We start from the raw sequence: 52,062 nt of genomic DNA, 5'->3' as shown, positions 1-52,062 counted from the left end.
GTTTTCATCGGTTGCGTAACACTATGTGGAAGCTACCTGGTCTGTCGCTCCGCACAAAGCTTCAGGTCTTCTTGACCACGGTCATTCCCTCCCTTCTCTACGCTTGTGAAACGTGGACCCCCCTAATGGAGCATCTTCGCCGGTTTGAAACATTTAGGCTGGCCTGCCTGCGATCCATCCTGGGTTTAACCAGGCTGGATTGTGTGAGGAGCTCACAAATCCTCGAAAGATCTGGACAAAGTCCCATCGGTGAGCACCTCCGGCAGACAAGACTGCGTTGGCTGGGCCATGTAGCCCGCATGCCCAGCCACCGCATGCCGAAACAGCTTTTGTTCGGCCGGATCGAGGGGGCTAAATGGGCGCGGCACGGGCTGGAGAAGAGATGGAGTGATGTGGTACAGGAGGACGTGGAGCTGAGTGGACTTGCCGATGACTGGTACCAGCGGTGTCAAGATCGGCCTCTGTGGAGGGGGCTCGTGAAGGACGCTACTGGGCAGTTGGAGGCAGTCGTCCTCCAGCAACAACGGAGGGTGGAGGAGCGACGCTCATAACAATGAGCGGAGCGCCAGGTGGCTAAAGCACAGCAAGTTGGCACAGTAGGGGGCACAGGTCGTGCATCAGCCAGTCATCTCAGTCAGTCGACCCGTGGCACCTGGGTCTGCCCCGTGACCTCCTCTCAACGGGCTTTCGACACTTCACGTGGCCTCAACGTGCACATAGTTGTAATCTGTGTGTGTCTGTGTGTCTCTGTGTGTGTGTGTGGGGAGCGGTAGTGTAGCGGTTAGCACGCTGCGTTATAAACCGTAACGACCCGGGTTCGATTCCCGTTCACGGCCAATACCAGTGACGATTATCTGAACTGGTTCTGGGCCTCCCCTAGGTCGACTCAGCCTTAAATGAGTACCTGGTATAGTGTGTAAACATCGCCACTGGGGAGACAAAGGCGGTCGGGCGTGGTGCTGGCCACCCAACCCCCTCGTGTACCGTTACGGCCTTAATAGGTACTCGCTAATAGCACTTGCCCTAGCAGTCTGTTGAAGGCTCTATGGGGGATCTTTGTCTTTGTTAATGGCAATGGTGTTGGGCGTGCTGATATTAATGTTGGTTGTCGTGGTGTAAATGTTGGAACAGGGAGCGGTGGCGCAGTGGTTAGTGCACGAATATCTGAACAGGTCCTGGGCCTCCCCTATGTCAACTCAGCATTAAATTAATACCTGGTATGGTGTATACACATCAGCATAATAATGACCTGACGATGACATCACTACCACCAACACAAACCTACAAGCAACTGCATTGGCAATACCACCAATACCACCCCTACCATCAACAACATTACAAAGATCCCCCCATAGGAATTCTGCACGACCGCTCACTCACTGACTCACATACCGACTGACTGACACGCTCACACTGATTCACTCCACGAGGAGGAGGGACGTTAAATCATCGATGACGTTACCCCACACCCATCACATCCTCCACCTATCCCCCCCCCTCAATCGCCCTCCCTCCCCCCTCTCCTCCCCCCACGCCATCACCCCGCCTCCTCGCTCGGCTTTACCGTCCGGCGCGCCGAAGGGGGAGAGCAGAGAGACGCTGCGCGCGCTCACAGAAGCAGCAATTCAAGTGGCAGCGCGGATAATAGGAAGGCAGCACGGGTAAGAGGAAAGTAGCAGCACGGGTAAGAGGAAGGTGGCACGGGTTAGAGGAAGGGGGCACGGCTAAGAGGAAGGGGGCACGGGTTAGAGAAAAGGGGGCACGGGTAAGAGGAAAGTAGCGGCACGGGTAAGAGGAAGGGGGCTCCTGGTCGCAGGTTGCGCATCGAATCAACGCCACCCGCGATGTCCCCGAGCGGAACCGCGGCCGCGTTCCTCGTGCTACTCGTGCTCGGAGCACACGTGACCCAGGCGGTGTATGGTGAGTACACTCTCACACGCGTGTACACACTCACACGCGTGTACACACTCACACGCGTGTACACACTCACACGCGTGTACACACTCACACGCGTGTACACACTCACACGCGTGTACACACACGCGTGTACACACTCACACGCGTGTACACACTCACACGCGTGTACACACACACATACGCGTGTACAAAGACAAAGACCCCGTATAGCATTAACAGACTGTTGGGGCAAGTGCTGTTAGCGAGTAGCACCTATGAAGGGCGCAACCACGTGGCGATGTTTACTACACACCAACCTCAGATACTAATTCGAGGCTGAGTCGATCTAGGGGAGGCCCAGATCATTGGCACTGGTGTTGGCCGTGAACGGGAATCGAACCCGGGTTGCCGGGTTCGTAGCGCAGCGCTAGACTTCCGCTCTCCCACATGTCACACACGCGTGTCTACTCACGTGTACTCACACACGAGTATCATTCATGAAACCACACGTGAAATGCATTCATTCATAAAACACTCGCACGTGAAATTCATTTATGAAACGCTCTCGCACGCAGCCACCGCCAGGTTGACTTCTGCTGCTGCGCGCGATCGTCCTGCTGAAGGTGGCAGTCGTCGGTGAACTTAACATGGCAGCTCTCAGTAATGTTGATAGACGTCGGTGAACTTAACATGGCAGCTGTCAAGTTGACATACGTCGGTGAACTTAACATGGCAGCTCCCAGTCAAGTTGAAAGACGTCGGTGAACTTAACATGGCAGCTCCCAGTCAAGTTGACAGACGTCGGTGAACTTAACATGACAGCTCTCAGTTTTGATGATTTGGAGTACTGTAATTAGCTTCTGTGAATTTCCACTTAATGATAAGCCACTTCGTTGAGCTATCATTTGTGGCGAGATCGTTTCTGGAAAAGAGGCTAATAGCTGGTAAAAAAAAAATATCGTCCACTTTTATTTGTATTTCATTAGAGCTTTGTTTACCAATCTTATAATTTGCACTCCTAACGTGTTTTGGTATCGTTGGTTGTTGTAATGTTCTAACCCACCACCACTGGACATCTTTTAAAAAGAGCTTTATAGCTCATCTGATTCCTCCGATATGAATCAATATTCTGATTCTGAACATGTCAACTATTTGTGAACCTCACAACTCTCTGTGAACCTCACAACTCTCTGTGACTCTCACAACTCTCTGTGACTCTCACAACTCTCTGTGAACCTCACAACTCTCTGTGACTCTCACAACTCTCTGTGACTTTCACCACTCTCTGTGAACCTCACAACTCTCTGTGACTCTCACAACTCTCTGTGACTCACAACTCTCTGTGAACCTCACAACTCTCTGTGAACCTCACAACTCTCTGTGACCCTCACAACTCTCTGTGACTCTCACAACTCTCTGTGACTCACAACTCTCTGTGACTCTCACAACTCTCTGGGACTCACAACTCTCTGTGACTCTCACAACTCTCTGTGACTCACAACTCTCTGTGACTCTCACAACTCTCTGTGACTCACAACTCTCTGTGACTCTCACAACTCTCTGTGACTCACAACTCTCTGTGACTCACACAACTCTCTGTGACTCACAACTCTCTGTGACTCTCACAACTCTCTGTGACTCACAACTCTCTGTGAACCTCACAACTCTCTGTGACTCTCACAACTCTCTGTGACTCTCACAACTCTCTGTGACTCTCACAACTCTCTGTGACTCTCACAACTCTCTGTGACTCTACAACTCTCTGTGAACCTCACAACTCTCTGTGACTCTCACAACTATCTGTGACTCTCACAACTCTCTGTGAACCTCACAACTCTCTGTGAACCTCACAACTCTCTGTGACTCTCACAACTCTCTGTGACTCACAACTCTCTGTGACTCTCACAACTATATGTGACTCACAACTCTCTGTGACTCTCACAACTCTCTGTGACTCACAACTCTCTGTGACTCTCACAACTCTCTGTGAACCTCACAACTTTCTGTGACTCTCACAACTCTCTGTGACTCTCACAACTCTCTGTGAACCTCACAACTTTCTGTGACTCTCACAACTATCTGTGACTCTCACAACTCTCTGTGAACCTCACAACTCTTTGTGACTCTCACAACTCTCTGACTCTCACAACTCTCTGTGAACCTCACAACTTTCTGTGACTCTCACAACTCTCTGTGAACCTCACAACTCTCTGTGAACCTCACAACTCTCTGTGAACCTCACAACTCTCTGTGACTCTCACAACTCTCTGTGACTCTCACAACTCTCTGTGAACCTCACGACTCGCTGTGACTCTCACAACTCTCTGTGACTCTCACAACTCTCTGTGACTCTCACAACTCTCTGTGACTCTCACAACTCTCTGTGACTCACAACTCTCTGTGACTCTCACAACTCTCTGTGACTCACAACTCTCTGTGACTCTCACAACTCTCTGTGACTCACAACTCTCTGTGACTCACACAACTCTCTGTGACTCACAACTCTCTGTGACTCTCACAACTCTCTGTGACTCACAACTCTCTGTGAACCTCACAACTCTCTGTGACTCTCACAACTCTCTGTGACTCTCACAACTCTCTGTGACTCTCACAACTCTCTGTGACTCTCACAACTCTCTGTGAACCTCACAACTCTTTGTGACTCTCACAACTCTCTGACTCTCACAACTCTCTGTGAACCTCACAACTTTCTGTGACTCTCACAACTCTCTGTGAACCTCACAACTCTCTGTGAACCTCACAACTCTCTGTGACTCTCACAACTCTCTGTGACTCTCACAACTCTCTGTGAACCTCACAACTCTCTGTGACTCTCACAACTCTTTGTGACTCTCACAACTCTCTGTGACTCTCACAACTCTCTGTGAACCTCACAACTCTCTGTGACTCTCACAACTCTCTGTGACTCTCACAACTCTCTGTGACTCTCACAACTCTCTGTGAACCTCACAACTCTCTGTGACTCTCACAATTCTCTGTGACTCTCACAACTCTGTGACTCTCACAACTCTCTGTGAACCTCACGACTCTCTGTGACTCTCACAACTCTCTGTGACTCTCACAACTCTCTGTGACTCTCACAACTCTCTGTGACTCTCACAACTCTCTGTGACTCACAACTCTCTGTGACTCTCACAACTCTCTGTGACTCACAACTCTCTGTGACTCTCACAACTCTCTGTGACTCACAACTCTCTGTGACTCACACAACTCTCTGTGACTCACAACTCTCTGTGACTCTCACAACTCTCTGTGACTCACAACTCTCTGTGAACCTCACAACTCTCTGTGACTCTCACAACTCTCTGTGACTCTCACAACTCTCTGTGACTCTCACAACTCTCTGTGACTCTCACAACTCTCTGTGACTCTACAACTCTCTGTGAACCTCACAACTCTCTGTGACTCTCACAACTATCTGTGACTCTCACAACTCTCTGTGAACCTCACAACTCTCTGTGAACCTCACAACTCTCTGTGACTCTCACAACTCTCTGTGACTCACAACTCTCTGTGACTCTCACAACTATATGTGACTCACAACTCTCTGTGACTCTCACAACTCTCTGTGACTCACAACTCTCTGTGACTCTCACAACTCTCTGTGAACCTCACAACTTTCTGTGACTCTCACAACTCTCTGTGACTCTCACAACTCTCTGTGAACCTCACAACTTTCTGTGACTCTCACAACTATCTGTGACTCTCACAACTCTCTGTGAACCTCACAACTCTTTGTGACTCTCACAACTCTCTGACTCTCACAACTCTCTGTGAACCTCACAACTTTCTGTGACTCTCACAACTCTCTGTGAACCTCACAACTCTCTGTGAACCTCACAACTCTCTGTGAACCTCACAACTCTCTGTGACTCTCACAACTCTCTGTGACTCTCACAACTCTCTGTGAACCTCACGACTCGCTGTGACTCTCACAACTCTCTGTGACTCTCACAACTCTCTGTGACTCTCACAACTCTCTGTGACTCTCACAACTCTCTGTGACTCACAACTCTCTGTGACTCTCACAACTCTCTGTGACTCACAACTCTCTGTGACTCTCACAACTCTCTGTGACTCACAACTCTCTGTGACTCACACAACTCTCTGTGACTCACAACTCTCTGTGACTCTCACAACTCTCTGTGACTCACAACTCTCTGTGAACCTCACAACTCTCTGTGACTCTCACAACTCTCTGTGACTCTCACAACTCTCTGTGACTCTCACAACTCTCTGTGACTCTCACAACTCTCTGTGAACCTCACAACTCTTTGTGACTCTCACAACTCTCTGACTCTCACAACTCTCTGTGAACCTCACAACTTTCTGTGACTCTCACAACTCTCTGTGAACCTCACAACTCTCTGTGAACCTCACAACTCTCTGTGACTCTCACAACTCTCTGTGACTCTCACAACTCTCTGTGAACCTCACAACTCTCTGTGACTCTCACAACTCTTTGTGACTCTCACAACTCTCTGTGACTCTCACAACTCTCTGTGAACCTCACAACTCTCTGTGACTCTCACAACTCTCTGTGACTCTCACAACTCTCTGTGACTCTCACAACTCTCTGTGAACCTCACAACTCTCTGTGACTCTCACAATTCTCTGTGACTCTCACAACTCTGTGACTCTCACAACTCTCTGTGAACCTCACGACTCTCTGTGACTCTCACAACTCTCTGTGACTCTCACAACTCTCTGTGACTCTCACAACTCTCTGTGACTCTCACAACTCTCTGTGACTCACAACTCTCTGTGACTCTCACAACTCTCTGTGACTCACAACTCTCTGTGACTCTCACAACTCTCTGTGACTCACAACTCTCTGTGACTCACACAACTCTCTGTGACTCACAACTCTCTGTGACTCTCACAACTCTCTGTGACTCACAACTCTCTGTGAACCTCACAACTCTCTGTGACTCTCACAACTCTCTGTGACTCTCACAACTCTCTGTGACTCTCACAACTCTCTGTGACTCTCACAACTCTCTGTGACTCTACAACTCTCTGTGAACCTCACAACTCTCTGTGACTCTCACAACTATCTGTGACTCTCACAACTCTCTGTGAACCTCACAACTCTCTGTGAACCTCACAACTCTCTGTGACTCTCACAACTCTCTGTGACTCACAACTCTCTGTGACTCTCACAACTATATGTGACTCACAACTCTCTGTGACTCTCACAACTCTCTGTGACTCACAACTCTCTGTGACTCTCACAACTCTCTGTGAACCTCACAACTTTCTGTGACTCTCACAACTCTCTGTGACTCTCACAACTCTCTGTGAACCTCACAACTTTCTGTGACTCTCACAACTATCTGTGACTCTCACAACTCTCTGTGAACCTCACAACTCTTTGTGACTCTCACAACTCTCTGACTCTCACAACTCTCTGTGAACCTCACAACTTTCTGTGACTCTCACAACTCTCTGTGAACCTCACAACTCTCTGTGAACCTCACAACTCTCTGTGACTCTCACAACTCTCTGTGACTCTCACAACTATATGTGACTCTCACAACTCTCTGTGAACCTCACAACTCTCTGTGACTCTCACAACTCTTTGTGACTCTCACAACTCTCTGTGACTCTCACAACTCTCTGTGACTCTCACAACTCTCTGTGAACCTCACAACTCTCTGTGACTCTCACAATTCTCTGTGACTCTCACAACTCTCTGTGACTCTCACAACTCTCTGTGAACCTCACGACTCTCTGTGACTCTCACAACTCTCTGTGACTCTCACAACTCTCTGTGACTCTCACAACTCTCTGTGACTCTCACAACTCTCTGTGACTCACAACTCTCTGTGACTCTCACAACTCTCTGTGACTCTCACAACTCTCTGTGACTCTCACAACTCTCTGTGAACCTCACAACTCTCTGTGACTCTCACAACTCTCTGTGAACCTCACAACTCTCTGTGAACCTCACAACTCTCTGTGACTCTCACAACTCTCTGTGAACCTCACAACTATCTGTGAACCTCACAACTCTCTGTGACTCTCACAATTCTCTGTGACTCTCACAACTATCTGTGAACCTCACAACTCTCTGTGAACCTCACAACTCTCTGTGACTCTCACAACTCTCTGTGACTCTCACAACTCTCTGTGACTCTCACCACTCTCTGTGACTCTCACAACTCTCTGTGACTCTCACAACTCTCTGTGAATCACAACTCTCTGTGACTCTCACAACTCTTTGTGAACCTCACAACTCTCTGTGACTCTCACAACTCTCTGTGAACCTCACAACTCTCTGTGACTCTCACAACTCTCTGTGACTCACAACTCTCTGTGACTCTCACAACTCTCTGTGACTCTCACAACTCTCTGTGAACCTCACAACTCTCTGTGACTCTCACAACTCTCTGTGAACCTCACAACTATCTGTGAACCTCACAACTCTCTGTGACTCTCACAATTCTCTGTGACTCTCACAACTCTCTGTGAACCTCACAACTCTCTGTGAACCTCACAACTCTCTGTGACTCTCACAACTCTCTGTGACTCTCACAACTCTCTGTGACTCTCACCACTCTATGTGACTCTCACAACTCTCTGTGACTCTCACAACTCTCTGTGAATCACAACTCTCTGTGACTCTCACAACTCTCTGTGAACCTCACAACTCTCTGTGACTCTCACAACTCTCTGTGAACCTCACAACTCTCTGTGACTCTCACAACTCTCTGTGAACCTCACAACTCTCTGTGACTCTCACAACTCTCTGTGACTCACAACTCTCTGTGACTCTCACAACTCTCTGGGACTCACAACTCTCTGTGACTCTCACAACTCTCTGTGACTCACAACTCTCTGTGACTCTCACAACTCTCTGTGACTCACAACTCTCTGTGACTCTCACAACTCTCTGTGACTCACAACTCTCTGTGACTCACACAACTCTCTGTGACTCACAACTCTCTGTGACTCTCACAACTCTCTGTTACTCACAACTCTCTGTGAACCTCACAACTCTCTGTGACTCTCACAACTCTCTGTGACTCTCACAACTCTCTGTGACTCTCACAACTCTCTGTGACTCTCACAACTCTCTGTGACTCTCACAACTCTCTGTGACTCTACAACTCTCTGTGAACCTCACAACTCTCTGTGACTCTCACAACTATCTGTGACTCTCACAACTCTCTGTGAACCTCACAACTCTCTGTGAACCTCACAACTCTCTGTGACTCTCACAACTCTCTGTGACTCACAACTCTCTGTGACTCTCACAACTCTATGTGACTCACAACTCTCTGTGACTCTCACAACTCTCTGTGACTCACAACTCTCTGTGACTCTCACAACTCTCTGTGACTCACAACTCTCTGTGACTCTCACAACTCTCTGTGAACCTCACAACTTTCTGTGACTCTCACAACTCTCTGTGACTCTCACAACTCTCTGTGAACCTCACAACTTTCTGTGACTCTCACAACTCTCTGACTCTCACAACTCTCTGTGACTCACAACTCTCTGTGACTCTCACAACTCTCTGTGAACCTCACAACTCTTTGTGACTCTCACAACTCTCTGACTCTCACAACTCTCTGTGAACCTCACAACTCTCTGTGAACCTCACAACTTTCTGTGACTCTCACAACTCTCTGTGAACCTCACAACTCTCTGTGACTCTCACAACTCTTTGTGACTCTCACAACTCTCTGTGACTCTCACAACTCTCTGTGAACCTCACAACTCTCTGTGACTCTCACAACTCTCTGTGACTCTCACAACTCTCTGTGACTCTCACAACTCTCTGTGAACCTCACAACTCTCTGTGACTCTCACAATTCTCTGTGACTCTCACAACTCTCTGTGACTCTCACAACTCTCTGTGAACCTCACAACTCTATGTGACTCTCACAACTCTCTGTGACTCTCACAACTCTCTGTGACTCTCACAACTCTCTGTGACTCTCACAACTCTCTGTGACTCTCACAACTCTCTGTGACTCACAACTCTCTGTGACTCTCACAACTATCTGTGACTCTCACAACTCTCTGTGACTCTCACAACTCTCTGTGACTCTCACAACTCTCTGTGAACCTCACAACTCTCTGTGACTCTCACAACTCTCTGTGAACCTCACAACTCTCTGTGAACCTCACAACTCTCTGTGACTCTCACAATTCTCTGTGACTCTCACAACTCTCTGTGAACCTCACAACTCTCTGTGAACCTCACAACTCTCTGTGACTCTCACAACTCTCTGTGACTCTCACAACTCTCTGTGACTCTCACCACTCTATGTGACTCTCACAACTCTCTGTGACTCTCACAACTCTCTGTGAATCACAACTCTCTGTGACTCTCACAACTCTTTGTGAACCTCCCAACTCTCTGTGACTCTCACAACTCTCTGTGAACCTCACAACTCTCTGTGACTCTCACAACTCTCTGTGACTCACAACTCTCTGTGAACCTCACAATTCTCTGTGACTCTCACAACTCTCTGTGACTCTCACAACTCTCTGTGACTCTCACAACTCTCTGTGACTCTCACAACTCTCTGTGACTCTCACAACTCTCTGTGACTCTCACAACTCTCTGTGAACCTCACAACTCTCTGTGAACCTCACAACTCTCTGTGACTCTCACAACTCTCTGTGACTCTCACAACTCTCTGTGAATCTCACAACTCTCTGTGACTCTCACAACTCTCTGTGACTCTCACAACTCTCTGTGACTCTCACAACTCTCTGTGAATCTCACAACTCTGTGAATCTCACAACTCTCTGTGAATCTCACAACTCTCTGTGACTCTCACAACTCTCTGTGACTCACAATTCTCTGTGACTCTCACAACTCTCTGTGACTCTCACCACTCTCTGTGACTCTCACAACTCTCTGTGACTCACAATTCTCTGTGACTCGCACAACTCTTTGTGACTCTCACCACTCTCTGTGACTCTCACCACTCTCTGTGACTCTCACAACTCTCTGTGACTCACAATTCTCTGTGACTCTCACAACTCTTTGTGACTCTCACCACTCTCTGTGACTCTCACAACTCTTTGTGACTCTCACAACTCTCTGTGACTCTCACAACTCTCTGTGACTCACAACTCTCTGTGACTCACAACTCTCTGTGACTCTCACAACTCTTTGTGACTCTCACCACTCTCTGTGAACCTCACAACTCTTTGTGACTCTCACAACTCTCTGTGAATCTCACAACTCTCTGTGACTCTCACAACTCTCTGTGACTCTCACAACTCTCTGTGACTCTCACAACTCTCTGTGAATCTCACAACTCTGTGAATCTCACAACTCTCTGTGAATCTCACAACTCTCTGTGAACCTCACAACTCTCTGTGAACCTCACAACTCTCTGTGACTCTCACAACTCTCTGTGACTCTCACAACTCTCTGTGACTCTCACCACTCTATGTGACTCTCACAACTCTCTGTGACTCTCACAACTCTCTGTGAATCACAACTCTCTGTGACTCTCACAACTCTTTGTGAACCTCCCAACTCTCTGTGACTCTCACAACTCTCTGTGAACCTCACAACTCTCTGTGACTCTCACAACTCTCTGTGACTCACAACTCTCTGTGACTCTCACAACTCTCTGTGACTCTCACAACTCTCTGTGACTCACAACTCTCTGTGAACCTCACAACTCTCTGTGAACCTCACAACTCTCTGTGACTCTCACAACTCTCTGTGACTCACAACTCTCTGTGACTCTCACAACTCTCTGGGACTCACAACTCTCTGTGACTCTCACAACTCTCTGTGACTCACAACTCTCTGTGACTCTCACAACTCTCTGTGACTCACAACTCTCTGTGACTCTCACAACTCTCTGTGACTCACAACTCTCTGTGACTCACACAACTCTCTGTGACTCACAACTCTCTGTGACTCTCACAACTCTCTGTGACTCACAACTCTCTGTGACTCTCACAACTCTCTGTGACTCACAACTCTCTGTGACTCACACAACTCTCTGTGACTCACAACTCTCTGTGACTCTCACAACTCTCTGTGACTCACAACTCTCTGTGAACCTCACAACTCTCTGTGACTCTCACAACTCTCTGTGACTCTCACAACTCTCTGTGACTCTCACAACTCTCTGTGACTCTCACAACTCTCTGTGACTCTACAACTCTCTGTGAACCTCACAACTCTCTGTGACTCTCACAACTCTCTGTGAACCTCACAACTCTCTGTGAACCTCACAACTCTCTGTGACTCTCACAACTCTCTGTGACTCACAACTCTCTGTGACTCTCACAACTATATGTGACTCACAATTCTCTGTGACTCTCACAACTCTCTGTGACTCACAACTCTCTGTGACTCTCACAACTCTCTGTGAACCTCACAACTTTCTGTGACTCTCACAACTCTCTGTGACTCTCACAACTCTCTGTGAACCTCACAACTTTCTGTGACTCTCACAACTCTCTGTGACTCACAACTCTCTGTGACTCTCACAACTCTCTGGGACTCACAACTCTCTGTGACTCTCACAACTCTCTGTGACTCACAACTCTCTGTGACTCTCACAACTCTCTGTGACTCACAACTCTCTGTGACTCTCACAACTCTCTGTGACTCACAACTCTCTGTGACTCACACAACTCTCTGTGACTCACAACTCTCTGTGACTCTCACAACTCTCTGTGACTCACAACTCTCTGTGACTCTCACAACTCTCTGTGACTCACAACTCTCTGTGACTCACACAACTCTCTGTGACTCACAACTCTCTGTGACTCTCACAACTCTCTGTGACTCACAACTCTCTGTGAACCTCACAACTCTCTGTGACTCTCACAACTCTCTGTGACTCTCACAACTCTCTGTGACTCTCACAACTCTCTGTGACTCTCACAACTCTCTGTGACTCTACAACTCTCTGTGAACCTCACAACTCTCTGTGACTCTCACAACTCTCTGTGAACCTCACAACTCTCTGTGAACCTCACAACTCTCTGTGACTCTCACAACTCTCTGTGACTCACAACTCTCTGTGACTCTCACAACTATATGTGACTCACAATTCTCTGTGACTCTCACAACTCTCTGTGACTCACAACTCTCTGTGACTCTCACAACTCTCTGTGAACCTCACAACTTTCTGTGACTCTCACAACTCTCTGTGACTCTCACAACTCTCTGTGAACCTCACAACTTTCTGTGACTCTCACAACTATCTGTGACTCTCACAACTCTCTGTGAACCTCACAACTCTTTGTGACTCTCACAACTCTCTGACTCTCACAACTCTCTGTGAACCTCACAACTTTCTGTGACTCTCACAACTCTCTGTGAACCTCACAACTCTCTGTGAACCTCACAACTCTCTGTGACTCTCACAACTCTCTGTGACTCTCACAACTATCTGTGACTCTCACAACTCTCTGTGAACCTCACAACTCTCTGTGACTCTCACAACTCTCTGTGACTCTCACAACTCTCTGTGAACCTCACAACTCTCTGTGACTCTCACAACTCTCTGTGACTCTCACAACTCTCTGTGACTCTCACAACTCTCTGTGAACCTCACAACTCTCTGTGACTCTCACAATTCTCTGTGACTCTCACAACTCTCTGTGACTCTCACAACTCTCTGTGAACCTCACGACTCTCTGTGACTCTCACAACTCTCTGTGACTCTCACAACTCTCTGTGACTCTCACAACTCTCTGTGACTCTCACAACTCTCTGTGACTCACAACTCTCTGTGACTCTCACAACTAAATGTGACTCTCACAACTCTCTGTGACTCTCACAACTCTCTGTGAACCTCACAACTCTCTGTGAACCTCACAACTCTCTGTGACTCTCACAACTCTCTGTGACTCTCACAACTCTCTGACTCTCACCACTCTATGTGACTCTCACAACTCTCTGTGACTCTCACAACTCTCTGTGAATCACAACTCTCTGTGACTCTCACAACTCTTTGTGAACCTCCCAACTCTCTGTGACTCTCACAACTCTCTGTGAACCTCACAACTCTCTGTGACTCTCACAACTCTCTGTGAACCTCACAACTCTCTGTGAACCTCACAACTCTCTGTGACTCTCACAATTCTCTGTGACTCTCACAACTCTCTGTGAACCTCACAACTCTCTGTGAACCTCACAACTCTCTGTGACTCTCACAACTCTCTGTGACTCTCACAACTCTCTGTGACTCTCACCACTCTATGTGACTCTCACAACTCTCTGTGACTCTCACAACTCTCTGTGAATCACAACTCTCTGTGACTCTCACAACTCTTTGTGAACCTCCCAACTCTCTGTGACTCTCACAACTCTCTGTGAACCTCACAACTCTCTGTGACTCTCACAACTCTCTGTGACTCACAACTCTCTGTGAACCTCACAATTCTCTGTGACTCTCACAACTCTCTGTGACTCTCACAACTCTCTGTGACTCTCACAACTCTCTGTGACTCTCACAACTCTCTGTGACTCTCACAACTCTCTGTGACTCTCACAACTCTCTGTGAACCTCACAACTCTCTGTGAACCTCACAACTCTCTGTGACTCTCACAACTCTCTGTGAATCTCACAACTCTCTGTGACTCTCACAACTCTCTGTGACTCTCACAACTCTCTGTGACTCTCACAACTCTCTGTGAATCTCACAACTCTGTGAATCTCACAACTCTCTGTGAATCTCACAACTCTCTGTGACTCTCACAACTCTCTGTGACTCACAATTCTCTGTGACTCTCACAACTCTCTGTGACTCTCACCACTCTCTGTGACTCTCACAACTCTCTGTGACTCACAATTATCTGTGACTCGCACAACTCTTTGTGACTCTCACCACTCTCTGTGACTCTCACAAACGCTCTGTGACTCTCACAACTCTCTGTGAATCTCACAACTCTCTGTGACTCTCACAACTCTCTGTGACTCACAATTCTCTGTGACTCTCACAACTCTCTGTGACTCTCACCACTCTCTGTGACTCTCACAACTCTCTGTGACTCACAATTCTCTGTGACTCTCACAACTCTTTGTGACTCTCACCACTCTCTGTGACTCTCACAACGCTCTGTGACTCTCACCACTCTCTGTGAACCTCACAACTCTTTGTGACTCTCACAACTCTCTGTGAATCTCACAACTCTCTGTGACTCTCACAACTCTCTGTGACTCTCACAACTCTCTGTGACTCTCACAACTCTCTGTGAATCTCACAACTCTGTGAATCTCACAACTCTCTGTGAATCTCACAACTCTCTGTGAACCTCACAACTCTCTGTGAACCTCACAACTCTCTGTGACTCTCACAACTCTCTGTGACTCTCACAACTCTCTGTGACTCTCACCACTCTATGTGACTCTCACAACTCTCTGTGACTCTCACAACTCTCTGTGAATCACAACTCTCTGTGACTCTCACAACTCTTTGTGAACCTCCCAACTCTCTGTGACTCTCACAACTCTCTGTGAACCTCACAACTCTCTGTGACTCTCACAACTCTCTGTGACTCACAACTCTCTGTGACTCTCACAACTCTCTGTGACTCTCACAACTCTCTGTGACTCACAACTCTCTGTGAACCTCACAACTCTCTGTGAACCTCACAACTCTCTGTGACTCTCACAACTCTCTGTGACTCACAACTCTCTGTGACTCTCACAACTCTCTGGGACTCACAACTCTCTGTGACTCTCACAACTCTCTGTGACTCACAACTCTCTGTGACTCTCACAACTCTCTGTGACTCACAACTCTCTGTGACTCTCACAACTCTCTGTGACTCACAACTCTCTGTGACTCACACAACTCTCTGTGACTCACAACTCTCTGTGACTCTCACAACTCTCTGTGACTCACAACTCTCTGTGAACCTCACAACTCTCTGTGACTCTCACAACTCTCTGTGACTCTCACAACTCTCTGTGACTCTCACAACTCTCTGTGACTCTCACAACTCTCTGTGACTCTACAACTCTCTGTGAGCCTCACAACTCTCTGTGACTCTCACAACTCTCTGTGAACCTCACAACTCTCTGTGAACCTCACAACTCTCTGTGACTCTCACAACTCTCTGTGACTCACAACTCTCTGTGACTCTCACAACTATATGTGACTCACAATTCTCTGTGACTCTCACAACTCTCTGTGACTCACAACTCTCTGTGACTCTCACAACTCTCTGTGAACCTCACAACTTTCTGTGACTCTCACAACTCTCTGTGACTCTCACAACTCTCTGTGAACCTCACAACTTTCTGTGACTCTCACAACTATCTGTGACTCTCACAACTCTCTGTGAACCTCACAACTCTTTGTGACTCTCACAACTCTCTGACTCTCAAAACTCTCTGTGAACCTCACAACTTTCTGTGACTCTCACAACTCTCTGTGAACCTCACAACTCTCTGTGAACCTCACAACTCTCTGTGACTCTCACAACTCTCTGTGACTCTCACAACTATCTGTGACTCTCACAACTCTCTGTGAACCTCACAACTCTCTGTGACTCTCACAACTCTTTGTGACTCTCACAACTCTCTGTGACTCTCACAACTCTCTGTGAACCTCACAACTCTCTGTGACTCTCACAACTCTCTGTGACTCTCACAACTCTCTGTGACTCTCACAACTCTCTGTGAACCTCACAACTCTCTGTGACTCTCACAATTCTCTGTGACTCTCACAACTCTCTGTGACTCTCACAACTCTCTGTGAACCTCACGACTCTCTGTGACTCTCACAACTCTCTGTGACTCTCACAACTCTCTGTGACTCTCACAACTCTCTGTGACTCTCACAACTCTCTGTGACTCACAACTCTCTGTGACTCTCACAACTAAATGTGACTCTCACAACTCTCTGTGACTCTCACAACTCTCTGTGACTCTCACAACTCTCTGTGAACCTCACAACTCTCTGTGACTCTCACAACTCTCTGTGAACCTCACAACTCTCTGTGAACCTCACAACTCTCTGTGACTCTCACAACTCTCTGTGAACCTCACAACTATCTGTGAACCTCACAACTCTCTGTGACTCTCACAATTCTCTGTGACTCTCACAACTCTCTGTGAACCTCACAACTCTCTGTGAACCTCACAACTCTCTGTGACTCTCACAACTCTCTGTGACTCTCACAACTCTCTGTGACTCTCACCACTCTCTGTGACTCTCACAACTCTCTGTGACTCTCACAACTCTCTGTGAATCACAACTCTCTGTGACTCTCACCACTCTCTGTGACTCTCACAACTCTCTGTGACTCTCACAACTCTCTGTGACTCTCACAACTCTCTGTGACTCTCACCACTCTCTGTGACTCTCACAACTCTCTGTGACTCTCACAACTCTTTGTGAACCTCACAACTCTCTGTGACTCTCACAACTCTCTGTGAACCTCACAACTCTCTGTGACTCTCACAACTCTCTGTGACTCACAACTCTCTGTGACTCTCACAACTCTCTGTGACTCTCACAACTCTCTGTGAACCTCACAACTCTCTGTGACTCTCACAACTCTCTGTGAACCTCACAACTATCTGTGAACCTCACAACTCTCTGTGACTCTCACAATTCTCTGTGACTCTCACAACTCTCTGTGAACCTCACAACTCGCTGTGAACCTCACAACTCTCTGTGACTCTCACAACTCTCTGTGACTCTCACAACTCTCTGTGACTCTCACCACTCTATGTGACTCTCACAACTCTCTGTGACTCTCACAACTCTCTGTGAATCACAACTCTCTGTGACTCTCACAACTCTCTGTGAACCTCACAACTCTCTGTGACTCTCACAACTCTCTGTGAACCTCACAACTCTCTGTGACTCTCACAACTCTCTGTGAACCTCACAACTCTCTGTGACTCTCACAACTCTCTGTGACTCACAACTCTCTGTGACTCTCACAACTCTCTGGGACTCACAACTCTCTGTGACTCTCACAACTCTCTGTGACTCACAACTCTCTGTGACTCTCACAACTCTCTGTGACTCACAACTCTCTGTGACTCTCACAACTCTCTGTGACTCACAACTCTCTGTGACTCACACAACTCTCTGTGACTCACAACTCTCTGTGACTCTCACAACTCTCTGTGACTCACAACTCTCTGTGAACCTCACAACTCTCTGTGACTCTCACAACTCTCTGTGACTCTCACAACTCTCTGTGACTCTCACAACTCTCTGTGACTCTCACAACTCTCTGTGACTCTACAACTCTCTGTGAACCTCACAACTCTCTGTGACTCTCACAACTATCTGTGACTCTCACAACTCTCTGTGAACCTCACAACTCTCTGTGAACCTCACAACTCTCTGTGACTCTCACAACTCTCTGTGACTCACAACTCTCTGTGACTCTCACAACTCTATGTGACTCACAACTCTCTGTGACTCTCACAACTCTCTGTGACTCACAACTCTCTGTGACTCTCACAACTCTCTGTGACTCACAACTCTCTGTGACTCTCACAACTCTCTGTGAACCTCACAACTTTCTGTGACTCTCACAACTCTCTGTGACTCTCACAACTCTCTGTGAACCTCACAACTTTCTGTGACTCTCACAACTCTCTGTGAACCTCACAACTCTTTGTGACTCTCACAACTCTCTGACTCTCACAACTCTCTGTGAACCTCACAATTTTCTGTGACTCTCACAACTCTCTGTGAACCTCACAACTCTCTGTGAACCTCACAACTCTCTGTGACTCTCACAACTCTCTGTGACTCTCACAACTATCTGTGAACCTCACAACTCTCTGTGACTCTCACAACTCTCTGTGACTCTCACAACTCTCTGTGACTCTCACAACTCTCTGTGAACCTCACAACTCTCTGTGACTCCCACAACTCTCTGTGACTCTCACAACTCTCTGACTCCCACAACTCTCTGTGACTCTCACAACTCTCTGTGACTCTCACAACTCTCTGTGACTCTCACAACTCTCTGTGAACCTCACAACTCTCTGTGACTCTCACAATTCTCTGTGACTCTCACAACTCTCTGTGACTCTCACAACTCTCTGTGAACCTCACGACTCTCTGTGACTCTCACAACTCTCTGTGACTCTCACAACTCTCTGTGACTCTCACAACTCTCTGTGACTCTCACAACTCTCTGTGACTCACAACTCTCTGTGACTCTCACAACTAAATGTGACTCTCACAACTCTCTGTGACTCTCACAACTCTCTGTGACTCTCACAACTCTCTGTGAACCTCACAACTCTCTGTGACTCTCACAACTCTCTGTGAACCTCACAACTCTCTGTGAACCTGACAACTCTCTGTGACTCTCACAACTCTCTGTGAACCTCACAACTATCTGTGAACCTCACAACTCTCTGTGACTCTCACAATTCTCTGTGACTCTCACAACTCTCTGTGAACCTCACAACTCTCTGTGAACCTCACAACTCTCTGTGACTCTCACAACTCTCTGTGACTCTCACAACTCTCTGTGACTCTCACCACTCTCTGCGACTCTCACAACTCTCTGTGACTCTCACAACTCTCTGTGAATCACAACTCTCTGTGACTCTCACCACTCTCTGTGACTCTCACAACTCTCTGTGACTCTCACAACTCTCTGTGACTCTCACAACTCTCTGTGACTCTCACCACTCTCTGTGACTCTCACAACTCTCTGTGACTCTCACAACTCTTTGTGAACCTCACAACTCTCTGTGACTCTCACAACTCTCTGTGAACCTCACAACTCTCTGTGACTCTCACAACTCTCTGTGACTCACAACTCTCTGTGACTCTCACAACTCTCTGTGAACCTCACAACTATCTGTGAACCTCACAACTCTCTGTGACTCTCACAATTCTCTGTGACTCTCACAACTCTCTGTGAACCTCACAACTCTCTGTGAACCTCACAACTCTCTGTGACTCTCACAACTCTCTGTGACTCTCACAACTCTCTGTGACTCACAGCTCTCTGTGACTCTCACAACTCTCTGTGACTCACAACTCTCTGTGACTCTCACAACTCTCTGTGAACCTCACAACTCTCTGTGACTCTCACAACTCTCTGTGACTCTCACAACTCTCTGTGACTCTCACAACTCTCTGTGACTCTCACAACTCTCTGTGAACCTCACAACTCTCTGTGACTCTCACAACTCTCTGTGAACCTCACAACTATCTGTGAACCTCACAACTCTCTGTGACTCTCACAATTCTCTGTGACTCTCACAACTCTCTGTGAACCTCACAACTCTCTGTGAACCTCACAACTCTCTGTGACTCTCACAACTCTCTGTGACTCTCACAACTCTCTGTGACTCTCACCACTCTATGTGACTCTCACAACTCTCTGTGACTCTCACAACTCTCTGTGAATCACAACTCTCTGTGACTCTCACAACTCTCTGTGAACCTCACAACTCTCTGTGACTCTCACAACTCTCTGTGAACCTCACAACTCTCTGTGACTCTCACAACTCTCTGTGAACCTCACAACTCTCTGTGACTCTCACAACTCTCTGTGACTCACAACTCTCTGTGACTCTCACACCTCTCTGGGACTCACAACTCTCTGTGACTCTCACAACTCTCTGTGACTCACAACTCTCTGTGACTCTCACAACTCTCTGTGACTCACAACTCTCTGTGACTCTCACAACTCTCTGTGACTCACAACTCTCTGTGACTCACACAACTCTCTGTGACTCACAACTCTCTGTGACTCTCACAACTCTCTGTGACTCACAACTCTCTGTGAACCTCACAACTCTCTGTGACTCTCACAACTCTCTGTGACTCTCACAACTCTCTGTGACTCTCACAACTCTCTGTGACTCTCACAACTCTCTGTGACTCTACAACTCTCTGTGAACCTCACAACTCTCTGTGACTCTCACAACTATCTGTGACTCTCACAACTCTCTGTGAACCTCACAACTCTCTGTGAACCTCACAACTCTCTGTGACTCTCACAACTCTCTGTGACTCACAACTCTCTGTGACTCTCACAACTCTGTGACTCACAACTCTCTGTGACTCTCACAACTCTCTGTGACTCACAACTCTCTGTGACTCTCACAACTCTCTGTGACTCACAACTCTCTGTGACTCTCACAACTCTCTGTGAACCTCACAACTCTTTGTGACTCTCACAACTCTCTGACTCTCACAACTCTCTGTGAACCTCACAATTTTCTGTGACTCTCACAACTCTCTGTGAACCTCACAACTCTCTGTGAACCTCACAACTCTCTGTGACTCTCACAACTCTCTGTGACTCTCACAACTATCTGTGAACCTCACAACTCTCTGTGACTCTCACAACTCTCTGTGACTCTCACAACTCTCTGTGACTCTCACAACTCTCTGTGAACCTCACAACTCTCTGTGACTCTCACAACTCTCTGTGAATCACAACTCTCTGTGACTCTCACAACTCTCTGTGAACCTCACAACTCTCTGTGACTCTCACAACTCTCTGTGAACCTCACAACTCTCTGTGACTCTCACAACTCTCTGTGACTCACAACTCTCTGTGACTCTCACAACTCTCTGGGACTCACAACTCTCTGTGACTCTCACAACTCTCTGTGACTCACAACTCTCTGTGACTCTCACAACTCTCTGTGACTCACAACTCTCTGTGACTCTCACAACTCTCTGTGACTCACAACTCTCTGTGACTCACACAACTCTCTGTGACTCACAACTCTCTGTGACTCTCACAACTCTCTGTGACTCACAACTCTCTGTGAACCTCACAACTCTCTGTGACTCTCACAACTCTCTGTGACTCTCACAACTCTCTGTGACTCTACAACTCTCTGTGAACCTCACAACTCTCTGTGACTCTCACAACTATCTGTGACTCTCACAACTCTCTGTGAACCTCACAACTCTCTGTGAACCTCACAACTCTCTGTGACTCTCACAACTCTCTGTGACTCACAACTCTCTGTGACTCTCACAACTCTATGTGACTCACAACTCTCTGTGACTCTCACAACTCTCTGTGACTCTCACAACTCTCTGTGACTCTCACAACTCTCTGTGACTCTCACAACTCTCTGTGAACCTCACAACTCTTTGTGACTCTCACAACTCTCTGACTCTCACAACTCTCTGTGAACCTCACAATTTTCTGTGACTCTCACAACTCTCTGTGAACCTCACAACTCTCTGTGAACCTCACAACTCTCTGTGACTCTCACAACTCTCTGTGACTCTCACAACTATCTGTGAACCTCACAACTCTCTGTGACTCTCACAACTCTCTGTGACTCTCACAACTCTCTGTGACTCTCACAACTCTCTGTGAACCTCACAACTCTCTGTGACTCCCACAACTCTCTGTGACTCTCACAACTCTCTGTGAACCTCACAACTCTCTGTGACTCTCACAACTCTCTGTGACTCTCACAACTCTCTGTGAACCTCACAACTCTCTGTGACTCTCACAACTATCTGTGACTCTCACAACTCTCTGTGACTCTCACAATTCTCTGTGACTCTCACAACTCTCTGTGAACCTCACAACTCTCTGTGAACCTCACAACTCTCTGTGACTCTCACAACTCTCTGTGACTCTCACAACTCTCTGTGACTCTCACCACTCTATGTGACTCTCACAACTCTCTGTGACTCTCACAACTCTCTGTGACTCACAACTCTCTGTGACTCTCACAACTCTCTGTGAACCTCACAACTTTCTGTGACTCTCACAACTCTCTGTGACTCTCACAACTCTCTGTGAACCTCACAACTTTCTGTGACTCTCACAACTCTCTGTGAACCTCACAACTCTTTGTGACTCTCACAACTCTCTGACTCTCACAACTCTGTGTGAACCTCACAATTTTCTGTGACTCTCACAACTCTCTGTGAACCTCACAACTCTCTGTGAACCTCACAACTCTCTGTGACTCTCACAACTCTCTGTGACTCTCACAACTATCTGTGAACCTCACAACTCTCTGTGACTCTCACAACTCTCTGTGACTCTCACAACTCTCTGTGAACCTCACAACTCTCTGTGACTCCCACAACTCTCTGTGACTCTCACAACTCTCTGTGACTCTCACAACTCTCTGTGAACCTCACAACTCTCTGTGACTCTCACAATTCTCTGTGACTCTCACAACTCTCTGTGACTCTCACAACTCTCTGTGAACCTCACAACTCTCTGTGACTCTCACAACTCTCTGTGACTCTCACAACTCTCTGTGACTCTCACAACTCTCTGACTCTCACAACTCTCTGTGACTCACAACTCTCTGTGACTCTCACAACTATCTGTGACTCTCACAACTCTCTGTGACTCTCACAACTCTCTGTGACTCTCACAACTCTCTGTGAACCTCACAACTCTCTGTGACTCTCACAACTCTCTGTGAACCTCACAACTCTCTGTGAACCTCACAACTCCCTGTGACTCTCACAATTCTCTGTGACTCTCACAACTCTCTGTGACTCTCACAACTCTCTGTGAACCTCACAACTCCCTGTGACTCTCACAATTCTCTGTGACTCTCACAACTCTCTGTGACTCTCACCACTCTATGTGACTCTCACAACTCTCTGTGAATCACAACTCTCTGTGACTCTCACAACTCTCTGTGACTCTCACAACTCTCTGTGAATCACAACTCTCTGTGACTCTCACAACTCTTTGTGAACCTCACAACTCTCTGTGACTCTCACAACTCTCTGTGAACCTCACAACTCTCTGTGACTCTCACAACTCTCTGTGACTCACAACTCTCTGTGACTCTCACAACTCTCTGTGACTCTCACAACTCTCTGTGAACCTCACAACTCTCTGACTCTCACAACTCTCTGTGAACCTCACAACTATCTGTGAACCTCACAACTCTCTGTGACTCTCACAATTCTCTGTGACTCTCACAACTCTCTGTGAACCTCACAACTCTCTGTGAACCTCACAACTCTCTGTGACTCTCACAACTCTCTGTGACTCTCACAACTCTCTGTGACTCTCACAACTCTCTGTGAACCTCACAACTCTCTGTGACTCTCACAACTCTCTGTGACTCTCACAACTCTCTGTGACTCTCACCACTCTCTGTGACTCTCACAACTCTCTGACTCTCAACTCTCTGTGAATCACAACTCTCTGTGACTCTCACAACTCTCTGTGAACCTCACAACTCTCTGTGACTCTCACAACTCTCTGTGAACCTCACAACTCTCTGTGACTCTCACAACTCTCTGTGAACCTCACAATCTCTGTGACTCTCACAACTCTCTGTGACTCTCACCACTCTCTGTGACTCTCACAACTCTCTGACTCTCACAACTCTTTGTGAATCACAACTCTCTGTGACTCTCACAACTCTCTGTGACTCTCACAACTCTCTGACTCTCACAACTCTCTGTGACTCTCACCACTCTCTGTGACTCTCACAACTCTCTGTGACTCACAATTCTCTGTGACTCTCACAACTCTCTGTGACTCTCACAACTCTCTGTGACTCTCACAAATCTCTGTTACTCACAATTCTCTGTGACTCTCACAACTCTCTGTGACTCTCACCACTCTCTGTGACTCTCACAACGCTCTGTGACTCTCACAACTCTCTGTGACTCTCACAACTCTCTGTGACTCTCACAACTCTCTGTGAACCTCACAACTCTCTGTGACTCTCACAACTCTCTGAATCTCACAACTCTCTGTGACTCTCACAACTCTCTGTGACTCTCACAACTCTCTGTGACTCTCACAACTCTCTGTAAATCTCACAACTCTGTGAATCTCACAACTCTCTGTGAATCTCACAACTCTCTGTGACTCTCACAACTCTCTGTGACTCACAACTCTCTGTGACTCACAATTCTCTGTGACTCTCACAACTCTCTGTGACTCTCACCACTCTCTGTGACTCTCACAACTCTCTGTGACTCACAATTCTCTGTGACTCTCACAACTCTTTGTGACTCTCACCACTCTCTGTGACTCTCACAACGCTCTGTGACTCTCACCACTCTCTGTGAACCTCACAACTCTTTGTGACTCTCACAACTCTCTGTGAATCTCACAACTCTCTGTGACTCTCACAACTCTCTGTGACTCTCACAACTCTCTGTGACTCTCACAACTCTCTGTGAATCTCACAACTCTGTGAATCTCACAACTCTCTGTGAATCTCACAACTCTCTGTGACTCTCACAACTCTATGTGAATCTCACAACTCTCTGTGAATCTCACAGCTCTCTGTGACTCTCACAACTCTATGTGACTCTCACCACTCTCTGTGAACCTCACAACTCTCTGTGACTCTCACAACTATCTGTGAACCTCACAACTCTCTGTGACTCTCACCACTCTCTGTGAACCTCACAACTCTCTGTGACTCTCACAACTCTCTGTGACTCTCACCACTCTCTGTGAACCTCACAACTCTCTGTGACTCTCACAACTTTCTGTGACTCTCACAACTCTCTGTGAATCTCACAACTCTCTGTGAATCTCACAATTCTCTGTGACTCTCACAACTCTCTGTGAACCTCACAATCTCTGTGACTCTCACAACTCTCTGTGACTCTCACCACTCTCTGTGACTCTCACAACTCTCTGTGACTCTCACAACTCTCTGTGAATCACAACTCTCTGTGACTCTCACAACTCTCTGTGACTCTCACAACTCTCTGTGACTCTCACAACTCTCTGTGACTCTCACAACTCTCTGTGAACCTCACAACTCTCTGTGACTCTCACAACTCTCTGTGACTCTCACAACTCTCTGTGACTCTCACCACTCTCTGTGACTCTCACAACTCTGTGACTCTCACAACTCTCTGTGACTCTCACAACTCTCTGTGACTCTCACCACTCTCTGTGACTCTCACAACTCTCTGTTACTCACAATTCTCTGTGACTCTCACCACTCTCTGTGACTCTCACAACTCTCTGTGAACCTCACAATCTCTGTGACTCTCACAACTCTCTGTGACTCTCACCACTCTCTGTGACTCTCACAACTCTCTGACTCTCACAACTCTCTGTGAATCACAACTCTCTGTGACTCTCACAACTCTCTGTGAATCTCACAACTCTCTGTGAATCTCACAACTCTCTGTGAATCTCGCAACTCTCTGTGACTCTCACCACTCTCTGTGACTCTCACAACTCTCTGTGACTCACAACTCTCTGTGACTCTCACCACTCTCTGTGACTCTCACAACTCTCTGTTACTCACAATTCTCTGTGACTCTCACCACTCTCTGTGACTCTCACAACTCTCTGTGAACCTCACAATCTCTGTGACTCTCACAACTCTCTGTGACTCTCACCACTCTCTGTGACTCTCACAACTCTCTGACTCTCACAACTCTCTGTGAATCACAACTCTCTGTGACTCTCACAACTCTCTGTGAATCTCACAACTCTCTGTGAATCTCACAACTCTCTGTGAATCTCGCAACTCTCTGTGACTCTCACCACTCTCTGTGACTCTCACAACTCTCTGTGACTCACAATTCTCTGTGACTCTCACAACTCTCTGTGACTCTCACAACTCTCTGTGACTCTCACCACTCTCTGTGACTCTCACAAATCTCTGTGACTCACAATTCTCTGTGACTCTCACAACTCTCTGTGACTCTCACCACTCTCTGTGACTCTCACCACTCTCTGTGACTCTCACAACTCTCTGTGACTCACAATTCTCTGTGACTCTCACAACTCTTTGTGACTCTCACCACTCTCTGTGACTCTCACAACGCTCTGTGACTCTCACAACTCTCTGTGACTCTCACAACTCTCTGTGACTCTCACAACTCTCTGTGAACCTCACAACTCTCTGTGACTCTCACAACTCTCTGTGAATCTCACAACTCTCTGTGACTCTCACAACTCTCTGTGACTCTCACAACTCTCTGTGACTCTCACAACTCTCTGTGAATCTCACAACTCTGTGAATCTCACAACTCTCTGTGAATCTCACAACTCTCTGTGACTCTCACAACTCTCTGTGACTCACAATTCTCTGTGACTCTCACAACTCTCTGTGACTCTCACCACTCTCTGTGACTCTCACAACTCTCTGTGACTCACAATTCTCTGTGACTCTCACAACTCTTTGTGACTCTCACCACTCTCTGTGACTCTCACAACGCTCTGTGACTCTCACAACTCTCTGTGACTCTCACAACTCTCTGTGACTCTCACCACTCTCTGTGAACCTCACAACTCTTTGTGACTCTCACAACTCTCTGTGAATCTCACAACTCTCTGTGACTCTCACAACTCTCTGTGACTCTCACAACTCTCTGTGACTCTCACAACTCTCTGTGAATCTCACAACTCTGTGAATCTCACAACTCTCTGTGAATCTCACAACTCTCTGTGACTCTCACAACTCTCTGTGAATCTCACAACTCTCTGTGACTCTCACAACTTTCTGTGACTCTCACAACTCTCTGTGAATCTCACAACTCTCTGTGAATCTCACAATTCTCTGTGACTCTCACAACTCTCTGTGAACCTCACAATCTCTGTGACTCTCACAACTCTCTGTGACTCTCACCACTCTCTGTGACTCTCACAACTCTCTGTGACTCTCACAACTCTCTGTGAATCACAACTCTCTGTGACTCTCACAATTCTCTGTGACTCTCACAACTCTCTGTGACTCTCACCACTCTCTGTGACTCTCACAACTCTCTGTTACTCACAATTCTCTGTGACTCTCACCACTCTCTGTGACTCTCACAACTCTCTGTGACTCACAATTCTCTGTGACTCTCACAACTCTCTGTGACTCTCACCACTCTCTGTGACTCTCACAACTCTCTGTGACTCACAATTCTCTGTGACTCCCACAACTCTTTGTGACTCTCACAACTCTCTGTGAATCTCACAACTCTCTGTGAATCTCACAACTCTCTGTGAATCTCGCAACTCTCTGTGACTCTCACAACTCTATGTGAATCTCACAACTCTCTGTGAATCTCACAACTCTCTGTGACTCTCACAACTCTCTGTGACTCTCACCACTCTCTGTGAACCTCACAACTCTCTGTGACTCTCACAACTATCTGTGAACCTCACAACTCTCTGTGACTCTCACCACTCTCTGTGAACCTCACAACTCTCTGTGACTATCACAACTGTCTGTGACTCTCACCACTCTATGTGAACCTCACAACTCTCTGTGACTCTCACCACTCTCTGTGAACCTCACAACTCTCTGTGACTCTCACAACTTTCTGTGACTCTCACCACTCTCTGTGAACCTCACAACTCTCTGTGACTCTCACAACTCTCTGTGACTCTCACCACTCTCTGTGAACCTCACAACTCTCTGTGACTCTCACAACTCTCTGTGACTCTCACCACTCTCTGTGAACCTCACAACTCTCTGTGACTCTCACAACTCTCTGTGAACCTCACAACTCTCTGTGACTCTCACCACTCTCTGTGAATCTCACAACTCTCTGTGAATCTCACAACTCTCTGTGAATCTCACAACTCTCTGTGACTCTCACAACTCTCTGTGACTCTCACAACTCTCTGTGACTCTCACAACTCTCTGTGACTCTCACAACTCTCTGTGACTCTCACCACTCTCTGTGAACCTCACAACTCTCTGTGACTCTCACAACTCTCTGTGACTCTCACCACTCTCTGTGAACCTCACAACTCTCTGTGAACCTCACAACTCTCTGTGAACCTCACAACTCTCTGTGACTCTCACCACTCTCTGTGAACCTCACAACTCTGTGAGGTTTCAAGTCTCACGCATTCTGCGGTTTCGGCAAATTCGCCAACCGCTACTCTCGCAGCAAAGACAAAGACCCCCCTTATAGCCTTCAACAGACTGTTGGGGCAAGTGCTGTTATAGAGTAGCACCTATGAAGGCCTGGACCGCACACGAGGGGGTGGGTGACCAGCACCGTGCCCGACCGCCTTTGTCTCCCGAGTGGCGATATTTTTATACACTACACCAGGTACTAATTTGAGGCTGAATCGACCTAGGGGAGGCCCAGGACCCGTTCAGATATTAATTACCGATTTTGGCTTTGACCTATAAATCAAAGATACGTTTATGTCAGTGGGAGTGATGATTGGAATGTGAAGGCAAGCGTGTGGTCCTGGTGATGGTGGTGCTGGTGATGATGGTGGTGGTGGTGCTATTGATAGTGGTGCTGGTGATGGTGGTGGTAGCGATGGTGGTGTTCGTGATGGTGGTGATGGTGGTAGTGCTGGTGATGGTGGTGCTAGTGATGGTGGTGCTAGTGATGGTGGTGCTGGTGATGGTGGTGTTGGTGATGGTGGTGCTGGTGATGGTGGTGCTAGTGATGGTGGTGATGGTGGTGCTGGTGATGGTGGTGATGGTGATGGTGGTGCTGGTGATGGTGGTGCTAGTGATGGTGGTGATGGTGGTGCTGGACGATGGTGGTGATGGTGGTGCTGGTGATGGTGGTGATGGTGATGGTGGTGCTGGTGATGGTGATGGTGGTGATGCTGGTGATGGTGGTGCTAGTGATGGTGGTGCTAGACGATGGTGGTGCTGGTGATGGTGGTGCTAGTGATGGTGGTGCTAGTGATGGTGGTGCTAGACGATGGTGGTGCTGGTGATGGTGGTGCTAGTGATGGTGATGATGGTGCTAGTGATGATGATGATGATGGTGCTAGTGATGATGATGATGGTGGTGCTAGTGATGGTGGTGATGGTGGTGCTGGTGATGGTGGTGCTGGTGATGGTGGTGTTGGTGATGGTGGTGCTGGTGATGGTGGTGGTGATGGTGGTAATGGTGGTGATGGTGGTGATGGTGGTGCTGGTGATGGTGATGCTAGTGATGGTGGTGCTAGACGATGGTGGTGCTAGACGATGGTGGTGCTAGACGATGGTGGTGCTGGTGATGGTGGTGCTGGTGATGGTGGTGCTAGTGATGGTGGTGCTAGACGATGGTGGTGCTAGTGATGGTGGTGCTAGTGATGGTGATGATGGTGCTAGTGATGATGGTGATGGTGGTGCTAGTCATGGTGGTGATGGTGGTGCTAGTGATGGTGGTGCTAATGATGGTGGTGATAGTGGTGATGGTGGCGATGGTGGTGCTAGTGATGATGGTGCTGGTGATGATGGTGATGGTGATGATGGTGCTCGTGGTGCTGGTGATGGTGGTGCTGGTGATGGTGGTGATGGTGGTGATGGTGATGGTGGTGATGGTGGTGCTGGTGATGGTGGTGCTGGTGGTGCTGGTGATGGTGGTGCTGGTGGTAATGGTGATGGTGGTGCTAGTGATGATGGTGTTAGTGATGATGGTGATGGTGGTGCTAGTGATGGTGGTGATGGTGGTGCTAGTGATGGTGGTGGTGATGGTGATGGTGGTGCTGGTGATGGTGGTGCTGGTGATGGTGGTGCTGGTGATGGTGGTGCTGGTGGTGCTGGTGATGCTGGTGATGGTGGTGATGGTGGTGCTGGTGATGGTGGTGGTGGTGCTGGTGGTGGTGGTGCTGGTGATGGTGGTGCTAGTGGTGGTGGTGCTAGTGGTGGTGGTGCTAGTGATGGTGGTGCTGGTGATGATGGTGCTAGTGATGGTGGTTTTAGTGATGGTGGTGATGGTGGTGGTGCTAATGATGATGGTGATAGTGGTGGTGGTGCTGGTGATGGTGGTGCTAGTGGTGGTGGTGCTAGTGATGGTGGTGCTAGTGATGGTGGTGCTAGTGATGGTGGTGCTAGTGATGGTGGTGATGGTGATGGTGATGATGGTGATGGTGGTGCTAGTGATGGTGCTAGTGATGGTGGTGCTAGTGGTGTTGGTGCTAGTGATGGTGGTGCTGGGGATGATGGTGCTAGTGATGGTGGTGCTGGGGATGATGGTGCTAGTGATGGTGGTGCTAGTGATGGTGGTGCTGGTGATGGTGGTGATGGTGCTGGTGATGATGGTGGTGCTAGTGATGGTGCTAGTGGTGTAGGTGCTAGTGATGGGTGTGCTAGTGGTGGTAATTGGTGCTGAATCGGTGCGGAGCTTCCACCAGATCGGTTCTCCTGGGAAGCTGCACGAGCAGCATGCGCCCGTGGGTTTCTATGCAAAATCAATGGGTGTCTATGTGAGGCACTCAATCTTTGCGTGAGTCTATGGGTCTCTGTGTGAGTCTATAGGTTTCTGTGTATAGCTGTGGGTGTCTGTGTGAGTCTATGGGTTTCTGTGTATATCTGTGGGTGTCTGTGTGAGTCTATGGGTTTCTGTGTATATCTGTGGGTGTCTGTGAGTCTATAGGTTTCTGTGTATATCTGTGGGTGTCTGTGTGAGTCTATGGGTTTCTGTGTATATCTGCGGGTCTCTGTGCGAGTCTATAGGTTTATGTGTATAGCTGTGGGTGTCTGTGTGAGTCTATGGGTTTCTGTGTATATCTGTGGGTGTCTGTGTGAGTCTATTGGTTTCTGTGTATATCTGTGGGTGTCTGTGTGAATCTATGGGTTTCTGTGTATATCTGTGGGTGTCTGTGTGAGTCTATGGGGTTCTGTGTATATATGTGGGTGTCTGTGTGAGTCTATGGGTTTCTGTGTATATCTGTGGGTGTCTGTGTGAGTCTATGGGTTTCTGTGTATATCTGTGGGTGTCTGTGTGAGTCTATGGGTTTCTGTGTATATCTGTGGGTGTCTGTGTGAGTCTATGGGTCTTTGAGTGAGAAACAACTCCCACCGCATTCCATGGTCTCAATGAGGCCTCCACGAGTCATCATCCCGAGACTCGAATACGCGGGGTGGCGTTTGTGGCCTCCACGATACGCCAGTTTAACACGTAGAAGTTGCCTTTCGCGACTAATACTATCCATAATAAAATAAATGGGTTCGATCGCGTGAATATAAATGTGTCGTTAAACCCGCCGCCACCCGAGACACAGCCAGTTAGTAAGGTTCGTGACGCAAACCAAACGTGCCGATGAGTTGCGAGTTCAGCACACCGGTGTGTTGGAGAGCAAACCCACAAGATTTACGAGTCCGACGTTTCGCTGGTGATTACAACCAGTTTCATCAGGCGATTTGACAGAATTGTGACGAAGTCTTCCTGTTTCGGTCTTAAATAGAGCAGTAAAGGCGATGTCGTCATGGTGAGCCTATCAGCTGCGAAGACCAGAGGGAGCGTTTATGTAGTCATATACATTGCAATGATATACATCCACAAGGCGACCCTCACTAAATCATAGCTCAACGAAGTGACTTATCATGTAGAAATGTATAGCGGCCACATACTCTAAACGCGTGTTTCTAAATGTAGAGGGGGAAACGCGACCACGGGGAGAGAGACACACAAACTCCAAATATACAGTAGGGGGCAGGGCCAGGATCGAACCCACGACCCCCTGTATACCAGGCGAGGTAGTTAACATCTCCTAGCCACCGGGGCACCCCACAGCACGTGTGCCTGCGTATCCCTGTGTGACGCGTGTGTGTGTGAGCATGGGGAGTGGGTGTGTAGTGGTTTGCCTGCTGTGCTGCGAACCCGTCCACTCGAGTTCAATTCCCGCTCAGGCCAACACCAGTGACGATTAACTGAACTGGTCCTGGGCCTCCCTTAGGTCGACCCAGCCTCAAATGAGTACCTGGTGCGATGTGAGACAAAGGCGGCCGGGCGTGGTGCTGGCCACCCACCCCCTCAGGTGCCGTGCCGGCCTCATAGATGCACGGGAAACAGCACTTGCCCCAACAGTCCATTACAGGCTACACGGAGGATCTTTGTCTTATCGTCTCCCCTCCGTGACCGCGCAGTGATCCGCCGCGGGGCCTGCCGCTGCCAGCGCGCCCCGAGGGCCGTGTTCCCCAACGAGCTGCGCTTGGTTGAGCGCAGACGCCTCGCGCCGCACTGCGACCTCGAGGTCATGTGAGTGAGCAGCACGCACGCGCGCACGCACGTGTAAACACAAACAAAGGTGCCCGTATAGCCTCCTTCACAGACTGTTGGGGCTGGCGGGGGGCAAGTTTCTGTCAGCGAGTAGCAAACCTTCGAATTCCGGAACGGCACACTATTGGCACGGTTGACTGCGTACGGTGTGAAAGAAGTTCAACGTGCATACATACATAGTGTAGCCAGAACCACGCCTCCCGCCCGACCGCCTTTGTATCCAGAGTGCTGATGTTTTTTTTCACAAATGAGGGTACTCATTTAAGACTGAGTCGACCTAAGGGCCGTTTCAAATAATCGCTGTCACTCGTGAGCGGAAATCGAACTCTCGTGACCGGGTTTCAAAGGGCAGCGCGCTAACCACGGCACCACCGCTCCCCACACGTGCAAAGACAAATACAAACACTTTTGGGGCAAGTGCTGTTTGCAAACGCCTATGAAGGCTGGCACTGCACACGAAACGGTTTGTAGCTAGCACCACGCCGGGCCGCCTTTGTCTCCCTCATAGCGATATTCACACAGCGCACCAGATACTCATTCGAGGCTGAGTCGACCTAGGGGAGGCCCAGGACTATTTCAGATATCGTCACTGGTGTTGGCCGTGAGCGGGAATCGAACTCGGGTCGCCAGGTTCATATACGCGGCGTGCTAACCGCTGCACCACCGCTCCCCCTGTGCACTGCCTCCACATGCGCTGCATCGTCCTCATCTCTCCTGCAGCCTCATCCTTCCGTTCCCTGCCTCCTCCATCACCCCTCTCTCTCCCCTCTCTCTCTCTCCCCTCACTCGGCTCGGCATCTCAATCTCGCACCATTTTTCTGTCGCTGCACCGCAATTCTTCCGCATTGCTAGGGAGCCGAGCTCCCGACTGAAAGTGCTGCATTAGAAAGAGGCTGTGTGTTGTCTGTGTGCGTGGGGAGTGGTGGTGCAGCGGTTAGCGTGCTGCGCGATGAACCCGGCCACCTGAGTTCGATTCCCGCTCACTGCCAACACCATTGACGATTATCTGAACCGGTCGTGGGCCTCCCCAAATGAGTCCCTTGTACGATGTGTAAACATCGCCACTGGAGAGACAAAGGCGGCTTGGCGTGATGCTGGCAACTCACCACTTCAAGTGCCGTGCCGGCCTTCATAGGTGCTCAATAACAACACTTTGTGTTTGTGTCTTTGTCGTGTCTGTGTAATGTCTGTGCGTTTGCGTGTCTGTGTGTTTGTCTGTGTTTGTGTGTATCTGTGTCTGTGTGCTTGTCTGTATGTTTGCGTGTCTGTGTGTGTCTGTGTGCTTGTCTGTATGTTTGCGGGTCTGTGTGTGTGTCTGTGGGTGTCTGTGCGTGCGTGCGTGCCCCCCCATCTCCCCCCTCCCCCGCCCCCCAGGGTGAGCACCACCGTGGTGTCACGCTTCAAGGGCCACACGTTTTGCCTCCAGCCGGCGCTTGCGTCGACGCGGGCGCTGCTCAAGGCATGGGGCCGCGTGCAGGAGGAGCGGCGCGCGCGCCACGCCCGCTGGCAGGCGCGATGGAGGCGGTGCGTGCTAAACTACACCATGAACCAAACAACGCGATTGCCTTTTTTTTATTTTACCAGGTAAGGCCGGCCCACTGAGCTATGTTGTTAGCCCTTTTTCAGAAGCACAAATGAGAGCTCAAACGAAGTGGCTTATATTGTGTGGAAATGTATAGCGGCAGCACAAATACTCCAACCGTGTGACGTTGATTCTAAATGTGCTGGGGGGAAAACCGGAGGCGAAAAATCCACGCGGCCACGGGGAGGGAGGGAGACACGCAAACTCCAAATATACAGCAGCAGCAGGCGTCAGGGTCGGGATCGAACCCACAACCTCCCGCACACCAGGTGAGGTAGTTAACATCTCGCCCCCGTGACACCCACGTCCAATAACTCCGATTAGATGTACAGCCACCACCATCACGTGGCCGAACCTATAAACAAATATGGATCGCAGCATTGGCTATCATTTAGCCAGGCGGACGTGGTGATGCACGTGGGCTCTAGTCCAGCACTGTGGAGGTGAGGATTGATGGGTCACACACAAATATTGTGAAGAAAATTCCATACTCTGGCTTGCCAGGAGAAGGCAGCACAGCAATCGGTCTAATTGCCATCTGTATGGGATGGAGTGTTGCTTCTGTATGGGATGGAGTGTTGCATCTGTCTGGGATGGAGTGTCGCATCTGTCTGGGATGGAGTGTTGCATCTGTCTGGGATGGAGTGTTGCTTCTGTATGGGATGGAGTGTTGCTTCTATATGGGATGGAGTCTTGGATCTGCATGGGGATGGAGTGTTGCTTCTGTATGGGGATGGAGTGTTGCATCTGTATGGGGGTGGAGTGTTGCTTCTGTATGGGATGGAGTGTTGCTTCTGTATGGAATGGAGTGTTGCTTCTGTATGGGATGGAGTGTTGCATCTGTATGGGATGGAGTGTTGCATCTGTATCGGATGGAGTGTTGCATCTGTATGGGGATGGAGTGTTGCATCTGTATGGGATGGAGTGTTGCTTCTGTATGGGATGGAGTGTTGCTTCTGTATGGGGATGGAGTGTTGCATCTGCATGGGGATGGAGTGTTGCATCTGTATGGGATGGAGTGTTGCTTCTGTATGGAATGGAGTGTTGCTTCTGTATGGGATGGAGTGTTGCATCTGTATCGGATGGAGTGTTGCATCTGTATGGGGATGGAGTGTTGCATCTGTATGGGATGGAGTGTTGCTTCTGTATGGGGATGGAGTGTTGCTTCTGTATGGGGATGGAGTGTTGCATCTGTATGGGGGTGGAGTGTTGCTTCTGTATGGGATGGAGTGTTGCATCTGTATGGGATGGAGTGTTGCATCTGTATGGGGATGGAGTGTTGCATCTGTATGGGGGTGGAGTGTTGCTTCTGTATGGGATGGAGTGTTGCATCTGTATGGGGATGGAGTGTTGCATCTGTATGGGGGTGGAGTGTTGCTTCTGTATGGGGATGGAGTGTTGCATCTTTATGGGATGGAGTGTTGCATCTGTATGGGATGGAGCGTTGCATCTGTATGGGATGGAGCGTTGCATCTGTATGGGATGGAGTGTTGCATCTGTATGGGATGGAGTGTTGCATCTGTATGGGATGGAGCGTTGCATCTGTATGGGATGGAGCGTTGCATCTGTATGGGATGGAGCGTTGCATCTGTATGGGATGGAGTGTTGCATCTGTATGGGATGGAGTTTTGCATCTGTATGGGGATGGAGTTTTGCATCTGTATGGGGATGGAGTGTTGCTTCTGTATGGGGATGGAGTGTTGCATCTTTATGGGGATGGAGTGTTGCTTCTGTATGGGATGGAGTGTTGCATCTGTATGGGATGGAGTTTTGCATCTGTATGGGGATGGAGTGTTGCATCTGTATGGGATGGAGTGTTGCATCTTTATGGGGATGGAGCGTTGCATCTGTATGGGATGGAGCGTTGCATCTGTATGGGATGGAGTGTTGCATCTGTATGGGATGGAGTGTTGCATCTGTATGGGATGGAGTGTTGCATCTGTATGGGATGGAGTGTTGCATCTGTATGGGATGGAGTTTTGCATCTGTATGGGGATGGAGTGTTGCTTCTGTATGGGATGGAGTGTTGCATCTTTATGGGGATGGAGTGTTGCATCTGTATGGGATGGAGTGTTGCTTCTGTATGGGGATGGAGTGTTGCTTCTGCATGGGGATGGAGTGTTGCATCTGTCTGGGATGAAGTGTTGCTTCTGCATGGGATGGAGTGTTGCATCTGTATGGGATGGAGTGTTGCTTCTGTATGGAATGGAGTGTTGCTTCTGTATGGGATGGAGTGTTGCATCTGCATGGGATGGAGTGTTGCATCTGTATGGGATGGAGTGTTGCTTCTGTATGGAATGGAGTGTTGCTTCTGTATGGGATGGAGTGTTGCTTCTGCATGGGATGGAGTGTTGCATCTGTATGGGATGGAGTGTTGCATCTTTATGGGGATGGAGCGTTGCATCTGTATGGGATGGAGCGTTGCATCTGTATGGGATGGAGTGTTGCATCTGTATGGGATGGAGTGTTGCATCTGTATGGGATGGAGTGTTGCATCTGTATGGGATGGAGCGTTGCGTCTGTATGGGATGGAGTGTTGCATCTGTATGGGATGGAGTTTTGCATCTGTATGGGGATGGAGTGTTGCATCTTTATGGGGATGGAGTGTTGCATCTGTATGGGATGGAGTGTTGCATCTGTATGGGGATGGAGTGTTGCATCTGTATGGGATGGAGTGTTGCATCTGTATGGGATGGAGCGTTGCATCTGTATGGGATGGAGCGTTGCATCTGTATGGGATGGAGCGTTGCATCTGTATGGGATGGAGTGTTGCATCTGTATGGGATGGAGCGTTGCATCTGTATGGGATGGAGCGTTGCATCTGTATGGGATGGAGTGTTGCATCTGTATGGGATGGAGTGTTGCATCTGTATGGGATGGAGTTTTGCATCTGTATGGGGATGGAGTGTTGCATCTTTATGGGGATGGAGTGTTGCATCTGTATGGGATGGAGTGTTGCATCTGTATGGGGGTGGAGTGTTGCTTCTGTATGGGATGGAGTGTTGCATCTGTATGGGATGGAGTGTTGAATCTGTATAGGATGGAGTGTTGCTTCTGTATGGGGATGGAGTGTTGCATCTGCATGGGGATGGAGTGTTGCATCTGTCTGGGATGAAGTGTTGCTTCTGCATGGGATGGAGTGTTGCATCTGTATGGGATGGAGTGTTGCTTCTGTATGGAATGGAGTGTTGCTTCTGTATGGGATGGAGTGTTGCTTCTGCATGGGGATGGAGTGTTGCATCTGTCTGGGATGAAGTGTTGCTTCTGCATGGGATGGAGTGTTGCATCTGTATGGGATGGAGTGTTGCATCTGTATGGGATGGAGTGTTGCATCTTTATGGGGATGGAGTGTTGCATCTGTATGGGGATGGAGTGTTGCATCTGTATGGGATGCAGTGTTGTATCTGTATGGGATGGAGCGTTGCATCTGTATGGGATGGAGCGTTGCATCTGTATGGGATGGAGTGTTGCATCTGTATGGGATGGAGTGTTGCATCTGTATGGGATGGAGCGTTGCATCTGTATGGGATGGAGCGTTGCATCTGTATGGGATGGAGCATTGCATCTGTATGGGATGGAGTGTTGCATCTGTATGGGATGGAGTTTTGCATCTGTATGGAGATGGAGTGTTGCATCTTTATGGGGATGGAGTGTTGCATCTGTATGGGGGTGGAGTGTTGCTTCTGTATGGGATGGAGTGTTGCATCTGTATGGGATGGAGTGTTGCATCTGTATGGGGATGAAGTGTTGCTTCTGCATGGGATGGAGTGTTGCATCTGTATAGGATGGAGTGTTGCTTCTGTATGGAATGGAGTGTTGCTTCTGTATGGGGATGAAGTGTTGCTTCTGCATGGGGATGGAGTGTTGCATCTGTATGGGATGGAGTGTTGCATCTGTATGGGGATGAAGTGTTGCTTCTGTATGGAATGGAGTGTTGCTTCTGTATGGGGATGGAGTGTTGCATCTGCATGGGGATGGAGTGTTGCTTCTGCATGGGATGGAGTGTTGCATCTGTATGGGGATGGAGTGTTGCATCTGCATGGGGATGGAGTGTTGCATATGTATGGGATGGAGTGTTGCATCTGTATGGGGATGGAGTGTTGCATCTGTCTGGGATGGAGTGTTGCTTCTGTATAGGATGGAGTGTTGCATCTGTATGGGGATGGAGTGTTGCATCTGCATGGGGATGAAGTGTTGCATCTGTATGGGATGGAGTGTTGCTTCTGTATGGAATGGAGTGTTGCTTCTGTATGGGATGGAGTGTTGCATCTGTATGGGATGGAGTGTTGCATCTGTATCGGATGGAGTGTTGCATTTGTATGGGAATGGAGTGTTGCATCTGTATGGGATGGAGTGTTGCTTCTGTATGGGGATGGAGTGTTGCTTCTGTATGGGGATGGAGTGTTGCTTCTGCATGGGATGGAGTGTTGCATCTGTATGGGATGGAGTGTTGCATCTGTATGGGATGGAGTGTTGCATCTGTATGGGGATGAAGTGTTGCATCTTTATGGGGATGGAGTGTTGCATCTGTATGGGATGGAGTGTTGCATCTGTATGGGATGGAGTGTTGCATCTGTATGGGGGTGGAGTGTTGCTTCTGTATGGGATGGAGTGTTGCATCTGTATGGGGGTGGAGTGTTGATTCTGTATGGGATGGAGTGTTGCATCTGTATGGGATGGAGCGTTGCATCTGTATGGGATGGAGTGTTGCATCTGTATGGGGGTGGAGTGTTGCTTCTGTATGGGATGGAGTGTTGCATCTGTATGGGGGTGGAGTGTTGATTCTGTATGGGATGGAGCGTTGCATCTGTATGGGATGGAGCGTTGCATCTGTATGGGATTGAGTGTTGCTTCTGTATGGGATGGAGTGTTGAATCTGTATAGGATGGAGTGTTGCATCTGTATGGGATGAAGCGTTGCATCTGTATGGGATGGAGCGTTGCATCTGTATGGGATTGAGTGTTGCTTCTGTATGGGATGGAGTGTTGCTTCTGTATGGGGGTGGAGTGTTGCATCTGTATGGGGATGGAGTGTTGCAACTGTATGGGATGGAGTGTTGCATCTGTATGGGATGGAGTGTTGCATCTGTATGGGATGGAGTGTTGCTTCTGTATGGGAGGTTCGGGAAGGATCCCCCTAGACAGTTGCAGGTAGTCGCCCTCTAGCAACAACGGAGGGTGGAGGAGTGACGCTCACAATAATGGGCGGAGTGCCGGACGGCTAAAACGCAGCGAGGTGGCACAGTGGGCAGCACAGGTGGTGCATCTGCCAGTCATCTCAGTCGGTCAACTCGTGGTACCTGGGTCTTGTTCCGTGGTCTCCTATCAGCAGCGAGCCTTCGACACTTCACGTGGCCTCAAGGTGCACCTAGCTTGGCACAAGCGCCGTGGTTGACGTTGCCGCTACTTAGTGGCGAACGGAGGTTGCTGTTGTGTGCTCGCGTGTGTGAGTGGGAGTGCGCGCGTGTAACTCGGGGCGGTAGTGTAGTGGTTAGCGCGCCGCTGCGCTACGAACCCGGCGATCCGAGTTCTATTCCTGCTCAAGGTCAACACCCGTGACGATTATCTGAACAAGTCTGGGGCCTCAAACCATCGTCACGATGGAGACAAAGGCGGCCGGGCGTGGTGCTGGCCACCCATCCCTTCGTGTGCTGTGCCGTGGGTGCTCGCTAACAGCACTTGCCCCTCCAGTCTGTTAAGGCTGCACGGGAGATCTTTGGCTCTGTGTGTGAGTGCATTTTTGTGTGAATGCACACGCGCCGCGGCTCACCCCCTCACTGCGCCGTGTCACCACGCGATTTACGAGCGGCTGATTTATCGGCTGTGCGTGTGGGGAGCGGTGGCGCAACGGTTAGCACACTGCGTTGAGAACCCGGCGACCCCGAGTTCGAGTCCAGCCCAGAGCCAACACCCAGCAACGAATTTGTGAAATGATCATGGCCTTCCCTAAGTGGACTCGGGAGACAAAGGTGGCTGAGAAAGGGGTGATGCTGGCCACCCACCCCCCCATTCGTGCGCCGTGCTGGCCTTAACAGTTTTTTGCCACTTCCTAACCACAAACATTTGCCCCAACAGCCCCGTGTTGGCAACACGGAGTGACGGGGGGGGGTTGTCTTTGTTGTCCGCGGAGCGTGATCGCAGTCTGGCCCGATCCCAGCACTGGTCTTCTGGGTTCACGGTGGCCTCCGGCGAACCCTCGCTGAGGTCTCACGGCCAGCGGGGGAGCGTGCCGGTTCGGCGGGCTCCCATCCACGTGGCAACCCTGACTCCGCCCGGTGTCAACCCTTGGTGGTTCCCACGGAAGTATCTGTTCTCCCGGAGGAACAGATATTTGTTCCAAACTACCGAACATTTGGGTTGCGTTCAGTGGTTGGGTTCAGGCGTTCGGAGTTGGGTTCAGGGTTTAGGGGTTGGGTTCAAGAGTTAGGGGTTGGGTTCGGGGGTAGGGTTGGGATTATCTGGATTTTCCCCCCACTCTTAAGCTGATGGATAGCTAGGTACCTTGGTGGATAGATGGGTAGGCAAGTGGGCATGTGGATCGATGGATGAGCGAGTCGGTGGGTAAGCTACCCGTGCAGCTTAGAGTGGTGTGGGGGAGTTGACAAAATATGAGCTGGGCAGGAATGTCCCAGGGGTCATTTATTGGGGCCTGCCGAGCTCGCTTACCCAGCGGTAGTGGAAACGCAGCAACTGACGACCCCGGCAGCACCCCCCCCCCCCCCCCCATATCGAGCCAGGCCGCGTGAGCGCCTGTGCAGTGGCACGGTGTGGTTGGGTAGGGGGCCCTTGCGGTGTGAGAAATGGAGCGGGGGGGGGGGCTGTCCAATGTCTCCCTCTTGCCATGGCCCGTCGCCCCGAGTTCCACTGTGCGGTTGCCTCCTCGCCCGCGGTCACTGCGCTCTGCGTGAACGGCCTCGGTGGGGCCTCGTGGACGGCGGCATCGAGATGACCTGCCGCCTTGCGAGGCTCTTTGAAGGTGGAGGAGGAGGAGAGACTCCGGTGTTGGGTTTCTCTGTTGCCACGAGGGGTTAGTGCGGGGTACACGAGGACACGCTGCGGTGTGTAACTACATCAGCAGTAGGGAGAGAAAGGTGGCCCAGCGTGGTGTTGACCACCCAACCCTCGTGTGCCGTGTTTGCCACGGAGCAGTTGTTGCATGGCATGGCCCCTTTCTACCTGCAAAACCGCAGAGAGAGAAAGCATCCGTTTGTGACGTTCTGGTGCATCTCAGGGTGTCCCACTGTAAGCGCCGCTGACCGTAGCAAGAATCAACACTGTGCATCGTATGATGACGACGAGGTGCAGCTGCCAGTTGCTTTGTCGAGCAGCATGGCAGCGAGGCCATCAAGACGTTCTCAACCATGTCCACACGTGACATCCAACATGCTCACAGATCTCCATTGTCGTGCGGTAGATGCTCCCTCTACTCCGTTCCAAACGGTCTCGTGGCTGAGCAGATGCTGGGCTCTACAGCGCAGCCTCTCAATGCCCCTTTGGCACCGGTCATCCAACTCAAGGTTGCCGCTCTTCTCACCTAACGAAGCACCGCATGGCTCCTTTAGCTACCTGCACAACCGCATCTCCCTCTAATCCTCAGGCACATTCTGCACACTCCTTCGATCCACTGGAAAGGCGACACTTGCCCACCCCAGGGATTGTTCACCCGAAGCTTTCTCGAATGCAGCCCCAAAAATCAGACATTCGAAACGTGCCCAGGGTCTCCCAGTTCAATTGTCTGTGTAAGACGCACCTATTCAGACTTGTCTTCCCATAAAATTTAAAATGTAATTTTTAATGTGTTTCTTTAGTTATTATTTGTTTTCTTTTTCTATGTATTTCGTTCATGCGATTCGTTGCGCAATGGTTGCACTTCTGCACGCAGGACTGCAATTTCATTCGCTCAGTCGGCGTTCGCCTCGTTTGCTGCTCTATGCCTCCGGCACCGCTCGTTTTCTGCGGTAACGTGCACACCGATTCCTCATAATTGAGGGCGATATTGACACGTAAAATAAAGATCAATTGATTGTTTGATCTTCGTGTGGGTAGGTGGGAGTATTGGTGGGTAGGCAGATGTGTAGTTAGGTGGGTTGGTAGGTAGGCAAATACGTGGATAGGTAAGTGGATAGGTGGGTGGTTGGTAAGGTATGTTCTATAGTTAGATAGATAGCTATATATGTGGATATATGTATGCTGAAGTTCTTTGATACAGTATGTAGCCAACCTTGCTAATCGGAGGTTCGGGAAAGGACAACAATCTAAGAGACAAAAAGCAGTTTTAAATTAACGAATAGGTGGGTAGGCAAATGGATAGGTAGGTGTTACCTTGGTTGGTGGATTGGTGGATAGTTGGGTAAGTAGATAGATAGATAGATGGGTAGGTGGGTACGTACGTGGGAGGATAGGTGAGTGCGTAGGTCGCTAGGTAGGTGGTTGGCTAGATGGATAGGTAGGTGGGTGGGGGGGAGGTGCATAGGAGAATAGGCAGATAACTGTCCCCAAGTTTTCTGATTGGCATCTGTTCACAAAACACGAAGCCGAGTGTAAAGTTTCCCACGCCCTGGATTCGGTTTCACGCTGTTGTCGCACATAGTGTGAGCGAGCACTGACTAAGGTCGGCACGGCGTTTGAGGCGGTGGGGTGGCCATCACCACCCCGGGCTACCTTTGTCTCCCGAGTGGTGATGTTTACACACCGCACCAAGTACTCACTTGAGGCTGAGTCGATCTAGGTGAGGCTCACGACCGGTTCAGATATAATCGTCACCGGCGTTGGCCAAGTTGCGGGAATCGAAAACGGGTCGCCGGGGTTCATAGCGCAGCGCGCTAACCACTACACTACCACTGCCCCCCACCCCGCCCCAGCAAGAGTATGAAAACAGACGCTCAATCCAATCGAGTCTTTTCTTGGCGTGCCTGGGGAGTGGGAGACGACGTCTTGTGATTTACTGCACGATGCTCAAAGCACATCGCACCGCCACCGCCGCTGCTGCTGCCAACATTTTCGCGATGGTTTTGTGTTTTATTGTTTTATGGCCTCCGCGGCACGTGGTCCTAATGACGCTCACATTGCTCCAGCGACAAGTTGAAGCCGCCACACGTTTTTTTTTCATTTCAACCGCCAAAGAAGCACTCGCGCAGTTAGGATCTCGCCATGTGTGACTTTCACGGCCGCCTTCATCTCCAAATCTACCAACCCACCCCCGCCGCCCCCGTGGTTTGACCAGATCCTCCTTCTATCGCCCACATCGCTTCCACTTTGCTCTTAATGGATGTTTGGCTTTCGTCGGTTTGCCGGGTGGGTCGCACCGTGTGGTGGTGAAGATGGCATGTGGAGTTGAAGATGCTGTGCGGCGTTGAAGATGCCATGTGGTGAACGTGCAGGACCATTACACTTTTTGTCCTCTGTCGCCGGTTATTTATTTATTACTTTAGCCGTCCCATCGAGAGTGGCGTCCAGAGGCTGATGATTCGTCCTCAAGTGACTTCTCCAGTCGTGCTCGGGAACGGCCCTGGACGATAGAGGAGATCTTGATTTGAAGCTTTCGTGACTGCAGGAACTCTTTGGTTCTTTTGGTAAAGTCACGTAGGTAGAAAAATTAAATAGAACAAAAAATAATATATCACGACGTTTCAATCGCAACATAAGCGGTCATCCTCAGGTGGAAAATTCGACTTCTATAATCGAATCGACCAAGCAGCTCTTTCTTAAACCTTCGGCTGCTAGACCACCCAGATTTTATGATCTTCCAAAAAATCCATAAAGAAGGTACTCCACTCCGTCCTATCGTTTCTACCTTCAACTCGCCTACCTACAAACTGGCCCGATTTCTGTCTGAGATCCTGCTTCCATTCACGGGCAAGACCACCTCAGCAGTACTTAATTCAGCTCACTTGGTTTCTCTAACCAAGGACATTTCACTCCAGATGATTTGCTTGTCAGCTTCGATGTAGTCTCTCTGTTCACCAAGGTACCTGACACCATAGCAACCATTGAAGTCTTGGTCCAACAGGGACTGCATCCTGATGTACCAACTTTGGTGAGTCACTGCCTTATCAACACTTCATCTGGAATGGTACATTCTACAAACAAAATGAAGGTACCCCTATGGGGTTTTCCCTTATCAGATAAATTTGAAACAAATGCCATCCTGACATCCACCCTACGTCCTTTCCTGTGGAAGAGATACGTAGATGACACTTTCATCATCTGGCCACATGGCCAGCCAGCACTGAACCAGTTTTTCAACCACATCAATTCCATAAACCCATCCATCAAATTCACCATGGAAGTGGAAAATGATGGAAAGCTACCATTCCTGGATGTTTTGATCGAGAAGAGGCCTGATGGCTCGTTGGGACACTGTTTACAGGAAAGCCACCCACACGGATGCCTATCTAAAGCCTGACTTCCACCACCATTCGGCCCAAAAGAACTCCCTTATCAAAACACTACACCATAGGACCCGCTGCATTTCCGACCAGCGCCACCTAGCCAGTGAACTTGAGCACGTACACCAAGCCCTCAAGATGAATGGATACTCAGACCGCACAATCTGCAAAGCTGTCTCCCCAGCCATGGGGAGACAACCATCTGAGGAACCAATCAAAACCATCACCTTGCCATACATAGCAGGTGCTACCAAAAAGATTTCCAAAATCTTAAAGAAATACAAGATCTAGGTCCGATTCAATACAGTACACAAAATCCGTGATTTGATCCCTTTTGTGAAGGATTTCATTCCTGACATGCAATACCCTAGTGTCTACAAACTAAGTTGTGGCTGCGGCAGTAGTTACATTGGGGAAACGAAACGACATGTCTCGGACTGTGTTCGCGAACACAAGGCAGATTTGAAACACGGCAGAACCAATACCTCTGCAGTGGCTGATCATTGTTATAACGCAGTGGGCTCGCACAATATTGTTTTTTCCGAGACCAAGTTACTATGCAAACCTTCGGGCTACCATCAAAGATTTGTCCATGAAGCCATCCAGATATATAAACAGAAAATTTTAACCAAGAAGATGGGAATAAGCTGAGCAATCATTGGAAGGACGTTATTAACCAAGCAAAGTCGTAACTTGCTGTGGTGCTTCCATTCTTCCCTGACGTTTGGCTGTTGTCTCCGACTCTCTGAGTTGCATTGCCCTGTTAGGTGCCTCTGCATTAACGGGCTGGGGTCTCACTAACATGGCCATCTCTGCTCCCTTAGCCTCGATGTATCGATGGTTCTGGCTGTGTGATGGGCTTTGTGTCTCACTGGCGCAATCACCGTTGCGGTGGTTCTCTTGCGTGGACGCACTTGCCTCACAGCGCAGTTGACAGCGCCGCAGCTTGTGTTACACATAGACATGACATTAACTTACTAATCCCCCTAATCTCCCTGCCTAATTTCTCCCATCAACATAGTGCTAATCTCTCATGAACACTGCTGTTGTACGCTTATGCGGGGATGATACTCTTACGCAGCGACAGAAGCTCATTTCATGCGAATCCATCTCCCTAATCTCTCTCTCCCTAATCTCCCCCATTAACACAACTGACGTGCTTGTGTCCGGGGATGGAATTCCATTCCAGCTGAGACCCCGCTTGCTTGCCCATCGCCGCATATATAAACTTGTTGTTACTGCTCTCTCGCTGGTTCAGCAGTTCTACTGCTGGATTGTTTTTTCCACCTGAAGACGACCGCTTGTGTTGCGATCGAAACGTCGTGATGTTATTTTTGGTTTTATTTTATTTTTCTACCTACGTGACTTTACCGAAAGAACCAAAGAGGATGGAGGAGATGATGGTGATGATGATGAAAATGCCACTGAGATCTTTCCTTCCCCCCTCACTTCAATAACCGTCTCTCATCCAAATCACACTCTCTAATTCACACTCTCGTGTGCTCTGCCATCCCTTTATAATCCACTGCTGGATGAAACCTTTACCCTCCCCCCCTCCTATCCTAATGCGGTGTCGGTCATATGGAGAGTTGGACCATACCTCACCATGGCAGTTTAACACGTAGGCTTTCGCGACTAATATTATTCATAATCAACGTTTTTGGGTTTAGATCGCGTTATTTATAAATGTGTCGTAACCCTCCACCACCTGACACGGCCAATCAGTAAAAAAGTGTCACGTTGACAAAAGACAAATAGTTCACTGCTTTAACCCACCGGTGTGTTGAAGTGTGAAACCACAACATTTACAATTTTTGAGTACGACGTTTCGCTGGTAATTGCATCCAGCATCATCGGGCAATTCGCCAGAATGGTGAGGCTCTGCTCTGTCTCCCGTGCCAGTCAGTGTGGATTGGTGAATGAGGGGACCCGGAACCGGTTAAGATAAGGCCCAATGTTGATATTGGTCATGTGCAGGAATCAAACTCGTGTTTGTGTAGTGCAGTGTGCTAACCACTGCGTCGCCGGCCCACCCAAAGCCATCTGACTTCCTAACGAGTCTGGCTGTTTAGGCATTCATCCTCGCGGCTTGGTGATGCAACATTGCATGTGCACTCACTGTCGACCGGGTTGATACCTGAGACCATCAACTCTCTCTCCACTTAAGAACCCAATTTGCAATGCATGGAGATGAGTTGAGCGCGATGAGTGGAATAATATGAGGAGTGGAGTGAGATGAGTGGAGTGAGATGAGTGGAGTGAGATGAGTGGAGTGAGATGAGTGGAGTGAGATGAGTGGAGTGAGATGAGTGGAGTGAGATGAGTGGAGTGAGATGAGTGGAGTGAGATGAGTGGAGTGAGATGAGTGGAGTGAGATGAGTGGAGTGAGATGAGTGGAGTGAGATGAGTGGAGTGAGATGAGTGGAGTGAGATGAGTGGAGTGAGATGAGTGGAGTGAGATGAGTGGAGTGAGATGAGTGGAGTGAGATGAGAAACGGGGTGAGGTGAGTGGAGTGAGATAAGGAGTGGAGTGAGATGAGTGTAGTGAGATAAGAAGTGGAGTGAGATGAGTGGAATGAGATGAGGAATGTGAGTGGAATGAGATGAGGAGTGGAGTGAGATGAGTGGAGCGAGCGGGGTGAAATGTGCAGTGCATTGGCAGCCTCACTGATCCGGCTCGTAGTCTCAGCCGTCTCGTTTCAGCCAATGGAAGAAAAAACCCCTAATACAAACAAACCGAGTGGCTTCGTCACTGTCTGAGAATCTGAAGAGGAGCGCGAAACGAGGCCGCACTGGAAGCAGCCGCAGCAGCAGCTGTGCTGCCTAAAGAGCGTTGGCGGGCAGGGGGTGCCTTGGCCCCGCCTGGCGGCTCTCGCTACGAGTTGGGGCCCCCTTTGACAGCCACCATGAGATGTTTTCAACAACAGTGTAAAAGAACAAAACGCTTATTTAAAACGCGGTTTATATTTGTTATGAAAATGCTTTCATTTACGTTCCACGTTTTATTTTCATTTAATTAATTAACATAACATTGCAAAGAGGTACTAAGGAGCTGTAGTTGCGAAGACGGAGCACCCCTACAGCGTTAAATATCCAACACCATGAACGTAACGACGTCATTGGGACCGTGTGAGATACTTAAATACTGGGGGGCCCCACCTGATCGATTTCCACACCCCCTGAGGTGATGATGTAGCTACTACGCCACTGATACTGTGGTTGTGGAGGCCGCCGTCCACCCCACCGCCCTCGCTGGGCAGGTGGGGCGTGACGTCCGCCCCTTACACTCCCTCCTCCACCGCATTGATCGGCTCCCGCCGGGCCCCCGCCGACCGGGTGATCGGCCCCCCCGTGCCAGCGCCCTCTCTGAGGGACATCGCTACACTGCTGGCTCACCGCTGCATGGAGTTAAACCACACTCACCCGTGTACACCACAGCCAACGCTAACGCAGGGCCGCGCTCGCACCTGCGGGCGATTATCTTCTAACGCACGCGCGCGCGCGCACGCTGCGGCTCCGCGTTCACTCTCCCGCGCACACCGCCACTCGCGCTAACGCGGTGGACAGCGGCACGCTAGCGCCTGCACCTGCGAGCGATTATCTCAATGCGCGCTCGTGCTGCGGCTCCGCCCTCACTCTCGCCGCACATCCGCCCACACAGCCGCTCCACACAGGAATGACAGACACCACACCGATGCTCTGTGCTAACTTTTATTCGCGGCACATATACACACTCGCTGGCGGAATATTTCACGAGAAGAGCCTAGCCTAACGCTGCCTAAGTGCCCAGTCACTCACACGTCCTACCACGTACCTCTAAGCTCGTCCTTCGGAGGGAGAAGGACGAGAGAAAACTTTACCTATCACTGCCTCGTAGCAGCACTCGCTGGCATCACACGGATGCTGCGAGCGGCGCGAGGAGGCAGGACGGCAGGGAGTGGGCCTTGGCGGCCCAGAGTCCGAAAATGGCCCCGGCTACTCTGTTTATTCCCTTAACTTCAAAGGCCCAGGGTGACGTCGTACCGCGCGGCCAATCGTGCGCTTACCTGTGATCGTTCTTGCACTTGCATCTTTTCCTGCCTGGCCTATTCTATCTTCAAAGGCCCAGGGTGACGTCATACCGCGCAGCCAATTGTGCGCTTACCTGCGCCGTCCTCATGTTACCGTGTCTCTCATTGCCCGTTGTCTGGAAGAGCGTCTGGCTGGCGAACACACCCTGCGAGTGTGTATTCGGTATGGGGGCGGCAGTGGCGCTGCGATTCTCCTGACCTCATGCTCTTCTTGCTTAATGTTCCACCCTCAGTTCTTCCCCCAATGTCGTGAATAACTTATTGTGGTTGGCCCAGTGAACCTTTTCTTTCTGCGCCCATACAATTTTAAGCCAATTTAGGGGCACCGCAATGTGACTTGTCCTGCGAGGGTCGGCCAATTTCCTGGCACCGGGAAACCATGGGACTTTCCTCCTAGGGACCCTTTCGATGAAAACCCGTTGCACCAGGCGATGCCCCAACAGGACACTCCGTGTGTGCGCTGCATGTTGGGTGCTCGGTGTGTGTGCTGCGTGTGTGCGCTGCATGTTGGGTGCTCCGTGTGTGTGCTCGGCGTGGGGCCAGGGGGAGTCGCGGCACTGGCAGAGTTGCTCCACGGCCGTGGCACCACATGGTCACCACGCCACTGATAATGTCGTCACTACGCCACTGATAATGTCGTCACCACGCCACTGATAATGTCATCACTACGCCACTGATAATGTCATCACTACGCCACTGATAATGTCGTCACTACGCCACTGACCCCCTGCGTCTCTACTCTCGCCGTGCTCCAAGCCTCGCGCGGCCACCCGTCCGTAACTCTGCGGGGAGACGCTGCTGCCCACGTTGCATGAGATCACGAGGGACCTGACCCCCCAGGGTGTGACTGTGGCCGCAGGCTTCCAGACCGCGGAGCGTGTACCACAATCAACCCGCCCACTGAGGTCTGTTGCGCGAGGCGATTCAATCCTACACTCGGCATCTTAGGAAGCCACTGAGCGGATTGCCAAACGAGACGCATCACGTTGGGACGATTACTCCGTCGCACGAAACAACGAAGGAACCCGTTGCGTCATTTGGCAACCAGTTCAGTCACCGGTCTCTTGTACGATCGCTGCCTCTCCAGGCGGTCGCGTCGTCAGTACCCACCAGCCGTGCGTATGTGTTTGTATGTTTGACACAGTAGGGGGCACAGGTGGTGCATTGGCAAGTCATCTCTTCGGTCGACCCGTGGCATCTGGGTCTGCCTCATGACCTCCTGCCAGCGGTCGTTCGATAATTCACGTCGCCTGAACGTGCACATAGCCTGGCACACAAGGGCCGTGGTGATGTCACCGCCACTTAGTGGCGAATGTCGTTTGTTGTTGTTGTGCGTTTGTTTATTTGTTTTTGCTCTACGGCGGGTAAACGCTTTCCTGGGCGTCTCCGTGCTCGTGCGATCGTAAAGGTCGCGCTCGCAATGCCTCGGCTCGTAACGAGCAGGTAGTCTGTCTCGGGAGGTTAGGGGGAGTCGGACCGGTTTGTGACGCAGTGGATGTGCCCATCGGGCCCAACAAAAGTTTCAAATCGAATGGAGCATCGAGACATCGGTGTCCCACCTCCCGTTCACAGCCCTGAACCGGTGGTGGCAATTTCGCGCCACGTGCCCTCGGTGGTGCGCATCGACGCTGGACGTCGTCCGTCGTCCGTCCCTCCGCGCCGTGCGCGGTCTTCACTGCCGGCACAAACAATTCACCTCCCTGCCCGAGAAACTCGAGGACTGCGCATTTGTGTGTGGCCGACAGCTGGCGATAATGCGGGATTGGCGCGGCGCCTATCGTGAATAGCGCTCTTGCGCGGAAACTTTGTACCTCCCCGCCCAACCCAGGATGCGTTCAGCGGTCGTGGTTTCGCGTGTGAAATGCTTTCATGGCGATACGCTTGAAAACTTCCGTGCACTCGCAGGGAAAGAGCGCGGTCGAGCAGAACGCGTCGTCACGATGGGTGGTCGAGACTTGACCACGGAGTGGCAGAGCCACTATTCGCCGCGGGAGCGATGGGACAGTTGAATCGAATCTGTGCAGGGACGATCGTGTCAATCGTGTGGACCGAGCTTTTATATTGGCCACTGCTCGATAACCGATCGTATCAATCGCGTGAGCCAGGCATGATATCGGCCACTGCTAGATAACCAATCTTATCACCGGATTGTAAGACGCACCCCCGACTTTTGCTTTAAAACACAGGGACAAGCCTGCTGCCATTCCGTGCGACTCTTCCTTCACTGCGTGCTCTGCTCACCTTTGTGCCCGCAGGACACACAAGATGTACTACCAGTGAGCGAGCCAGCCGGCTGGGGCGGGTGCTCATGGATGAACGACGGCTCGGGGCTCGCTCGGCCCCTCGCTGTCGGTAGAGAAGAGATACGCCGAGGCACACGACCGGAGAGTTGAAAAAAATGTACCCTCCATGACAATGGAACGGACCACAACTCCGCAAGGTGTCCCGAGTCCCGTGTTGAGCACCGACGTTCGCTCGCTTGGCGTTGGGTCGAACCATTATGTCTGTAGGGGTGTTTTATTTGCGTTGCTGGAAGTCGCTAACAATCGCCTTTTACACTTCCCTTACCCCGGCCTTCGTTGTCCCCTCCACAAATTCGTTCTTTGTGTTTTTTTTTATATGCACACGTAATGTAAACACATTGTATTGCTTTGTATGCAGTATATATTTTAAAACTGTCTGTGTGGTCTATTCATTATTCATATTTGCTGCATTATTTAAGAATCGCATCGGCCGAGTGTTGTGCGCGCAGAGCCTTAGCCCGGCCGCATCAATTGGCTTGCACACTGAACGCTCAAAACGTCATTTAAACAGAGGAACGATTTCCTCTGCGCATCAATACTGCCGGGGTTTGTTTGTGGCGATTAAGTGAAACTAATTATACACACACACACTGTCACACACATCGATGAGCGCACGCCGATACGCACGCACACACTGACACATAAAAGCAGAAAAAAGACACACACATAGATGCACAAACACACTGACACGCAGATAAGACAAAAACCCCCCGGCACTAAACTACGACACTTATTATTTTACCAAGTAAGGCCCACTGAGCTATATAGCTCTTTTTCAGAAGCGACCTGGCCACACATAATAGAATTCACTCGTCTGCAATTGTTTAGACGTCGTCTGCTTCACAAATGAAATATGTTGTTTATTATGGATTTTGATGTGCTGAATTCAAATATGACAATTAAAACAATTGATTGGCTACTGCTCACAGGATATTTATGTTTTTACATTTTACGTCT

General features: G+C 49.6%; 1 protein-coding gene across 1 annotated transcript; it reads left to right on the top strand.

Moving 5' to 3' along the window:
* Nucleotides 1–1,651: 1,651 nt before the first annotated feature.
* Nucleotides 1,652–51,082, top strand: CXCL14 (C-X-C motif chemokine ligand 14). Its single transcript, XM_078875595.1, has 4 exons — nucleotides 1,652–1,920; nucleotides 32,631–32,742; nucleotides 34,138–34,287; nucleotides 51,058–51,082. The coding sequence occupies exons 1-4, from the start codon at nucleotides 1,845–1,847 to the stop codon at nucleotides 51,080–51,082; spliced, it is 363 nt and encodes a 120-aa protein (XP_078731721.1). The 5' UTR covers nucleotides 1,652–1,844.
* The last annotated feature ends 980 nt before the right edge of the window (nucleotides 51,083–52,062 follow it).

The sequence above is a fragment of the Lampetra fluviatilis genome, chromosome 41, assembly GCF_964198595.1.
Source record: "Lampetra fluviatilis chromosome 41, kcLamFluv1.1, whole genome shotgun sequence".
Lineage (NCBI taxonomy): Eukaryota > Metazoa > Chordata > Hyperoartia > Petromyzontiformes > Petromyzontidae > Lampetra > Lampetra fluviatilis.
This window is presented reverse-complemented; position numbering and strand designations above follow the sequence as displayed.

Bases quoted from the DNA above. Each gene is read 5' to 3' on its own strand.
- CXCL14 (XM_078875595.1), top strand. From the start codon at position 1,845: ATGTCCCCGAGCGGAACCGCGGCCGCGTTCCTCGTGCTACTCGTGCTC. The intron at 1,921-32,630 runs GTGAGTACACTC...GTGACCGCGCAG, and splicing joins CGTGACCCAGGCGGTGTATG to TGATCCGCCGCGGGGCCTGC. The intron at 34,288-51,057 runs GTGCGTGCTAAA...TTGTGCCCGCAG, and splicing joins TGGCAGGCGCGATGGAGGCG to GACACACAAGATGTACTACC.